We start from the raw sequence: 72089 nt of genomic DNA on the forward strand, positions 1-72089 counted from the left end.
ACAATATATCAACTTACGTAACACGTACACGAATGCTACTAATAGACTGCAGACGTCTCAGTCTGTGCACCACGTTAAATCCTAATAAAAAATTATGGTAATAGATGTCGTTACTTGTGTTGTCGCATATTAAACTGTGAATGGCAATTTTCCGATTTAAAATCATTGTAACGATGTAATTGCAACTTAAAAACTGAACTGTTTCAATTCAGTTATTTCAAGATACGGCAAAGGGAACAACTATACTTAGATTTGAGCATTACTGTTTATGTAACCGCACTTTTAGGTACTTAATAACCTAACTGCATTTGGTGCAGGTATGATTTAGTTACTATAACCACAATCATTTTGTACAAGAATGCAGCACTAAAGTAATATTTAATGTATCCTTTCGACTCGCAATTATTTTGAAGTTTCGCTCTTTAATGATGCAGCAGATCGAAGAATTAGGCAGGAGCAACTATGAAATGAAATGAAATCTTTAAGTTTTACGTCCCACGGTTATGCCGGCTAGGCTAAAGGAGACGGTGATGGTCAAAAATAAATGAAATACTGGGATGAATAAAGTGGAAGGAAACAGGTGAACCGCGAGAAAACCCACGCACATAGTGTCTGTCCACCACAAAGCTCACTTGGTGTGAGGTGGGATAGAACCAAGGACCTCATGCACCAGAGATGAACACTCTACCATTGAGCCACAGCAGCTAAACGGCAGGAGCATCTAGTTCATAATAGTAAATATTCAATTAGAAAATAATTTTGTCATTGGTTCTACTTATATCACTTATGAGTATCTTAGTAAACTAAAGATATTTATAGATACTGCAATAATTCATTTAAAATGAAGAATTAATTTATTTCTTCTGAAGACTTACTTTCTATCTCGTTAGAACTTTTTTATGATGAAACAGAATGTTACCAGGTAATGCAAAAAATTTCTGAAAATATGGTAGAAAAAGTAAAATTATGCTCTATATCTTTCATTGTAAGAGAAAGTGTGCTCCTATCGTTCGTTAGGTTAATTTTGTTTCTTTATCTTTTGGTATTAACAAGTACAAATATGACATTTTTAGTTTAATTACCGACGACCATACTCCAAGGCTAACACAAACGATGATGATGATGATGATGAATAAAATGGTAGAATGAGGAAAGTGGTACGAAACGAGAGAACTCCAAGAAATCCCACGCACACGATGTTTGTCGATCACCAGAAAGTTCACTTGACATGAGCTCGAATTGAACCAGGGTCCATACGCACTAGAACTGAGTGCTCTATCACTAAGTCACTGCGATCTCGAAGTGCAAATATGATTTAATAAAACAGATTAATTGTAGTGATCATAAGAAAATAAATACATTTCACAGGAGCTAAATAATTGGTTTCATTCCACACAACTTCACAAATGAATATACGGTATTCCTTTCAGTGTTTAGCATTTACGTAATTATTAACTAATACTTTAAATGGTAAATTGGATGTAATTAACAAACATTATGAATCGTTTTTCCACCCCATTTTACACACACAAATAGAAATTCCATGTATAGAGAATTTAATTAGCATTATTAATACCCACAATTACTTTTAGCTTACGCGGTCTTTACATATAACTAAAATACACCGCTATTAACACTTTATCATTGTTATATTTTATTGAGTGTATTTTGTCCTACATAATTTCAATTTCAATAACGTTAACAAAGTTCATTAAACGAGTAATAAATATGTTTTAAATTAATGTTGAGAACGAATGATTTAATAAAAATGTATATATATAAACAAATGTTCTGTCAAGAAAAGTCATATTTTCAGGTAATTATGTTTCACATTTTAAGCTGTAGCTTACTTCCTGCTAAAATAATATTTACTACATTTATATTACTATCTTGCAGCGAATAACAACATTATATCTAAATTAAATAAGATGAAATTAAACGTGATTGTTAAGAATCAATAAAATTGTCAAAAGTATACTATAGGCTTATTCTTGAGAAGTGAAGTTCATTAATCTCTTTTCTTAAAGTTTATTTCAAGTACTAATCGGAGCCCGATTGTTTCTACTATTATTATTACATTTCCATGCAATAAATTGTTTATGAAAGGATTTTTGGCGGATGCATACACTATCACGACGATCTCGAACAAAATATGTCCTTTCCCACCACACTATTTCGCCTCTAGAAAAGTTATATAATAGGGCCATGACACAGGACTTGATAATTATTAATATTTTAGTAATAATAATAATAATAATAATAATAATAATAATAATAATAATAATAATAATAATAATAATAATAATAATAATAATAATAATATACCTTATTATAAAATCAAGTGATATTTAACATCATACAGTTTAACACAAATAGATGGAACTATTACAGTAATGGAACTATTACGTTTAATTATCTATTTGAAATTATAAAAAATCATCTTATTAATTGTAGATTTTTTTTTTAATCTACATTTCTTATAACATGTACAGAACTATAGTCCACATCACCTGAACTGACGTATGGCGTCAGCCAATAAGCTCGCAGTGCGCTGATTCCAAACCTTCAGTGAAGAATTTAAACTTTCGTAATTGATTTTGTTCATATTCATAATCATTTACGAATGATTAGATATCTCACTGAAGGTTTGGCAACAACGCACTGCAAGCTTATTGGTTGACGCCAGACGCCAATGCAAGTAACACGGACTATAGCTGCAAAATTTGAACGTCGTAATATAACATTCAATTAATTAAAGTGATTTTCAATTGTATCGAGCATGCTTATTTGCAAAATAGCTTTCCTCGTTTATAACGCAAATGTTACTCCCCTAAACAAGATTACATTTCATTAAGATATATATATAGGTACTTATCAATTTAATGGCAAAACCTAAAACGGGTACAATTTACCAGACTAATATGTGTTGGATCACATTTAGCTCTCAGGACAGCTCTGATCAGAGGTGGTGAATAGCAGCAAATAGTATATTACACCATTCAGCGTGCAGTACATTAATCAATTCTTTAAGAGAGGATGGGAGGCGAGAATCTGTGCCGGATACGTGTCTCCAAAACGAACCATAGATGTTCAATTATGTTCAGGTTCGGAAGTTGGGCGCTCTAGGGAAGGTGTTCTTCCCGATGTTCCTAAAACCACGCCACAACAACTTCAGCTGTGCGAATGGATGCATTATCAGCATGGAATATAACGTCATAGCCCGGAAACAACATCTGAAACATAGGCACACGTGGTACCCTAAAATGACAACATAATCACGAGCAGTGATACGGCCGGTAAGCGTCATACAGAACCCACTCAAAATGAGATATTGCTGCTCACAGAGTCACAGAGCTGCTTCCGTGTTTCATGGTTGAATGTGACCTGAGATACGGCTCACAAGAAAAATGTGTTAACAACATTATCATTATTACGTACCAAATTGAATACTAAAGCAGTATCTTGCTTACAGGTAACATGATGTAATACAGGATTAACTAATTCTAAATTTCCCGAGTTTGCAACATATATATGTAAAGGTCTCGCGGTAACTCAGTGGAAGAGCGCTCACCTTTGACGGGTGAGGTTCCTGGTTCGATCCTAACTTTGTGGCACTCGTTGTTCCACCATTATCATTCATTTCATAGTTGCCATCTCCCTTAGCCTCGGTACATAAACGTGCGGCCTTAAACATAATATTTACCGAAAACTCAAACATAATATATAACCAGAATAATACCTTTAACTGGGTTGTATTTTGAATTTAAAAATTTAGTAATTACTCCTACAGACTGAGATTTTATTTTATTAATACTTACTATAGTACTGTGCTACACAAATCACAGACACAACTTTTTTCTATTCGAAGTTAGAGTTGAAATTAGTAGCAGCTGTCGGATTTATCTGAGGTTTGAATTATTCGGGGCAGCATCTCTACATCACCTCAGACAGTTGTCGCTCTCTTGTATTTTACAGATGGAAACGTACTTATAATATAGTATTCTTGTTAAAATCATTGGAGAGAGAAACACGTACCTTCTGACTCAACACATAATACCAATATCTAAGAAATAAATAGATATGATCGTAACATAAACACCAAAATAGTATTCTTTGATGCATGGAACATTAAACTATTAAAGAACAATTAACTCAAAATCATTAAAAGGAGGTATGCATCTTGTACGGCTCTTACATGCTCACGAACATAGAGAAAAATAAACGTTAAGCTTACCTTAAGATATTTCTTTTGTCATAAATTTTGTGAGAAGAACATTACTTACCTGCAAAATATAAAATAAAAGAATTAATTTAATATTGTAATTACTTGATTACTTTAAAATTAGAGTTATGCATTATATAACATAATAATACTGTATTAACAAATATATTTATACTATTCTGGGAAACAGTTGAACTGGAGTTTGACAACTGAGTCTTGTTCTCACGATGAACAACCCTTAATATTATAAAGGTTCCTTTTAATTATTGAGCCATTAAAACACACCAATTACCTTTTGCACACGTGGTTTAGTAATTATATAAGAGATGCGTACAGATTATTTACAAAACACCGTTTCAAGATGTCTGCTTAACTGAATAATTCTATTTGTTATATGTTGTCATGACGACGACCTCGAGATTAGATTACATAACAACATTTGAATATCTTTATATATTAACATTATAACCATATTATTTCTTTTTTTCTCTTCTTCTAATAACAGAATCAGCCTAGTACATATTTAAAATACATCATGGCCCAAAATTACAAGCAAATAATAATTTACAAGTGAAATAACAAGTAAAAACATACAACATACTGTTGTAATATGATATTGCCAACGCTGTGATGTGGACGTCCAATTAGCTGAAAATGGTGCCAATGATGCGAAGCGTACATTATGATTGAGGATTCTATATAAAAATATTAGTATTATTATCAAATATAAAAGTAGGAGGGGAGAAAATGGAACGAATAACTAGTTTTCGATTCCTGAATAGTATTATTAGTGATGATATGATGTGTGAACGCGAAATAAAATCAAAGATAATAAATAGGAATAGGGAAAGAAGCCTTTACGAGGAAGAACAATTATATTTTGTGGGGTCTTGAATAAAGAGTTAAGAAAAAGATTTATAAAATTTTTCGTGTGGAGTGTTATTCTGTATGAAGCAGAAACGTGGAGATTACACAAAAGTGATGAAAAATGACTGGAAGCTTTCGAAATGTGAGTATGGAAAAGAATTGAGAGAATTACCTGGGTCGAGCAGAAAATGAATGTGAGGGTGTTAGAAATAGTGGGGGAGAAAAGAACAATTATAGATATTATTGAAAAGAGGAAGATAACTAGTTGACACATTGGTAAGAAGGAACTATGTCATGATTGACATGCTAGACGGTATGGTGGCAGGAAAGAGAGGGAGTGGTTGAAGGAGACTGCAATTGATGCATATGATTAAAACAGAAAGATCGTATGTGGAGACGAAGAGGTTAACTGAAGAACGTGGAACATCGGAGCTTTTCAGTTGCGGCAAATCACCTGCCAATAATGGCAGAATACCTATAATGATGATGATGATGATGATGATGATGATTATTATTATTATTATTATTATTATTATTATTATTATTATTATTATTATTATTATTATTATTATTATTATTATTATTATTATTATTATTATTGCACAATTTGGATATTGCTGATACCACATTCAATTTGATATTTTTACTATATTTGTTGAGTTGCTTCGTTTATTTACAACTCCGTTCATTTGTTGGTTTTGATGCAGTTTTGCCTAGTTTCACGACTACGAGGAGATGCAACCGTTAAGATGCTTGGTAGGAAACCATGAATAGCATCGCACGCTACACCTAATTGCTCTACGACATTCGAATTATCAGAATGCACGTCTCCTGAGTCGAGATAATGTTTCAGATAAAAGATTGGTATCATTTGTCGCAGTATTATTAAGGAATCAAATAGTGGATATCAACTGAAGAAACCAGTGAAATTAACGTTCACTGATTACAGCGCCTCTATCTCAAATGAAAAAAAAATACTTCGAATATTTTTTTTAAAATCTCCCATAGAATCCTAGTCTGCAATAAAAACAGGGAATCTCATTTAAGTTTTAAAAGATGCCCCATCTAATCCCTAGGGGCTAATTTTGTCACACATGAATTTCTCAGTCCTAAATATGAAACCCAACACTTTCTTTACCCGACACTTATTTCCGCAAATGTTTGGGAGTCTTATGTTAATAAAAGTCCACCCTGTATATTTACGATATGATTACTTTCATTTATTGAAAACACATAATATGAAACGATGAAATTTCCAATAATGAGTTGGAAAATATATACATTTTATATACTAAAATAATCTATATCAGCAGTTCCCAACTTAAGATACGTGTACACAGATCATTTAAGAAAGTAACATGACGGAAAAATACATTATTATTTGCTCACAGTGTAAAGAATGTATAATTATTAGGATTAGACCGAAAGTTTTAACGATGAATGAGGACATTTTCGTTGAATCAGAATGGAAATAGTTCAAAATTGGCATATTCATTAATTATCATGTACAGTATCACACATACAGATCCATTGAATAAGTAGGCCTAAAATTTATAATGTGCAAGATAATAAGCTGTTTTTCTAATTGTATTTCTTTAATTATACCCTGGGCGGTGAACGATGATTTCTGACAGCTTTGCACAAGATCACGGCGAGCAAGTAGAAGACATCAGGTCAACCAACCTTAGGCTCAGAACTTGTCGCGTCTCCATGGCAACCACCGCACATTGCCAAACTTTCACTCACCCCCTCCCATCCTCAACGAGGAAGCAAACGATTCTCCCCTTGTGCGAGAAGCACATGGCAACACAGCTCCATTAACTTGGAACGCCACCATCCTAAAATTTATTGTTTTATATTTCATCGGTTTGCACCCATTTTGCACCGTTTCGCACCTTGCTTTAAAAATTTTTTATCCTCACCATTAGTGAGAAATTCAAAATTCAAAATGGTGTTCCAAGTTAATGGTATTTCAGCCACTAACTTATTTCCAAGATTAAACAATACCATCATCATCTAGTAGTTTTGCACCGTTTTGCACCCTCTTTCAAAAATTTTGTACCATCACCCTAACCGAGAAAATAACATTTCAAAATTCAAAATTCAAAATTCGAAATTTGCCACAAAAACAAAATTTAAGTTTCAACCTGCCATAAGATAGAGTGCGTTTTGCACCTTCCGAAAATACCAATATTTCATTTTGTAATCCCACAGTTACCGAGAAATTTAAAATTCAAAATGCCGAATTACCATTAACTTGGAACGCCACTATTTTGTACCGACGAATTAAGAACACCAGCGTCTTCTACGAGTTTTGCACCCTCAGAAAATGTCGATATTTTATTTTGTACCCTCACCGTTAATGAGAAATTCCGAATTCAAAATGCCGAATTACCATTAACTTGGAACGCCACTATTTTGTACTGAAGAACTAAGAACACCAGCGTCTTCTACGAGTTTTGCACTTTCAGAAAATGTCGATATTTTATTTTGCACCCTCACCGTTAATGAGATATTCCGAATTCAAAATGCCGAATTACCATTAACTTGGAACGCCACTATTTTGTACTGAAGAACTAAGAACACCAGCGTCTTCTACGAGTTTTGCACCCTCAGAAAATGTCGATATTTTATTTTGTACCCACACCGTTAATGAGAAATTCCGAATTCAAAATGCCGAATTACCATGAACTTGGAACGCCACTATTTTGTACTGAAGAACTAAGAACACATGCGTCTTCTACGAGTTTTGCACCCTCAGAAAATGTCAATATTTTATTTTGTACCCTCACCGTTAATGAGAAATTCCGAATTCAAAATGCGAATTACCATTAACTTGGAACGCCACTATTTTGAACTGAAGAATTAAGAACACCAGCGTCTTCTACGAGTTTTGCACCCTCAAAAAATGTCGATATTTTATTTTGTACTCTTGCCGTTAATGAGAAATTCCGAATTCAAAGTGCCGAATTACCATTAACTTGGAACGCCACTATTTTGTACTGAAGAATTAAGAACACCAGCGTCTTCTACGAGTTTTGCACCCTCAGAAAATGACGATATTTTATTTTGTACCCTCACCGTTAATGAGAAATTTCGAATTCAAAATGCCGATTTTCCATTAACTTGGAACACCACTATTTTGTACTGAAGAATTAAGAACACCAGCGTCTTCTACGAGTTTTGCACCCTCAGAAAATGTCGATATTTTATTTTGTACCCTCACCGTTAATGAGAAATTCCGAATTCAAAATGCCTAATTACCATCAACTTGGAACGCCACTATTTTGTACTGAAGAATTAAGAACACCAGCGTCTTCTATGAGTTTTGCACCCTCAGAAAATGTCGATAATTTATTTTGTACTCTCGCCGTTAATGAGAAATTCCGAATTCAAAATGCCGAATTACTATTACTTGAAACGCCACTATTTTGTACTGAAGAATTAAGAACACCAGCGCCTTCTACGAGTTTTGCACCATCAGAAAATGACGATATTTCATTTTGTACCCTCACCGTTAATGAGAAATAGCGAATTCAAAATGCCGAATTACCATTAACTTGGAACGCCACTATTTTGTACTGAAGAACTACGAACACCAGCGTCTTTTACGAGTTTTGCACCCTCAGAAAATGTCAATATTTTATTTTGTACACTCGCCGTTAATGAGAAATTCCGAATTCAAAATGCCGAATTACCATTAACTTTGAACGCCACTACTTTGTACTGAAGAATAAGGAACACCAGCGTCTTCTACGAGTTTTGCACCCTCAGAAAATGTCGATTTTTTATTTTGTACCCTCACCGTTAATGAGAAATTCCGAATTCAAAATGCCGATTTTCCATTAACTTGGGACGCCACTATTTTGTACTGAAAAATTAAGAACACCAGCATCTTCTACGAGTTTTGCAACCTCAGAAAATGTCGATATTTTATGTTGTACTCTCGCCGTTAATGAGAAATACCGAATTCAAAAAATACCGAATTACCATCAACTTGGAACGTCACTATTTTGTACTGAAGAATTAAGAACACCAGCGTCTTCTATGAGTTTTGCACCCTCAGAAAATGTCGATAATTTATTTTGTACTCTCGCCGTTAATGAGAAATTCCGAATTCAAAATTCCGAATTACTAGTACTTGAAACGCCACTATTTTGTACTGAAGAATTAAGAACACCAGCATCTTCTACGAGTTTTGCACCCTCAGAAAATGTCGATATTTTATGTTGTACTCTCGCCGTTAATGAGAAATACCGAATTCAAAAAATACCGAATTACAATCAACTTGGAACGTCACTATTTTGTACTGAAGAATTAAAAACACCAGCGTCTTCTACGAGTTTTGCACCCTCAGGAAATGTCGATATTTCATTTTGTACCCTCACCGTTAATGAGAAATACCGAATTTAAAATGCCGAATTACCATTAACTTGGAACGCCACTATTTTGTACTGAAGAACTACGAACACCAGCGTCTTCTACGAGTTTTGCACCCTCAGAAAATGTCAATATTTTATTTTGTACACTCGCCGTTAATGAGAAATTCCGAATTCAAAATGCCGAATTACCATTAACTTTGAACGCCACTACTTTGTACTGAAGAATAAGGAACACCAGCGTCTTCTACGAGTTTTGCACCCTCAGAAAATGTCGATATTTTATTTTGTACCCTCACCGTTAATGAGAAATTCCGAATTCAAAATGCCGAATTTCCATTAACTTGGAACGCCACTATTTTGTACTGAAAAATTAAAAACACCAGCATCTTCTACGAGTTTTGCACCTTCAGAAAATGTCGATATTTTATGTTGTACTCTCGCCGTTGATGAGAAATACCGAATTCAAAAAATACCGAATTACCATTAACTTGGAACGACACTACTTTGTACTGAAGAATAAGGAACACCAGCGTCTTCTACGAGTTTTGCACCGTCAGAAAATGTCGATATTTTATTTTGTCCTCTCGCCGTTAATGAGAAATTCCGAATTCAAAGTGCCGAATTACCATTAAGTTGGAACGCCACTATTTTGTACTAAAGAATTAAGAACACCAGCGTCTTCTACGAGTTTTGCACCCTCAGAAAATGTTGATATTTTATTTTGTACCCTCACAGTTAATGAGACATTAACTTGAAACACCAGCATTTTGTACTGAAGAATTAAGAACACCAGCCTCTTCTACGAATTGTGCACCCTCAGAAAATGTCGATATTTTTTGTACAATCGCCGTTAATGAGAAATTCCGAATTCAAAATGCTGATTTTCCATTAACTTGGAACGCCACTATTTTGTAATGAACAATTAAGAACACCAGCGTCTTCTACGAGTTTTGCCCCCTCAGAAAATGACGATATTTTATTTTGTACCCTCACCGTTAATGAGAAATTCCGAATTCAAAATGCCGAATTACCATTAACTTGGAACGCCACTATTTTCTACTGAAGAATTAAGAACACCAGCGTCTTCTATGAGTTTTGCACCCTCAGAAAATGTCGATAATTTATTTTGTATTCTCGCCGTTAATGAGAAATTCCGAATTCAAAATTCCGAATTACTATTACTTGAAACGCCACTATTTTGTACTGAAGAATTAAGAACACCAGCGTCTTCTACGAGTTTTGCACCCTCAGGAAATGTCGATATTTCATTTTGTACCCTCACCGTTAATGAGAAATTCCGAATTCAAAATGCCGAATTACCATTAACTTGGAACGCCACTATTTTGTACTGAAGAACTACGAACACCAGCGTCTTCTACGAGTTTTGCACCCTCAGAAAATGTCAATATTTTATTTTGTACACTCGCCGTTAATGAGAAATTCCGAATTCAAAATGCCGAATTACCATTAACTTTGAACGCCACTACTTTGTACTGAAGAATAAGGAACACCAGCGTCTTCTACGAGTTTTGCACCCTCAGAAAATGTCGATATTTTATTTTGTACCCTCACCGTTAATGAGAAATTCCGAATTCAAAATGCCGAATTTCCATTAACTTGGAACGCCACTATTTTGTACTGAAAAATTAAAAACACCAGCATCTTCTACGAGTTTTGCACCTTCAGAAAATGTCGATATTTTATGTTGTACTCTCGCCGTTGATGAGAAATAACGAATTCAAAAAATACCGAATTACCATTAACTTGGAACGACACTACTTTGTACTGAAGAATAAGGAACACCAGCGTCTTCTACGAGTTTTGCACCCTCAGAAAATGACGATATTTTATTTTGTACCCTCACCGTTAATGAGAAATTCCAAATTCAAAATGCCGAATTACCATTAACTTGGAACGCCACTATTTTCTACTGAAGAATTAAGAACACCAGCGTCTTCTACGAGTTTTGCACCTTCAGAAAATGTCGATATTTTATTTTGTACCCTCACCGTTAATGAGAAATTCCGAATTCAAAATGCCTAATTACCATCAACTTGGAACGCCACTATTTTGTACTGAAGAATTAAGAACACCAGCGTCTTCTATGAGTTTTGCACCCTCAGAAAATGTCGATAATTTATTTTGTACTCTCGCCGTTAATGAGAAATTCCGAATTCAAAATGCCGAGTTACTATTACTTGAAACGCCACTATTTTGTACTGAAGAACTAAGAACACCAGCGTCTTCTACGAGTTTTGCACCCTCAGGAAATGTCGATATTTCATTTTGTACCCTCACCGTTAATGAAAAATTCCGAATTCAAAATGCCGATTTTCCATTAACTTGGAACGCCACTATTTTGTACTGAACAATTAAGAACACCAGCGTCTTCTATGAGTTTTGCACCCTGAGAAAATATCAATATTTCATTTTGTACCCTCAAGGTTAATGAGAAATTCCGAATTCAAAATGCCGAATTACCATTAACTTTGAACGCCACTATTTTGTACTGAAGAATTAAGAACACCAGCGTCTTCTATGAGTTTTGCACCCTCAGAAAATGTCGATAATTTATTTTGTACTCTCGCCGTTAATGAGAAATTCCGAATTCAAAAAATACCGAATTACCATCAACTTGGAACGTCACTATTTTGTACTGAAGAATTCAGAACACCAGCGTCTTCTATGAGTTTTGCACCCTCAGAAAATGTCGATAATTTATTTTGTACTCTCGCCGTTAATGAGAAATTCCGAATTCAAAATTCCGAATTACTATTACTTGAAACGCCACTATTTTGTACTGAAGAATTAAGAACACCAGCGTCTTCTACGAGTTTTGCACCCTCAGGAAATGTGGATATTTCATTTTGTACCCTCACCGTTAATGAGAAATACCGAATTCAAAATGCCGAATTACCATTAACTTGGAATGCCACTATTTTGTACTGAAGAACTACGAACACCAGCGTCTTCTACGAGTTTTGCACCCTCAGAAAATGTCAATATTTTATTTTGTACACTCGCCGTTAATGAGAAATTCCGAATTCAAAATGCCGAATTACCATTAACTTTGAACGCCACTACTTTGTACTGAAGAATAAGGAACACCAGCGTCTTCTACGAGTTTTGCACCCTCAGAAAATGTCGATATTTTATTTTGTACCCTCACCGTTAATGAGAAATTCCGAATTCAAAATGCCGAATTTCCATTAACTTGGAACGCCACTATTTTGTACTGAAAAATTAAAAACACCAGCATCTTCTACGAGTTTTGCACCTTCAGAAAATGTCGATATTTTATGTTGTACTCTCGCCGTTAATGAGAAATACCGAATTCAAAAAATACCGAATTACTATTAACTTGGAACGACACTACTTTGTACTGAAGAATAAGGAACACCAGCGTCTTCTACGGGTTTTGCACCCTCAGAAAATGTCGATATTTTATTTTGTCCTCTCGCCGTTAATGAGAAATTCCGAATTCAAAGTGCCGAATTACCATTAACTTGGAACGCCACTATTTTGTACTAAAGAATTAAGAACACCAGCGTCTTCTACGAGTTCTGCACCCTCAGAAAATGTTGATATTTTATTTTGTACCCTCACAGTTAATGAGACATTAACTTGAAACACCAGCATTTTGTACTGAAGAATTAAGAACACCAGCCTCTTCTACGAATTGTGCACCCTCAGAAAATGTCGATATTTTTTGTACAATCGCCGTTAATGAGAAATTCCGAATTCAAAATGCTGATTTTCCATTAACTTGGAACGCCACTATTTTGTAATGAACAATTAAGAACACCAGCGTCTTCTACGAGTTTTGCCCCCTCAGAAAATGACGATATTTTATTTTGTACCCTCACCGTTAATGAGAAATTCCGAATTCAAAATGCCGAATTACCATTAACTTGGAACGACACTATTTTGTACTGAAGAATTAAGAACACCAGCGTCTTCTACGAGTTTTGCACCCTCAGAAAATGTCGATATTTTATTTTGTACCCTCACCGTTAATGAGAAATTCCGTATTCAAAATGCCTAATTACCATCAACTTGGAACGCCACTATTTTGTACTGAAGAATTAAGAACACCAGCGTCTTCTATGAGTTTTGCACCCTCAGAAAATGTCGATAATTTATTTTGTACTCTCGCCGTTAATGAGAAATTCCGAATTCAAAATGCCGAGTTACTATTACTTGAAACGCCACTATTTTGTACTGAAGAACTAAGAACACCAGCGTCTTCTACGAGTTTTGCACCCTCAGGAAATGTCGATATTTCATTTTGTACCCTCACCGTTAATGAGAAATTCCGAATTCAAAATGGCGATTTTCCATTAACTTGGAACGCCACTATTTTGTACTGAACAATTAAGAACACCAGCGTCTTCTATGAGTTTTGCACCCTGAGAAAATATCAATATTTCATTTTGTACCCTCAAGGTTAATGAAGAATTCCGAATTCAAAATGCCGATTTACTATTAACTTGGAACAACACTATTTTGTACTGAAGGATTAAGAACAACATCGTCTTCTACCAGTTTTGTACTCTCAGATAATGTCGATATTTCATTTTGTACCCTCACAGTAAATGAGAAATTTATAATTCAAAATGCCGAATTTCCATTAACTTGGAACGCTACTCTTTCGTACCAAAGAATTAAGAATATTAGCGTCTTCTATCAGTTTTGCACCCTCAGAAAATACCGATATTTCATTTTGTACCCTCACAGTTAATGAGAATTTTGGAATTCAAGATGCCGAATAACTATTAACTTGGACCACCACCAATTCGTATTAAAGAATTAACAATATAGGCGTTTTCTACGAGTTTTGCACCCTCTGAAAATATCAATATTTCATTATGTATCCTCATAGTTAATGGGAAACTCCGAATTCAAAATGCTGAATTACTATTACCTTGGTACGTCACTATTTTGTACTGAAGAATTAAGAACACCAGTCAATGTTTCATTTTGTACCTTGACAGTTAATGAGAAATTCCGAATTGAAAATGCCGAATTAACATTAACTTGGAACGCCACCAATTCGAATTAAAGAATTAACATCAGCGTCTTCTATGAGTTTTTCACCCTCAGAAAATGTCGATATTTCATGTTGTGCTATCATAGTTGACGATAAATTCTAAATTCTGGATGAGGATAGCTTGTTAACTTCGGGCGCTAGATTTTATAGAATTAACAACAGTTGCCGAAAATGTTTTCATCTAACAAGATTGATATGTTTCAAGCTTTGAAGATTTCTCAGTTTTGCGGTATAAATTTTTCACACTTTAACATTGTTGGAACTTACATTCTTTTGAACCAAGGAATATCAAGTCTTTAGAAGTAGCTTCAATCTGAACATTACTTCTTTAAAAGGGCATAGGTCTCACAAAATTAGCTGGTTTGTAAAAGAAATACACAGTCGTACTTACAAGAGCTCATGTTTTCCACAAATGTCCATCTGATGTGGATATAAATTTTTCGAAGGGCCTGTTCATACCTCAGAACCTAGTTATACTCAGACATTAAGAGAACTTGTCACCCAAAAGGATTGCTATGTTTGGAAACTTTAAAATCTCCAGAGTTGGCTCATGAAATATTTTTACAATATCATATGTGTGACACTTACGACTTCTTAAAACAAAGATTGGCCAACCTTGTAAGGTAGCCTAAACCTATACTACCTGTTCTTTAAAAGGCCATACATCCCTTAAAAAATGTCTTATTTGTATAGAAATCACGTGAGCGTACTCACTAGAGTTCATGCTTTCCATAGATGTTTATATTGTGAAGATAAAGTTTCTTCGAATGTCTTGAACACACTTCAGAGTTTGGGTGTGCTCACAAGATTTATACTATTGGAATCCTCGAAGTCCTTTGAGTTTAGAAAATTTTTCAGCCAAATGATTACACCCCGATTTTTTGATCCAATAAGATAGGTGTCATTGGACACATTCAGATATCCTGAGTTTTCCTTTTTTTTTTTAACAATTTTGTTCATTTGTGGGACTTATCTTGTGGGACCTAACCTCTACGCTAATCCTTCTTTTTTTAAGAAAGGCCATAGATTCCAACATTATTTTCTCTTTAAAAGTGTTACATGGGCGTACTGACAAAAAATCGACTCTTTCATGGAAACGAGGACATGCTTACATCTCCGAAAATTACATGACCCAACAAGATTCATATAGTTCGATACCCTGAACTTCAATGAGTTCGCCTATGTATTTTTTTTACAACAGTAATATTTGTGATACCTCTTTGGTCTTGGTGACGAGGAATGCTTCCATTGTGACGACTGGGATTTGGTTTCGGGGCCTACTCGTACACCCAGGACTCGTCACCAGTGATGATGGTATTCATGAAGTCAGGGTCAGACGTGCCTAAAGTTGCCCCCCCACCTCTCCCAAATTACACCAAACATTGCACATCGTTAGTGCATCGTTAGTGTACGTTAGTGCACTCAGAACTAACGTTAGTGCTATCAGTGTTTACGAGATATTGAATATTTTCGGTGAGGGGGCCAACTTTCGGTTAGCCCCCACCCATCTTTGTGCAGACAGATTTTCACAAAACTTGCGCACCGTTAGTGCATCGTTAGTGCACTTAAACACACTAAGCAATACCGTTAGTGCTACCATATTTTGGGATTTATTCAAGATTTTCGGTGGGGGGCCAACTTCAGAAATATCAAATTCTATACAAATAGAGGTAGAAACATGGGGATACCGGCAATCGTTAGTGCATCGTTATTGCACCTAAAGGCACTAAGCACTACTGTTAGTGCTACCATATTTTGGGATTTATTCAAGATATTTGGTGGGGGGCCTACTTCAGAAATATCAAATTCTATACAAATAGAGGTAGAAACATGGGGTTAAAGGCAACCGTTAGTGTATCGTTATTGCACTTAAACGTACTAAGTACTATCGTTAGTGTTACCATATTTTGGGATTTATTCAGTTTTTGATTGAATGGCCAACTTCAGTAATATCAAATTCTATACAAATAGAGGTAGAAACATAGAGTTAACGGCAATCGTTAGTTCATCGTTAGTGCACCTAAATGCACTAAGCACTAACGTTAGTTCTACCGTATTTTGGGATTTATTCCAGATTTTTGGTTAGATGCCAACGTTAGAAATATCAAATTCCATACAAATTGATGTAGAAACATTGGGTTAACAGCAATCGTTAGTGTTTCGTTAGTGTTTTTAAACGCACTAAGCACTAACATTACTGCTACTATATTTTGGGATTTATTCAAGATTTTCGGTGGGGTGGGCAACTTCAGAAATATCCAATTCTATACAAATTGACGTAGAAACATACGGTTAACAGCAATCGTTAGTGCATCGTTAGTGCACTTAAAAACACTAAACACTGACGTTAGTGCTACAATATTTTGAGATTTATTCAAGATTTTAGATGGGGGGCCAACTTCAGAAATATCAAATTCTATACAAAAGAGGTAGAAACATGGAGTTAACGGCAATCGTTAGTGCATCGTTAGTGCACTTAAACACATTAAGTACTAAGGTTAGTGCTACCATATTTTGGAATTTATTCAAAACTTTTGGTGGGGGCCAACTTCAGAAATATCAAATTCCATACAAAGTGTCAGTATTTTCAGGAAGCACTAACGAATGCATTAATTACTTTGTTAGTGCTTGAAGTGGGCGCAAATTCACGCTGACCACCAAAGATATTTTACTTGTAGCACCTACACTAATGAAGTACTAACGTTAGGGGTTGGTGCACGAAGAAGCACTAACGATGCACTAAGGATTGTACTAGAAGTAATCATTAGTGCTTTTTCATTTGGCAGAGATTTGACACAGTGAAAAAAAACCTTAAATTTCTTATGGGTGTTTCCTGAGATGTAACTGGCCATAACTACACTAATAGTGAAGCACTAACAAAACTGAAAGTATTTTCTAGAAGCACGAACCATGCACTAACGAACGGCTCTAACTTTTTCGTTATTGGTTGAAGTGGGGGCGCCAAGTTCATGAAGGCTTCCAAAGGTTTTTTTTTACTTGTAGGACCTACATTAATGAAGAACTAACGTTAGGTGTTAGTGCACTATGAAGCACTAACGATTTCAGTAGAAGAGGTCATTAGTGCTTTTTATTTTGGCAGAAATTTGACGCAATGAAAAATTCCCCATGAATTTCTTATGGGACTTTGTGGCATATAATTGGCCATATCTACATCAATAGTTAAGCATTAACGGAACTATGGGTGTTTTGCAGAAGCGCTAACGATACATTAACGAATGGGCTTATTTTTCGTTAGTGCTTGAAGTGGGAACCAAGTTCACGCTGGCCCGTAAAGGTTTTTTACTTGTAGCACCTACACTAATGAAGCACTAAACTTATGTGTAGGTGCACTAGGAAGCACTAATGTTACAAGTAAAGAAAACTTTCGAAATTAGCGTGAACTTAGCCCCCACTACAAGCGCTAACGAAAAAATTAGTTTTATTCGTTAGTGCATTGTTAGTACCTCGAGAAGATACAAGTAGTTTCGTTAGTGTTTCACCATTTGTGTGGATATGACCAATTATAAGTCAAAAAACTCCCATAAGAAACACATGGGGAATTATTCATTGTATCAAATTCCCATCGCATTCAAAGGCACTAATTACCTCTGTTAGTGCAATTGTTAGTGCATCTTAAGTGCTTCTTAGAGCACAAACACCTAACGTTAGTGCTTCATTAGTGTAGGTGTTACAAGTAAAAAGACCTTTGGGGAAGTCAGCGTGAATTTCGCACCCATACTTTAAGCACTAACGGAAAAATAGTACCATTCGTTAGTGCTTCTATAAAGCACTAACAATTTTGTTAGTGCCTCACTATTAGTGTAGCTATGGCCAATTACATATCACGAGACTCACAAAAAATGTATGGCAATTTTTTTATTGAATCGAATTTCCGCCAAATTCAAAATCACTAATGATCTCTTCTATACCAATCGTTAGTGCATTGTTAGTGCTTCTTAGTGCATCTAAACCTAAGGTTAGTGCTTCATTAGTATATGTGCTACATTTAAAATACCTTTTGAGGTCAGAGTGAACTTAGCGCCCCCACTTCAAGCACTAACAAAAAACTGAGTGCCATTCGTTAGTGCATTGCTAGTGCTTCTAGAAAACACTAACAGTTTAGCCAGTACTTCACTATTAGTTTAGTTATGGCCAATCACATGTCACGAAACTCACATAATAAATTTATGGGAAATTTTACATTGCATCAAATTTCCGTCAAATTCAAGAGCACTAATGATCTATTCTAGTGTAATCCTTAGTGCATCGTTAGTGCTTCTAGAAAACACTAACAGTTTTGTAAGTACTTCAATATTAGTGCAGTTATGGACAATTACATGTAACGAAACTCCCATAAGAAATTTATTGGGAATTTTTAATTGCATCAAAATTCCGCCAAATTCAAAAGCACTATATGTTCTAGTGCAATTGTTAGTGGTTCATAGTGCACCAACCCCTAACGTTAGTACTTCATTAGTGTAGGTGCTAGAAGTACAATATCTTTGGAGGGCACATTGAACTTATCCCAACTTCAAGCAGTAACAAAAAATTAATGCCATACGTTAGTGGATCGTTAGTGCTTCTAGAAAGCACTAAAGGTTTGTATGGACTTTGATATTTCTGAAGTTGGCCCCTCCACCAAAAATCTTGAATAAATCCCAAAATATGGTAGCACTAACGTTAGTGCTTAGTGCTTTTAAGTGCACTAACGATGCACTAATGATTGCCGTTAACTCCATGTTTCAACCTCTATTTGTATAGAATTTGATATTTCTGAAGTTGCCCCCCCACCCCACCGAAAATCTTGAATAAATCCCAAAATATGGTAGCACTAACAGTAGTGCTTAGTGTGTTTAAGTGCACTAACGATGCGCTAAGTTTTGTGAAAATCTGTTCGCATAAAGATGGGTGGGGGACTAACTTCATATGAAGTTGCCCCCCCCCCACCGAAAATTTTCAATATCTCGTAAACGCTGATAGCACTAACGTACTACTGAGTGCACTAACGTGCACTAACGTTGTGCAATGTTTGGTGTAATTTGGGAGAGGTGGGGGGAGCAACTTCAGGCATGTCAGGGTCAGTGTTTGCGGAATCCTGTGCGAATTTAACACCAAGTTGCTTTTGCTAGGCTGTTAGCAGCTTCGGCACAAATTTTGCCGCCACTCTCTTCATGGCCAAATCTTGGGTCAAAATGGAGTGTACAGAAAAAGTGCTTATGCCCACCTCTCCCACTATTTCTCGGATAGTCACACGGCAGTCCCGCATCAACACAGCGTTCACGTTGGAAATGACCTGGTTATTTCGGCAAGTTGTTGGGTGACTTGAGCGTGGCTCGCTCTCCACCGATGTTCGACCGTCTTTAAACCGGTTGTACCACTCCTTAATCTGTGTGACGCCCATAGCATCGTTCCCGAAAGCCGTCTGAATCTTCCAAATGATTTACACCTGGCTGTCGCCCAGTTTTCGGCAAACTTTGATGCAAGTAGTGCTGCTCCAGTCGTTCCGTCATTTCACTTACATGCAGCAGCACTACACTATTACCTCACTGAGATGCTGCTTGCCAACAACTTACGCTTTCGACAGGCGGGAAAAAATTCACGCATGCGCACGAAGGTTCAAGATCGGCTTACGCAAGCGTGCCTGCTCCAACTCCATCAGATTTTCGAAAAAAAAATAAGATCGGATACTTTTCTAGTAATCCCAAGGATGTTATAAAATAGAGGATCTGCCCATACAACAAAATTGTGAAGCCATACGTCACAGCTTCGCCACACCTACTCTGCCCACTCCGCGCCACTAAGATCGCAATGTTTTGAGCCAACAATCATGGCGGAAACAAGAGTAGCCAATCAGAACAAGAGTGCTGGATCAGACGATGCTCGCTTGTTTTTTGGCTTCATTGAGTTCATATGTTGAAGATACGCATGGACAGATCCTCTATTTTATAACATCCTTGAGTAATCCACGTATGTTGTTCTGTCGTTCACGTGCGAATGAGTATTCTACCTACGAGTGTTCTACGAGTGTTCGCTTGACGCGTACCGTACAAGTGTTTCCATTTCTCGGTGTTAGTATGAACTTTCAATTGAAGCGTAACACAGGAGCTAACCATGGAAATGTGTATAAAATTCTGTTTCCGAAATACTATCTGCTACACAGTAATGTATGCTCAATAATATTGCAATTACAGTATTTTTTTCCATTGTAGAGGTTCATAGTAATGTGAAATACAAATATATTTTTTCCTATGTCTTGCAATTTACTTGCTATAGAATTATTAATTTTGTTTCAATTTCCTCGCGGCACACCGGTTGGGAAACGCTGGGCTAGGGTTTCCATACACCCATGCAATAAACACAAAATAATTAGTAATTTTAAGATGCAACACCTTTCCAAATGGGTGTACGTAGTATTTCCATAGCAACAGTTCAAGATATGCATTTTGTGTCAGAAAGTGATGGAAAATGAAGACATAGTGTTGCACTTCTGCAGTTCTTTTTTTTTTTGGGGGGGGGGGGTTACATACGGGTGTTTCATGGTACATTGCGTTATAACTCTCCTATTCAAGCATTTTCGCCCGGTTTTTTTTTCTTTTTTGTATTTCAAGTCCAGAGGCATTGTAGAAGACCTTACTTATGGTTTCACACCTTCCTGCGTCGAGACATAGGAGGTGATGACGTCATAATTTTAAAATATATATTTTCTTGTATTAAGCCTATGTTCATTATTTTTTGGTGGGCTTATTTTTTCACGTAGAAGATTGAAATTGAGCACAAACATTCAGCCCACCGAGTAATATTTAACAGATTTTTCAGATTTCTGCGTTAAAACAGGGGATCCAGAGGGACATAAAGTTAAAAAAAGGATATTTAGACCAAAAAATCCCTTTGATACATTATCGAGACATGTGAAAGGTACCGCCTGAAAGGCAGTTCTATTCTGAAGAGAATGATTGGCGGATTATAGGGTAAATAGAGATGTCTTAGGAAAATTTTTACCTTAGATGATGGTCTTTTGCGGTAATTTGGGGCATTGTGGGGATTCTTGATAAAAATTTCTCCCGAACTTAGTATTCAAAATAAAAACTTGAAATTTGGCACACACATTCAGTCTTACAAGTACTATTTATCAGATTTTTCTGAGATCTCTACGTTCACACAGGCCCAAATTGTGAAAAAAATCCCACGAAATTTTCCCTTTGACATCACTTTTCCCTCTTCTGGTATATGGTTTGGGCATGAAAGTGATACCATTTGAAAGCCAGCTCTATTCTAAAGAGAATGAGGTATGAACCATGATTCTAGGATAAATAGTGACGATGCAGTAGCTGTTTGACTGAAATTCGAAAAAATACCCCAAAAAAACCCGGTTCCCGTAAGGGTTAAATGTTGTTCGCAATTTGTTCAAATGCTACGCAAAGTTTGGTTGTTTGTTATTTTATTTACTACTGTTGAATATAGATGTTAATGTAATATATTTACACACAAATAATAATATTTTATCAGCAGTTCCCATATCTTTTCTTATATCTTTTCATAACTTTACGCATCCCCACAATGCTCACAATTTCCACGTTAATGTCTGCTATTTATCACTAATAATTAGGGGGTAAAAGTGAGGGGAACGAAGGTGGACAACGTTACCCAGCTTCCAAAACTATCTATGCCGTTAAAAACTAATGATAATATCTATGGCGTTCCCCACTTCCTAAGAAAATTACAATGGGCAAAGATAGGCACAGAGGACAGCGAGACCTCATGCGGCCCTTACTTTTCAGATCCACTTTTACCCATGTAAATAATAAAATAATGTACGTTATCAGTATACTTATTCATATTTAAACATAATTGAACAATCTTATAACAAAAATATCTCCATAAGAGTATCCGGTTTCCTATTAGTACAGTTTTAATTATTTATTCATTACTAAACAATCCTATTGCCGAAATATGTTGTTTACTGTAGACAAACTGTAATTTGTGGCATGTTGAATTTGATTCGTCGTCAATTGTGGGGACACAAAACTAACTATCGGCATTTACTGACGGAGAAGAACTCACAGGAAACGCTGATGTTATTTCTTCAAAATTAGTTCGTGGCGTACGAAGTTAATGATAATTCGACACTGAAATTTTCCGTGAGGGAACAACATGAAATACTGACATCTTCTGACTGTGCAAAACTCGTAGGAAACGCTGGTGTTCGTTCTTCAATACGAATTGGTGGCGTTCCAAGTTAATGGTAATTCGGCATTTTGAATTCGGAATTTCTCATTAACGGCAAGGGTACAAAATAAAATATCAACATTTTCTGAGGGTGCAAAACTCGTAGAAGACGCTGGTGTTCTTAATTCTTCAGTACAAAATAGTGTCGTTCCAAGTTGATGGTAATTAGGCATTTTGAATTCGGAATTTCTCATTAACGGCGAGGGTACAAAATGAAATATTGACATTTTATGAGGGTGCAAAACTCGTAGAAGGCGCTTGTGTTCTTAATTCTTCAGTACAAAATAGTGGCGTTCCAAGTTAATGGTAATTCGGCATTTTGAATTCGGAATTTCTCATTAACGGTGAGGGTGCAAAATAAAATATCGTCATTTTCTGAGGGTGCAAAACTCGTAGAAGACGCTGGTGTTCTTAGTTCTTCAGTACAAAATAGTGGCGTTCCAAGTTAATGGAAATTCGGCATTTTGAATTCGGAATTTCTCATTAACGGTGAGGGTACAAAATAAAATATCGACATTTTCTGAGGGTGCAAAACTCGTAGAAGACGCTGGTGTTCTTAGTTCTTCAGTACAAAATAGTGGCGTTCCAAGTTAATGGTAATTCGGCATTTTGAATTCGGAATTTCTCATTAACGGTGAGGGTACAAAATAAAATATCAACATTTTCTGAGGGTGCAAAACTCGTAGAAGACGCTGGTGTTCTTAGTTCTTCAGTACAAAATAGTGGCGTTCCAAGTTAATGGTAATTCGGCATTTTGAATTCGGAATTTCTCATTAACGGTGAGGGTACAAAATAAAATATCGACATTTTCTGAGGGTTCAAAACTCGTAGAAGACGCTGGTGTTCTTAATTCGTCGGTACAAAATAGTGGCGTTCCAAGTTAATGGTAATTCGGCATTTTGAATTTTAAATTTCTCGGTAACTGGGAGTACAAAATGAAATATTGGTATTTTCGGAAGGTGCAAAACGCACTCTATCTTATGGCAGGTTGAAACTTAAATTTTGTTTTTGTGGCAAATTTCGAATTTTGAATTTTGAATTTTGAAATGTTATTTTCTCGGTTAGGGTGATGGTACAAAATTTTTGAAAGAGGGTGCAAAACGGTGCAAAACTACTAGATGATGATGGTATTGTTTAATCTTGGAAATGAGTTAGTGGCTGAAATACCATTAACTTGGAACACCATTTTGAATTTTGAATTTCTCACTAATGGTGAGGATAAAAAAATTTTTAAAGCAAGGTGCAAAACGGTGCAAAATGGGTGCAAAACGATGAGATATAAAACAATGAATTTTAGGATGGTGGCGTTCCAAGTTAATGGAGCTGTTTTGCACCCTCAGAAAATGTCAATATTTCATTTTGTACCCTCGCCGTTAATGAGAAATTCCGAATTCAAAATGCCGAATTACCATTAACTTGGAACGCCACTATTTTGTACTGAAGAATTAAGAACACAGCGTCTTCTACGAGTTTTGCACCCTCAGAAAATGTCGATATTTTATTTTGTACCCTTGCCGTTAATGAGAAATTCCGAATTCAAAATGCCGAATTACCATTAACTTGGAACGCCACCAATTCGTATTGAAGAACGAACACAAGCGTTTTCTATGAGTTTTGCACAGTCAGAAGATGTCAGTATTTCATGTTGTTCCCTCACGGAAAATTTCAAAGTGTCGAATTATCATTAACTTCGTACGCCACGAACTAATTTTGAAGAAATAACATCAGCATTTCCTGTGAGTTCTTCTCCGTCAGTAAATGCCGATAGTTGGTTTTGTGTCCCCACAATTGACGGCGAATCAAATTCAACATGCCACAAATTACAGTTTGTCTACAGTAAACAACATATTTTGGCAATAGGATTGTTTAGTAATGAATAAATAATTAAAACTGTACTAATAGGAAACCGGATACTCTTATGGAGATATTTTTGTTATAAGATTGTTCAATTATGTTTAAATATGAATAAGTATACTGATAACGTACATTATTTTATTATTTGCATGGGTAAAAGTGGATCTGAAAAGTAAGGGCCGCATGAGGTCTCGCTGTCCTCTGTGTCTATCTTTGCCCATTGTAATTTTCTTAGGAAGTGGGGAACGCCATAGATATTATCATTAGTTTTTAACGGCATAGATAGTTTTGGAAGCTGGGTAACGTTGTCCACCTACGTTCCCCTCACTTTTACACCCTAATTATTAGTGATAAATAGCAGACATTAACGTGGAAATTGTGGGCATTGTGGGGATGCGTAAAGTTATGAAAAGATATAAGAAAAGATATGGGAACTGCTGATAAAATATTATTATTTGTGTGTAAATATATTACATTAACATCTATATTCAACAGTAGTAAATAAAATAACAAACAACCAAAGTTTGCATAGCATTTGAACAAATTGCGAACAACATTTAACACTTACGGGAACCGGTTTTTTTTTTTTGGGTATTTTTTCGAATTTCAGTCAAACAGCTACTGCATCGTCACTATTTATCCTAGGATCATGGTTCATACCTCATTCTCTTCAGAATAAAGCTGGCTTTCAAATGGTATCACTTTCATGCCCAAACCATATACCAGAAGAGGGAAAAGTGATGTCAAAGGGAAAATTTCGTGGGATTTTTTTCACAATTTGGGCCTGTGTGAACGTAGAGATCTCAGAAAAATCTGATAAATAGTACTTGTAAGACTGAATGTGTGTGCCAAATTTCAAGTTTTTATTTTGAATACTAAGGGCGGGAGAAATTTTTATCAAGAATCCCGACAATGCCCCAAATTACCGCAAAAGACCATCATCTCAGGTAAAAATTTTCCTAAGACATCTCTATTTACCCTATAATCCGCCAATCATTCTCTTCAGAATAGAACTGCCTTTCAGGCGGTACCTTTCACATGTCTCGATAATGTATCTAAGGGATTTTTTGGTCTAAATATCCTTTTTTTTAACTTTATGTCCCTCTGGATCCCCTGTTTTAACGCAGAAATCTGAAAAATCTGTTAAGTATTACTCGGCGGGCTGAATGTTTGTGCTCAATTTCAATCTTCTAGGTGCAAAAATAAGCCTACAAAAAAAAAAAAATACCGAAAATGTCCAATATTATACTATACAGGTAAATTCCCTGAGACATCCCTAATTACCCTAGGGTCATGTTTCGCATATCCTTCTCTTCATAATAGAACTGCCTTTCCGGAGGTACCATTCACATGTCTCCATCATGTATCTAAGGCGGGAAAATCCCGAAAAAAAAGGGATTTTTTGGGTAAAATATCCCTTTTTCAACTTTTTGCTCCTCTGGATCCCTCCTGTTTTAACGCAGAAATCTGAAAAAAAAATCTGGTAAATACTACGCGGAGGGATGAATGTTTGTGCAAAATTTCAATCTTCTACGTGAAAAAATAAGCCCACCAAAAAATAATGAACATAGGCTTAATACAAGAAAATATATATTTTAAAATTATGACGTCATCACCTCCTATGTCTCGACGCAGGAAGGTGTGAAACCATAAGTAAGGTCTTCTACAATGCCTCTGGACTTGAAATACAAAAAAGAAAAAAAACCGGGCGAAAATGCTCGAATAGGAGAGTTATAACGCAATGTACCATGAAACACCCGTATGTTACCCCCCCCCCCCCAAAAAAAATACCTGCAGAAGTGCAACACTATGTCTTCATTTTCCTTCACTTTCTGACACAAAATGCATATCTTGAACTGTTGCTATGGAAATACTACGTACACCCATTTGGAAAGGTGTTGCATCTTAAAATTACTAATTATTTTGTGTTTATTGCATGGGTGTATGGAAACCCTAGCCCAGCGTTTCCCAACCGGTGTGCCGCGAGGAAATTGAAACAAAATTAATAATTCTATAGCAAGTAAATTGCAAGACATAGGAAAAAATATATTTGTATTTCACATTACTATGAACCTCTACAATGAAAAAAAATACTGTAATTGCAATATTATAGAGCATACATTACTGTGTAGCAGATAGTATTTCGGAAACAGAATTTTATACACATTTCCATGGTTAGCTCTTGTGTTACGCTTCAATTGAAAGTTCATACTAACACCGAGAAATGGAAACACTTGTACGGTACGCGTCAAGCGAACACTCGTAGAACACTCGTAGGTAGAATACTCATTCGCACGTGAACGACAGAACAACATACGTGGATTACTAGAAAAGTATCCGATCTTATTTTTTTTTTTCGAAAATCTGATGGAGTTGGAGCAGGCACGCTTGCGTAAGCCGATCTTGAACCTTCGTGCGCATGCGTGAATTTTTTCCCGCCTGTCGAAAGCGTAAGTTGTTGGCAAGCAGCATCTCAGTGAGGTAATAGTGTAATGCTGCTGCATGTAAGTGAAATGGCGGAACGACTGGAGCAGCACTACTTGCATCAAAGTTTGCCGAAAACTGGGCGACAGCCAGGTGGAAATCATTTGGAAGATTCAGACGGCTTTCGGGAACGATGCTATGGACGTCACACAGATTAAGGAGTGGTACAACCGGTTTAAAGACGGTCGAACATCGGTGGAGAGCGAGCCACGCTCAGATCACCCAACAACTTGCCGAAATAACCAGGTCATTTCCAACGTGAACGCTGTGGTGATGCGGGACTGCCGTGTGACTATCCGAGAAATAGTGGGAGAGGTGGGCATAAGCACTTTTTCTGAACACTCCATTTTGACCCAAGATTTGGCCATGAAGAGAGTGGCGGCAAAATTCGTGCCGAAGCTGCTAACGGCCTAGCAAAAGCAACTTGGTGTTAAAGTCGCACAGGATTCCGCAAACACTGACCCTGACATGCCTGAAGTTGCTCCCCCCACCTCTCCCAAATTACACCAAACATTGCACAACGTTAGTGCACTCAGTAGTACGTTAGTGCTATCAGCGTTTACGAGATATTGAAAATTTTCGGTGGGGGGGGCAACTTTATATGAAGTTAGCCCCCCACCCATCTTTATGCGAACAGATTTTCACAAAACTTAGCGCATCGTTAGTGCACTTAAACACACTAAGCACTACTGTTAGTGGTACCATATTTTGGTATTTATTCAAGATTTTCGGTGGGGGGGGGCAACTTCAGAAATATCAAATTCTATACAAATAGAGGTTGAAACATGGAGTTAACGGCAATCATTAGTGCATCGTTAGTGCACTTAAAAGCACTAAGCACTAACGTTAGTGCTACCATATTTTGGGATTTATTCAAGATTTTTGGTGGAGGGGCCAACTTCAGAAATATGAAAGTCCATACAAACCTTTAGTGCTTTCTAGAAGCACTAACGATCCACTAACGTATGGCATTAATTTTTTGTTACTGCTTGAAGTTGGGGTAAGTTCAATGTGCCCTCCAAAGATATTGTACTTCTAGCACCTACACTAATGAAGTACTAACGTTAATGGTTGGTGCACTATGAACCACTAACAATTGCACTAGAACATATAGTGCTTTTGAATTTGGCGGAAATTTGATGCAATTAAAAATTCCCAATAAATTTCTTATGGGAGTTTCGTGACATGTAATTGTCCATAACTGCACTAATATTGAAGTACTTACAAAACTGTTAGTGTTTTCTAGAAGCACTAACGATGCACTAAGGATTGCACTAGAATAGATCATTAGTGCTCTTGAATTTGACGGAAATTTGATGCAATGTAAAATTTCCCATAAATTTATTATGTGAGTTTCGTGACATGTGATTGGCCATAACTAAACTAATAGTGAAGTACTGGCTAAACTGTTAGTGTTTTCTAGAAGCACTAGCAATGCACTAACGAATGGCACTCAGTTTTTTGTTAGTGCTTGAAGTGGGGGCGCTAAGTTCACTCTGACCTCAAAAGGTATTTTAAATATAGCACATATACTAATGAAGCACTAACCTTAGGTTTAGATGCACTAAGAAGCACTAACAATGCACTAACGATTGGTCTAGAAGAGATCATTAATGATTTTGAATTTGGCGGAAATTCGATTCAATAAAAAAATTGCCATAAATTTTTTGTGAGTCTCGTGATATGTAATTGGCCATAGCTACACTAATAGTGAGGCACTAACGAAATTGTTAGTGCTTTATAGAAGCACTAACGAATGGTACTATTTTTCCGTTAGTGCTTAAAGTATGGGTGCGAAATTCACGCTGACTTCCCCAAAGGTCTTTTTACTTGTAACACCTACACTAATGAAGCACTAACGTTAGGTGTTTGTGCTCTAAGAAGCACTTAAGATGCACTAACAATTGCACTAACAGAGGTAATTAGTGCCTTTGAATGCGATGGGAATTTGATACAATGAATAATTCCCCATGTGTTTCTTATGGGAGTTTTTTGACTTATAATTGGTCATATCCACACAAATGGTGAAACACTAACGAAACTACTTGTATCTTCTCGAGGTACTAACAATGCACTAACGAATAAAACTAATTTTTTCGTTAGCGCTTGTAGTGGGGGCTAAGTTCACGCTAATTTCGAAAGTTTTCTTTACTTGTAACATTAGTGCTTCCTAGTGCACCTACACATAAGTTTAGTGCTTCATTAGTGTAGGTGCTACAAGTAAAAAACCTTTACGGGCCAGCGTGAACTTGGTTCCCACTTCAAGCACTAACGAAAAATAAGCCCATTCGTTAATGTATCGTTAGCGCTTCTGCAAAACACCCATAGTTCCGTTAATGCTTAACTATTGATGTAGATATGGCCAATTATATGCCACAAAGTCCCATAAGAAATTCATGGGGAATTTTTCATTGCGTCAAATTTCTGCCAAAATAAAAAGCACTAATGACCTCTTCTACTGAAATCGTTAGTGCTTCATAGTGCACTAACACCTAACGTTAGTTCTTCATTAATGTAGGTCCTACAAGTAAAAAAAAAACCTTTGGAAGCCTTCATGAACTTGGCGCCCCCACTTCAACCAGTAACGAAAAAATTAGAGCCGTTCGTTAGTGCATGGTTCGTGCTTCTAGAAAATACTTTCAGTTTTGTTAGTGCTTCACTATTAGTGTAGTTATGGCCAGTTACATCTCAGGAAACACCCATAAGAAATTTAAGAGTTTTTTTCACTGTGTCAAATTTCTGCCAAATTAAAAAGCACTAATGATTACTTCTAGTACAATCCTTAGTGCATCGTTAGTGCTTCTTCGTGCACCAACCCCTAACGTTAGTGCTTAATTAGTGTAGGTGCTACAAGTAAAATATCTTTGGTGGTCAGCGTGAATTTGCGCCCACTTCAAGCACTAACAAAGTAATTAATGCATTCGTTAGTGCTTCCTGAAAATACTGACACTTTGTATGGAATTTGATATTTCTGAAGTTGGCCCCCACCAAAAGTTTTGAATAAATTCCAAAATATGGTAGCACTAACCTTAGTACTTAATGTGTTTAAGTGCACTAACGATGCACTAACGATTGGCGTTAACCCCATGTTTCTACCTCTATTTGTATAAAATTTTATATTTCTGAAGTTGCCCCCCCCCACCAAAAATTTTGAATAAATCCCAAAATATGGTAGCACTAACGTTAGTGCTTTTAAGTGCACTAACGATTGCCGTTAACTCCATGTTTCTACCTCTATTTGTATAGAATTTAATATTTCTGAAGTTGGCCCCCCACCGAAAATCTTGATTAAATTCCAAAATATGGTAGCACTAACGGTAGTGCTTAGTGTGTTTAAGTGAACTAACGATGCACTAACGATTGCCGTTAACTCCATGTTTCTACCTCTTTTGTATAGAATTTGATATTTCTAAAGTTGGCCCCCCATCTAAAATCTTGAATAAATCTCAAAATATTGTAGCACTAACGACAGTGTTTAGTGTTTTAAGTGCACTAACGATGCACTAACGATTGCTGTTAACCGTATGTTTCTACGTCAATTTGTATAGAATTAGATATTTCTGAAGTTGCCTACCCCACCGAAAATCTTGAATAAATCCCAAAATATAGTAGCAGTAATGTTAGTGCTTAGTGCGTTTAAAAACACTAACGAAACACTAACGATTGCTGTTAACCAAATGTTTCTACATCAATTTGTATGGAATTTGATATTTCTAACGTTGGCATCTAACCAAAAATCTGGAATAAATCCCAAAATACGGTAGAACTAACGTTAGTGCTTAGTGCATTTAGGTGCACTAACGATGAACTAACGATTGCCGTTAACTCTATGTTTCTACCTCTATTTGTATAGAATTTGATATTACTGAAGTTGGCCATTCAATCAAAAACTGAATAAATCCCAAAATATGGTAACACTAACGATAGTACTTAGTACGTTTAAGTGCAATAATGATACACTAACGGTTGCCTTTAACCCCATGTTTCTACCTCTATTTGTATAGAATTTGATATTTCTGAAGTAGGCCCCCCACCAAATATCTTGAATAAATCCCAAAATATGGTAGCATTAACAGTAGTGCTTATTGCCTTTAGGTGCAATAACGATGCACTAACGATTGCCGTTATCCCCATGTTTCTACCTCTATTTGTATAGAATTTGATATTTCTGAAGTTGGCCCCTCACCGAAAATCTTGAATAAATCCCAAAATATGGTAGCACTAACGGTATTGCTTAGTGTGTTTAAGTGCACTAACGATGCACTAACGGTGCGCTAAGTTTTGTGAAAATGTGTCTGCACAAAGATGGGTGGGGGGCTAACCGAAAGTTGGCCCCCTCACCGAAAATATTCAATATCTCGTAAACACTGATAGCACTAACGTTAGTTCTGAGTGCACTAACGTACACTAACGATGCACTAACGATGTGCAATGTTTGGTGTAATTTGGGAGAGGTGGGGGGGGCAACTTTAGGCACGTCTGACCCTGACTTCATGAATACCATCATCACTGGTGACGAGTCCTGGGTGTACGAGTAGGCCCCGAAACCAAATCCCAGTCGTCACAGTAGAAGCATTCCTCGTCACCAAGACCAAAGAGGTATCACAAATATTACTGTTGTAAAAAAAAATACATAGGCGAACTCATTGAAGTTCAGGGTATCGAACTATATGAATCTTGTTGGGTCATGTAATTTTCGGAGATGTAAGCATGTCCTCGTTTCCATGAAAGAGTCGATTTTTTGTCAGTACGCCCATGTAACACTTTTAAAGAGAAAATAATGTTGGAATCTATGGCCTTTCTTAAAAAAAGAAGGATTAGCGTAGAGGTTAGGTCCCACAAGATAAGTCCCACAAATGAACTAAATTGTTAAAAAAAAAAAAGGAAAACTCAGGATATCTCAATGTGTCCAATGACACCTATCTTATTGGATCAAAAAAATCGGGGTGTAATCATTTGGGTGAAAAATTTTCTAAACTCAAAGGACTTCGAGGATTCCAATAGTATAAATCTTGTGAGCACAACCAAACTCTGAAGTGTGTTCAAGACATTCGAAGAAACTTTATCTTCACAATATAAACATCTATGGAAAGCATGAACTCTAGTGAGTACGCTCACGTGATTTGTATACAAATAAGACATTTTTAAAGGGATGTATGGCCTTTTAAAGAACAGGTAGTATAGGTTTAGGCTACCTTACAAGGTTGGCCAATCTTTGTTTTAAGAAGTCGTAAGTGTCACACATATGATATTGTAAAAATATTTCATGAGCCAACTCTATAGATTTTAAAGTTTCCAAACATAACAATCCTTTTGGGTGACAAATTTTCTTAATGTCTGAGTATAACTAGGTTCTGAGGTATGAACAGGCCTTTGTCAACTATGATAGCACAACATGAAATATCGGAGTTTTCTGAGGGTTCAAACTCGTGGAAGACGCTGGTGTTCTTAGTTCTTTAATATGAGTTGGTGGTGTTCCAAGTTAATGGTAATTCGGAATTTGGAATATGGAATTTTTCACTAAATGTGAGGGTACAAAATGAAATATCGATATTTTCTGAGGGTACAAAACTCGTAGAAGACGCTGGTGTCTTAATTCTTAAGTACGAAATAGTGGCGTTCCTAATTAATGGTAATTCGGCATTTTGAATTTTAAATTTCTCATTAACTGTGAGGGTACAACATGAAATATCGACATTTTCTGAGGGTGAAAAACTCATAGAAGACGCTGATGTTGTTAATTCTTTAATTCGAATTGGTGACGTTCCAAGTTAATGTTAATTCGGCATTTTCAATTCGGAATTTCTCATTAACTGTCAAGGTACAAAATGAAACATTGACTGGTGTTCTTAATTCTTCAGTACAAAATAGTGTTGTTCCAAGTTAATAGTAAGACGGCATTTTGAATTCGGAATTCCTCATTAATCTTGAGGGTACAAAATAAAATATTGATATTTTCTCAGGTTGCAAAACTCGTAGAAGACGCTGGTGTTCTTAATTGTTCATTACAAAATAGTGGGGTTCCAAGTTAATGGAAAATCGGCATTTTGAATTCGGAATTTCTCATTAACGGCAAGTGTACAAAAAATATCGACATTTTCTGAGGGTGCAAAATTCGTAGAAGAAGCTGGTGTTCTTAATTCTTCAGTACAAAATGCTGGTGTTTCAAGTTAATGTCTCATTAACTGTGAGGGTACAAAATGAAATATCAACATTTTCTGAGGGTGCAGAACTCGTAGAAGACGCTGGTGTTCTTAATTTTTCAGTACAAAATAGTGGCGTTCCAAGTTAATGGTAATTCGGCATTTTGAATTCGGAATTTCTCATTAACGGTGAGAGTACAAAATAAAATATCGTCATTTTCTGAGGGTGCAAAACTCGTACAAGACGCTGGTGTTCCTTATTCTTCAGTACAAAGTAATGGCGTTCCAAGTTAATGGTAATTCGGCATTTTGAATTCGGTATTTCTCATTAACGGCGAGAGTACAAAATAAAATATCGACATTTTCTGAGGGTGCAAAACTCGTAGAAGATGCTGGTGTTCTTAATTTTTCAGTACAAAATAGTGGCGTTCCAAGTTAATGGAAATTCGGCATTTTGAATTCGGAATTTCTCATTAACGGTGAGGGTACAAAATAAAATATCGACATTTTCTGAGGGTGCAAAACTCGTAGAAGATGCTGGTGTTCTTAATTTTTCAGTACAAAATAGTGGCGTTCCAAGTTAATGGAAATTCGGCATTTTGAATTCGGAATTTCTCATTAACGGTGAGAGTACAAAATAAAATATCGACATTTTCTGAGGGTGCAAAACTCGTAGAAGATGCTGGTGTTCTTAATTTTTCAGTACAAAATAGTGTTGTTCCAAGTTAATAGTAAGACGGCACTTTGAATTCGGAATTCCTCATTAATCTTGAGGGTACAAAATAAAATATTGATATTTTCTCAGGTTGCAAAACTCGTAGAAGACGCTGGTGTTCTTAATTGTTCATTACAAAATAGTGGCGTTCCAAGTTAATGGAAATTCGGCATTTTGAATTCGGAATTTCTCATTAACGGTGAGGGTACAAAATAAAATATCGACATTTTCTGAGGGTGCAAAACTCGTAGAAGATGCTGGTGTTCTTAATTTTTCAGTACAAAATAGTGTTGTTCCAAGTTAATAGTAAGACGGCATTTTGAATTCGGAATTCCTCATTAATCTTGAGGGTACAAAATAAAATATTGATATTTTCTCAGGTTGCAAAACTCGTAGAAGACGCTGGTGTTCTTAATTGTTCATTACAAAATAGTGGGGTTCCAAGTTAATGGAAAATCGGCATTTTGAATTCGGAATTTCTCATTAACGGCGAGTGTACAAAAAATATCGACATTTTCTGAGGGTGCAAAATTCGTAGAAGAAGCTGGTGTTCTTAATTCTTCAGTACAAAATGCTGGTGTTTCAAGTTAATGTCTTATTAACTGTGAGGGTACAAAATGAAATATCAACATTTTCTGAGGGTGCAGAACTCGTAGAAGACGCTGGTGTTCTTAATTTTTCAGTACAAAATAGTGGCGTTCCAAGTTAATGGAAATTCGGCATTTTGAATTCGGAATTTCTCATTAACGGTGAGAGTACAAAATAAAATATCGACATTTTCTGAGGGTGCAAAACTCGTACAAGACGCTGGTGTTCCTTATTCTTCAGTACAAAGTAATGGCATTCCAAGTTAATGGTAATTCGGCATTTTGAATTCGGTATTTCTCATTAACGGCGAGAGTACAAAATAAAATATCGACATTTTCTGAGGGTGCAAAACTCGTAGAAGATGCTGGTGTTCTTAATTTTTCAGTACAAAATAGTGGCGTTCCAAGTTAATGGAAATTCGGCATTTTAAATTCGGAATTTCTCATTAACGGTGAGGGTACAAAATAAAATATCGACATTTTCTGAGGGTGCAAAACTCGTAGAAGATGCTGGTGTTCTTAATTTTTCAGTACAAAATAATGGCGTTCCAAGTTAATGGAAATTCGGCATTTTGAATTCGGAATTTCTCATTAACGGCGGGTGTACAAAAAATATCGACATTTTCTGAGGGTGCAAAACTCGTAGAAGACGCTGGTGTTCTTAATTCTTCAGTACAAAATAGTGGCGTTCCAAGTTAATGGTAATTCGGCACTTTGAATTCGGAATTTCTCATTAACGGTGAGGGTACAAAACAAAATATCGACATTTTCTGAGGGTGCAAAACTCGTAGAAGACGCTGGTGTTTTTAATTCTTCAGTACAAAATAGCAGCGTTCCAAGTTAATGGTAGTTCGGCACTTTGAATTCGGAATTTCTCATTAACGGCGAGAGTAGAAAATAAAATATCGACATTTTCTGAGGGTGCAAAACCAGGAAAAGACGCTGGTGTTCTTAATTTTGCAGTACAAATTAGTGGTGTTCTAAGTTAATGGAAATTTGGCATTTTGAATTCGGAATTTCTCATTAACGGTGAGGGTACAAAATAAAATATCGACATTTTCTGAGGGTGCAAAACTCGTAGAAGACGCTGGTGTTCCTTATTCTTCAGTACAAAGTAGTGGCGTTCCAAGTTAATGGTAATTCGGCATATTGAATTCGGTATTTCTCATTAACGGCGAGAGTACAAAATAAAATATCTACATTTTCTGAGTGTGCAAAACTCGTAGAAGACGCTTGTGTTCTTAATTCTTCAGTACAAAATAGTGGCGTTCCAAGTTAGTGGTAATTCGGCATTTTGAATTCGGAATTTGTCATTAATGGCGAGGGTACAAAATGAAATATCGTCATTTTCTGAGGGTGCAAAACTCGTAGAAGACGCTGGTGTTCTTAGTTCTTCAGTACAAAATAGTGGCGTTTCAAGTTAATGGTAATTCGGCACTTTGAATTCGGAATTTGTCATTAACGGTGAGGGTACAAAATAAAATATCGACATTTTCTGAGGGTGCAAAACTCATAGAAGACGCTGGAGTTCTTAATTCTTCAGTACAAAATAGTGGCGTTCCAAGTTAATGGTAATTCGGCATTTTGAATTCGGAATTTCTCATTAACGGTGAGGGTACAAAATAAAATATCGACATTTTCTGAGGGTGCAAAACTCGTAGAAAACGCTGGTGTTTTTAGTTCTTCAGTACAAAATAGTGGCGTTCCAAGTTAATGGTAATTCGGCATTTTGAATTTTAAATTTCTCGGTAACTGTGGGAGTACAAAATGAAATATTGGTATTTTCGGAAGGTGCAAAACGCACTCTATCTTATGGCAGGTTGAAACTTAAATTTTGCTTTTGTGGCAAATTTCGAATTTTGAATTTTGAATTTTGAAATGTTATTTTTTCGGTTAGGGTGATGGTACAAAATTTTTGAGAGAGGGTGCAAAACGGTGCAAAACTACTAGATGATGATGGTATTGTTTAATCTTGGAAATAAGTTAGTGGCTGAAATACCATTAACTTGGAACACCATTTTGAATTTTGAATTTCTCACTAATGGTGGGGATACAAAATTTTTAAAGCAAGGTGCAAAACGGTGCAAAATGGGTGCAAAACGATGAGATATAGAACAATGAATTTTAGGATGGTGGCGTTCCAAGTTAATGGAGCTTGGCAACACCGCACTCCTCAATCGTCCTCGCGAGCTGAGCTGTCAGAAATCATCGTTCGCCGGCCAGGATATAGTTTAGTATTTAGTATCTATTGAGAGGATGAGACACTAATTTTAAAAGTAATTGTTAAACCAAAAGTATTTCACATAGGAACAAAAACGAATGTGGCGTATTTAAAAACGTAGGTTACATGCTTAAATCCTGTAGTTTTTTTTAACTTAATGTACGACTGTATGTAACATCGTGCAGCAAACGTATGTTTTATAATATTTTTCATATAAGTATTTCATCTATACGTATTTTCCGTATGAAAGAAAGCACTGTAGGCGGTAAGAATCTCACATACAGATGAAAGTTTATAACATATAACTGATGTATGTAGCATACATATACGTATGTATTGAGCAGAAGACTATTAGATGCCATCCTGTAAGCGGCATGGTGTAACATCTACCAAGCGAAAGAAAGGCAATAAGTATGTAGCATATGGATAACGTACGCCGCGTACAGATTTTCATACTAAATATATAGGTACCGTATATTTGTACAGTCAGCAACAAAAGTTCTTTCCGTTTGGTAAAATTTATTTTGGGAATAACGGTGGTATGGCTGGAACGTACAGAAAATTATATTCTTCTTAATTTATTGAAAACTGTTTTCAAATTGTCACTGACTGTACAATATACCGCCGTCCAGAGAACAATTTTTTTTATGTTGATCTAAATGGCAGTGTATTTTTTAAACTTTCTTTTCTGTAACACAATGGTTCAACCGAGAGATCAAATCTTGCACCCTTAATTTAATTCCTTTCCCGACGTCATATAATGACGAAATTTAGTACAGCGTCAGAAATTTGGTGACAATACAATATTCCATTTTTACTTTCATATATATATATATATATATATATATATATATATATATATATATATATATATATATATATTCTTTAACTAAGAATAATTGTGTAATGAAAATGGAAAAGGCTGAAAGTGCCACAAAGTAAAATATCCAGTATTCAATAAAAACTTCCTAAAACTGTACTTTATCCTTTACAGTGCTGCTCCTTGCGACTGCTCTAGAAACTAGTAGGAATTTTTCTGGCACTTTGGACCTTCTCTAGGTTACTGGCGATGTCGTTTACAACACATTCCATGCAAAAAAAAATCGATTTTTTATTTTTTGGCACTTTCAGCCTTTTCCATTTCCTCTACACAATTTTAGATGGACCCTGTCAAAAATAAAATAAAAATATAAAATGTCTTTAATTAGGACTAGGAAGTACCAAATAAATCATTTTACGGAACAATACTTTGTTTAAATAAAATTAACAAACAAATTAAATTACACTAAAACATAAAATATAAAACGCATCGTAATAAAAAGTGAAAAGATAATACTGTTTTCAAGAAAATTGCTTTTAAAATATCCTATTAATGTATAACTAACAAAAGAATCGGAAGTTCTCTCATAAACATTTGATTTACATGAGAATTAAAGAATCTATAAATTTATTGTTTAGGACGAATTGTTTTGTTTGTTAAAATGTCTTTTAAAGCAACCAAACTATTTTCTTTTTGTTTTTGTTTTTATTTGTCCAGAAGAATTACAAAGTACTTTAGGTAAACTTTCCTCCTTTTGTTTGATGCGATATATTTGTACGTGTATGACTTCCCTCAAGAGCCGCAACTGGTTTCAAGGCATGTGAAAATTAAAGTTTAAGCATTCTTATCCTGTCATAATGCTACAAGCATCCCAATTTTATTTAAAACATGCTACTTAATAATGTACACAATTAATTTATCTATGACTTAGTACACCACTCCAAAGTTATAGAGAAAACTAGTTCATTTTTCGATACACTATATTTAAGATATACCGTAGTATGTGAAATATAGTATATAGATGTACTATGTAGTCCATTTTCGATATGCATTTCTCCTTAGTTTATGAAAATGTAATAGTATTTACACGATTTGCTAACACACGAATGCGTTTCCCCAGTGGGAAAGCTTGTCTAAAGTATATATAAATTTATCTTCAGGCAGTTCATTTCATTTAAAAGTTAAAAAGCAATATCTGTTCGTACAACATTGATGACATTTATGAGTATTTTTTCCCCTCTTTATTGAGGATTCGAGAGATATTAGATGAACAATTTCGTATTCCGCTGAGGTTTGAAGGAGACGATATATCTGAATACGTGATATGGCATGCGATTGTCATGCGGTCTGCGGTGGTGAACAGAATGGATGTAGTTGTCACAGTTCAAATTGGCAGACATTCGTATCATTAGCTGTCATCTGGAACCTAAAATGGAAAGGTTGCCAGTTCCAGAGGTACATAAAGGGCATTTTGGTTAACAGATCAATATAATCTTTAATAAAAGTAAATTAAAATTAATTTCGCTGCATCTCGTATTACATGGCATCTCATTCCACCAATATTTTTAAAACAATGAATATTCCTTGTATAGTTTATCATAATCTGGAAATCTCAACTTCGAAAATTTACTATTTCGAAGTAAAAGATTTTAAACCACTAATAGAAGACATCTTAAGACCCTCCACTTAACTCCCGACATAAGTTTTGAGTTTTATTGAATACGTAAATTCAAGACAATAAATAATATCAAGGATTAAGAAAGCAAACTATATAGTGTCAATCAAAATGAAATAGACTAGTGTGTCTCGAATTGTGGTCCCCATAGTCTTCCTACATTGAATAGGAGTTTAAAAAAAGAAATAAAAAGTCAACTGAATTCCGTATCACAAACTACGATTGAGAATCTCAAGTAGGTATACTTGTATTTATACAAATAGTAGATCATACAACCTAATAAGGTAAAAACTATATTAGATTGGTGGGAATGAAATGTCCGTCCAAGTGCATATCTTAAAAGCGATAAAGAAAAGAAAACAATGCCTGGTTAGTCCAAATAGTCCCCATCTGCAACCACACACTTTTGTCATTGCTCAACCATCAATTGAACTCCGTGGCGAAGGAAGTCTGGAGTGTCGGATGCGAAAAGGTCCTCAACCGCACGTTGCATGTTGCATGCTGACTTTTAAAAGAACTATGGTGCACAACTTTTGCATAATGAACGAGGTTCAGAAACCTGGCGTCTATGTGATACACATTTTGACCGAAAACAATAGAAATCAATGCTCCCAATCGCCGCCGTTTGCCTTCTTGACATCGTCCAATACATGATCACAGAGTTTTGTTTACCGCAAAGTCACTGACGATAAAAAATGATAATTTCGTCAACATGAAGCAGCGAAAAGAATGGCTCAGCCCTGGCAAACAAGCGACTCAACAACCAAAATAAGACCGTCGTGTGTATGGTGGGACTGAGAAGGTATAATTCATTTGACCTGTTTGAGCGCAACCAAATACTCAGTGCAGAGCTCTACGTTCAACAACTGCACCGACTCAACGATACAATTCAGCAAATACTGAAAAGGGGAAAATGGAGTTCTACAACACATCCATCATCACATTGACAATATGTCCCAAGCTCCCCCGATTCAAGAATTCGTATGAGAAAAATTGCTTACTCCTGGATACTCTCCAAATTTGTCGCCGTGAGGTTTTCATCCCTTTCGATAATTTTGGAACGCATCGCACAGTATATCGTTTTGATAATGATGTGAAATTTGGGGCTTAATTGAGGATATTCCTAACGCTGAGGCACCAAAAAACTTATTGAACGATTGGAGAAAGTCGTATAGAATAACGGAGAGTGTATTATTGATTAATTTGTTGTAGTTTGTGTAAAATAAAGTTGAAAAAAATCATTTATGATATATTCATCAATCCATACATTTCCTTTATCATCGTTTGTGAACATAGTGTCAATGTTGTAAGTAAAATTTTCATAATAAAATCCGTTCGGTTACAAATTCTATTTAAAGCTGACAGGTTTGAAAAGAAATTAAGTTATCTTAATGTGACATTTAAGCTTAAAATAATTTGGTTAAAGATAACACTAATAAGACGACCGCTCGGAGATCATCGCACTCTCGCGAGTTGGAAGATTTCTTTCCATTTTTCTGCCTATGTCAATGGTCATAACTTTTCTGTTTGTTACTCGTATTGTTGACTTAGACATATTATAGTGAAGATAGAGAAGAGTTTATATATTGTAATAAGACAATATCTTCTATATTTTCATTTGTATGTTTATCTTGATATTAATACCAATTTTACCCAATGCGTATCCAACGAGACTTTCCATGTTCCAACCCTCCTTCAGCAAGATATTGTGAAACAATTATCATTTACTATTATAAGATATGTATACAAAATCTTTATGAACTTGATGCTTGGACTTCCATGCTGAAACTTTGCATACACCACTAATTTTATATAAAAGTTTTATTAGACATCACCCATCAAGCCTGACCACCCAATCTCATTCCACATGGCTTGTCCTCTGGGATAAATACAGATCCCTTACCAAGAGTCTACTGAAGTTTCAACAAAGAATAATGGCTTTAGGTGCTATCATCGAAGTTTGTCTGTTGCAACGTGGTGACAACAGCTAACTTAAAGAATTGATGTTTTAGACACACCTAAGGAGGACAATATCAAGTTTGTAAGGAAGGTTAAAAGCTCGGTTATTAGTCTTATCATGCCTCATAAATGCTAGGACGTTCTCGTGGGCGATGTGCAAAGGTTTCCCCTGAGTTTTCTGAGAAGAGGCAAGGGCTACTGAATCTAGAGCAGACTCGGTTAAAAAAGTTAGTTTACATGAGGGTAAGAGTGGAAACCCTTAATGTCGGGACGATGAATGAACCAGGATGCGAGATTGCAGATCTGATGAAGAGAAGAAAGTTGGAGATTCTATGCGTGCAAGAAACAAGATGGAAATGTAATAAGGCAAGAAAGTTAGAAGGCGCCTACAAGTTGCTATATAGTGGACTGAATTGACAAGGAAGAAACGACGTAGAGATTGTTCTTTCTAGTGATCTGAAAGATAGTGTAGTAGATGTAAATAGAAGGAGCGACAGGGTGATAAGTGAGCGACGCGCATTAAAGTGGTGTGGAGAAACAGACGCACCACAATGCGGGCAAGAGACAGATATTTTTCGTTTTGGCAACACTGCAATCCTCCCATTTAGAAACTAGGAGCGCCGCTTTCAAATGCCATAAACGATGTTTCTTACCATACTTAGACGTAGTATCTTGTATAGACCCTCCAAAAAAAAAAAAAAAAAAAAAACTTTGGGCCCCTTCTAACAAAACTTTCTGGGTTGACGCCTGATCAGAACATACCTCAAAACGAGTATTAAGTCCAAACTTTAAGCTTCAGATAAGATTCAGGGGTTTTATCTTTGCCTCAATTATATTTCATAACTAGAAAGAAAAGACAGGACCGTGGTGGCTCAGTGGGAGAGTTTTCACCTCTAGTGCGTGAGGTCCCTGGTTCGACTCTAGCTCCCAACAGGTGAACTTCGTAGTGGACAAGCATCGTGTGTGTGGATTTTTTCGGGCTCTCTCATTTCCTTCCAGCTTCTTCATTCTACCATTATTATCCATCTTAATGTCACTTTCTCTCTTAGCTTCGATGCGTAATTGTGCGGCTCTAGAAACAAAGACAAAAAAGGAAAGACGGAATGAAAGAAATATAATAATAGTTTGAAAAGTATATAGTATAAGAAAATTATTCCTTTCAATTCCAGAAGCTTGAAAGAACTTTGTCTTGAGGCAGGCTGAGTCAAAAAATAAGAGAATCTCTTTCTGTTTGACACAAGTTTTCTTTTCAACATTGTAAGGAAAAATAGGCAGAAAATGATTTTAAATTATAATTTGTCAGTGTAATGATCTGTCTTAAGATAACAGAAATTATGCATAAAAATGTTCTTCAGTTTCCAAATTATTCAAATAAGGAAGTTTTACCAGAGAGACAATACTTAACGAGCATACCAGTTTACTGTGTCATAAAATGAATAAATCCCGAAAATAGAAGGACTTTAGAAAAATAGAGAATATAAATATCTTAGAAATTTCACAATAAATAAAAAGAAGATACGTAAGTAAAGATATGAGTTGCTTCTATGTTGTAAAACTCATTCAGTTTTGTCTTTATACAATTTTGAAACTTTATATTTCGTATTATATATCATATTTTGAAAAGAGGCTGCTTTTTAACTTGTAGTCACTTTTGAAACTGTCTGAAAGATCTTGTCACGTTATTTATCATCCATTAATAATTTCAAATATTCTAAGAAAGTGTTTTTTAATCGGTAACGAATAACACTTCACCAATACAGCCAAAATTATCAATGAATATGGATTATCTACGAAGCTTATGTATTACACAAAGTAATACGTTTGTACAACTTGATTGAGAGCAGAAGAACCTAGTTCATAAGTGACGGAAAGGATTGGTTGAAGGTATTGTACTTATTGAAACCACCTTTCTTCATATTTGTATAGTTAGGGGGTTAATTTTGACATCCCTTTTCACCATTAAGGCTATATGATACATAGACCTACAGCTTAGCGTGGAATCGAACCAACTTAGATTGCTATCGAAAATTAAATCTGGATCTCCAGCTCCAAAAGTGCATACGTTGACTATATAACTACAAGAAGCTCTATACTTCCTATAAATATACGGTAAAGATATATATATACTGACCATATAAAGATACGCAAATAAATACTACAATATATACGTATGTAATATAATAGTATAATAAAATGTGAATGTGTATCAATTTTGGGATTACTGTTGAATTTAATATAAAGTGATATATATATATATATATATATATATATATATATATATATATATATATATATATATATATATATATATATATATATGTACCAATCGACCACCTGTGGATTCGATCCTGCTGCCAAATGAGTTTCGTGGTCCCAGCCAGTAGCGACCATCCCAGCAGTGCACAGGTACAGAATGAGGTTATCAGTCAGTAGTGACAGTTCGTAAGCTACGGTTATGTCGATATAAATGGCGGAGAGTTCGCAAGGGACGAAGGGACGTCCTTATGAAACATGGTTATAAAGAACAAGACTTACTATTAAAGTGGGTTCCGAATCATGACTGTAACTTGAATCATCCCTTACAATATATGCCATTCACACCACACTATCTTTCCTTTAAGAGAATTTGATTACAGGATTATGCCACTTGTCATGGATTTTATATGACGGTTAAATGTTAAGTTTTACCGGTGTTTGACAATGGTCAAATCATGAGGCTAATCGCGCAAACGGCTGCATTAGCAGGGTCTTCGAGAGCAGCTGTAGTGACAGCGTATCACTAGTGTGCCAACAGGTGCAATCACAAAACTGCAGAGAATCGTACAAAGTTAATTGTTGGAGTCGACTTTCCACTTAGTTCTTCATAAGGATTTACAAACGCAACACATCGGAACACCTGATTACCCAATACTCAATTCGAAAACATGAGTCACAAAATCGCACGTATGGGTTATTTCAGTACATCTATCAGGATCTCCCAGGTGTCTTCCGTTCATCATTCGATAAATTAAATTGATTGAATTTATATCATTTGTTACTAGTGAGGATATACAGGATGAAACTTATGACCTAAATTGTGAGTTCGATGGTCTCTACAGCGAATTGAATCTGAGATATCATGCACTGAAGGCACGAGCTCTAGCGACTAGACTAGGAAGGAAAGTGCTCCTCCTCTGAGTTGAACAACGCCAACGTCTCATCTGGTGCAACTAATAGGTGAATTGTACGATGTTCTGGTCTAACAAGTCATGATTTTTACTCGACTCCATTAATGGACATTCACGTACTTGTTTCACAAAAATCCCACGAGACACTGAAGGTATTGTGTATTATATAAACACTTTAGATCGGTGAAGGCGAGTGTATGGTGTGGAAAATGTTTACGTGTCAAGAACAAGTTTCCTTGGTAACTGTAGGTGAACGTGTAACTTTCCGTGTGTGTGCGTCCGATACCGTGATCCTCTGGCATTTGGTTACATTCCACTATGTTTCACTTATTTTGTCTAATGATGATGGTATATTTCAAGATGATAACGAACATAGCACAGACATGAGAAGAAAGGGTTTGATGTGCGAACTCTCAGAACCTTCCATGGTCAATAAACTCTTTTGATCTCATGTGAACATCGAAAAACGGTTGGATGGCCAGACATAGCTGACGACTACGACATCTCATTTCACTCTTTCACTACTGTACGGAAATTGAAAGAAGCACGTCTACATATTAAGTAGGGATTGCCGGATCCGGATCTGGCCGGATCCGAAGATCCGGATCTGATTGGGTCCGGATCCGGATCTCGGATCTGGATCCGGATCTCGAATCTCGATCCGGATCTCGAATCTCGGATCTGGATCCGGATCTCAGATTTCGGATCTGGATCTCGAATCTCGGATCTGGATTCGGATCTCGGATCTGGGTCCGGATCTCGGGTTTCGGATCTGGATCCGGATCTCAAATCTCGGATCTGGATCCGGATCTCAAATCTCGGATCTGGATCCGTATTTCGGATCTGGGTTCGAAATTCGGATCTGCATCCGAAATCCGGATCTCAGATCTTGATTCTTATCCAAACCCACATCCCACCCAAATTGTGATAAACTTGACTATCAAAAATTCACCGAAAGTAATTTCACGAAGTCCTGACAGTGAAGAAGAAAACAGAAAACTAAGACGGATATTGACAAGTCTATTTCTCTCCTTCATTCTACACTAAAGATTAAATGCTTGCCTTACTAAAAATAATCTGATTTGACCCGGATTAGAATTCGATTGTCGAATCTAGGTCTACCCGGTTGCAGGACCGAGATGAAATACACACATATTTATATTTGAAACCGGAACACAAAACTCGAATATTTAAAATTCCTCAATTCTATGACCTATTTCTTTGACAGTTAAGAAAACAAACAGTTAAGACAAGTATTGACTGGTTTTTACGTATATTTATCTTGCTCAGTCTGCTCTAAATATCAAATGTATAACTTACAATTAGATTTAATAATTATTTAGTAAATCACAATATGAGTACCGAGAATAAACTATGAATTTTGGTGCCCCTTATCTAGATTTGAAATTTCGGATTCATACATAGAATCAGGCTGAAAGATAAATATTTGAGATCTGGACACCGAAACAAGTGCTAGTACCAAGATCGTAGCCGTTTTACCTAGGTAATGCGAGCGGAAGGCGAGCACTAATTCCGCATGTACCGGTACTTTGGGGAACACGAGAAACTAAAAACAGATAAATATTCTTTTTCAGGGGCAAGTTGCGCTTTAACATGACTTTTCATGAATGTTGTGTTCAAATACGAAAACTGTAGTGGCGACTTGTTTGAAATAAATGCCTTTTCTTTTCTGGCAATAAAGTTAGGTACTTTCACATTGAATAAAAATTAGCACATTTCACTGATGTTTCTTACGGAAGCTTTCACACTGAACCGAAAATTTCCTCATGTGGGTATCAGATTACCACAATTCACCTTGCTGAAAGACGTGGTTTATCAGGAGGTCGGCCAAGATTCTTTTGGACTTAGCCTGTAGACTGCTTCAGGTCTCAATTATTCCCATATAACAAGACTAACCATATATAAAGTTGGTTCGAAATTATTTAAAATATCACTAATTGACCTTAAGGGGATAATCGCGATTTAAATATTCGTAAATCAGAAGAGATGTAAAAGTTAAGCGTTAAAATAAATCCGATAATTCCTAATGCAACCTAATGATAGCAATAAAACTCCTTATGTAACATTTTCAAAGCTAAGATTAACAGTTCTGTTCCTGAAGAGGGTTTATGGCAACATATAATATTATAAATCCAATTATCATAAGTAGTACCTCTCACAGCCCCGCATTTCACATCACCATCGCCCTTCATCCTGACAAGTGGGCAATTCACTTACCCACAATGACTTTTCAGGCATTCCAGTGACATCAATATCTCAGTTTGGGTTTGGGATCATGCTTCGGTGAACCTTGACTATCACCATCAGCAGCTATTAGAGAATCAGAACTTATTTCTGTATTAGACAATGTGGGTAACTATAGCTTTTCGTCTATAGAAGATAGAGAGCGTGCCTTAGGTGCCCGTGATCATGGGTTCAATTCCCGGAGAGGCACTCAACAATTTCGATGTTGACCCAGCATCGTGAGGACAATGGGGAGTTATCTTAAGTAAGAGGTAGCGGACTGCAGTCTAGAAAGCCGGTATTAGAGACTTCGGGTGTCAATGCGTTGACTACACATCCCCACTTTCAACGTAAGCCCGCTGGTAGGAACCAAAGGACTGTCGTGCCAAGTATTTAGTTTGTTTTAATTATCATAAATGGCTTCTTTATTATTAAATTTTATCCAATATTTTTTTTTCAACTAGTTTGGGAAACTCAGAGCTAGCTACTTGTTTTCTTTTTAATTCATGTTCATAGTTAACACAACTAATCACTAAGGAAAAACAATCTTTTCAATAAAATTCGCCTCACGTCTTTCGTAGCTCTAAGTTTTATTTTTAGTTTTTTTTTTTTTTTTTTCAAGTTGAAGGGCGGTTTATCATTTTCCCCTCGCTTGCCCTATTCTTTTTTCTAGTTTTACCTATGTTTCTTTGCACGGACATTGCGCCTATACGCATGTGCTTGGTGTGTTCGTTTACAAAAGTGGGCCATTTTCCTGACACTATAGAAAGTTAAGAGTGCACTGTATCAGAGAAATATTAATTGACGTATGTAAGTGAACATATCTGTGACGAAGTCATAATTACTCAGTTTTTGCATCGTACATAGTTTCCTCATCCTTATTAATCTCTTCACCCCCGCTTCCTGAATTCCAGTTCTAGTATTCTTTCTTGATGGGGGACTGATGTCTCATGTAGGCTTATTAACTATAACATCAGCAATAAAGAAAGTACGGTTTAATTTGCACTAATTTTAAAACATTACGTTAATTAAATAATAATAATAAAATACGGAGCGAGCTTAGGCTACTTGTTAGGATTCTTGCTTCGCAATTAGATAATACCGGGTTCGAATTCGGAGACCAGCCATCCTGACTGAGGATTTTCCAGGGTTGTTCCTCAGTTATACTGGGCAAATGCTAGGTTAGTACCTTGATCTAAGGCTCTGGAGACCTTCCTTTCATTCCTTTTCCAATGTTTTCATCTGTTGATTACTACAGTGTAAAATGGCCTCTGAGGATGTATCTGGTAGCGTATAGTAAATAAACAATAACGACGTAATATATCTTCACGAAACGTGTGAGTTAATTTAACTACAGCCTTACAGTCCCAATAGATAGCTGAAGTTTTAATATCAATTTCCTGACTTTTATATACTATTTTCATATTGTTTCAGCTTTCAATTTTCTCATGTATGTTCCCACCGAGAATTGAACCTGAGATCACATGAACAAATGCGAATATGTTAACTATTTTTGAACACTTTAATATACGAAACACAAAACGCTTCAATGATACAATGCATGGATATGTTTTGGTTACGTCCTGCAATGTATGATTAAAGAAGCCAGGAGGGTGAAGAAAAAATAACAGAAATCTCTTTTATATTTACTCCTTCAACAAACTCCCGACCTCAGAAGGCCAAGCCATAAGTTAGGTAATAAGGTCATACAACGAACACAACCATATCGCTCTCCTGAAATTCTCGTGTGTATGTTTAAAAATCTACTGTTGTTCCACGCCAACCAGTCTATATTTTTTGTTGTATATACCTTCGAAGTGAAAGATATTCATTATTACATTTATTGGTGGTTGGACTCGTGAGTCAGAAACTATTATTAATAAAGAGTTTGTTTTGTCTACTATCCCTGCGATTAGAAGAGCCTTATCTAAAAGGTAATTCATTTGTATATGAGAAAAGAAGAAAGTTTATTTTCTAAGAATAAAATAAATATTTTCAATGTGAAGCTAACATTAAGTTTCGAAGAGGAGCTAAACAGAAGAATTTGTTACCATTTACATCAGTTTTCAGACAGTTCACTATACTCTGAAATGGGAAGAAATCAAACTGGGAAACATTTTACTAAAGAGACTTCGACAGAAAGTGCAACATGTAAATATTGCAAAGTTAAAATAAAATAAAGAATAAAGGTAACACAAACGTGTTATGGAAACATTTAAAAGCACAGCAACCTACTATATCAGTGAATCCTAAAAAAAGTTTTAACGAATTTTAGATATTCAATTTTATCATCACAATTTCAGATGTAGGTTTGGATACGAATCAAGATCTGAGATTCGAATTTCGGATCCAGATCCGAGATCCGGACCCAGATCCGGAATCCGAATTTCGGATCCAGATCCGAGATCCGGATCTAGGTCCGGATCCGGCAAGATCCGGATCCGGATCTCACTGGATCCGGGATATCCGGATCCGAAAATTTTTGGCCATCCCTAATATTAAGTAGGTGAACATAATTCAGGTCAGTACATAGAGTGTAAATATAAATAACATTTTCAGAAAAAAGTCAATATTTTGTTACAGTATACTAGGATAAGTATGTAATTATATAGTCGTAAAAGTTAACCATACAAATGATCATTGGTGATATAATTATTACTATATCACATGAACAGACGTACTCTTCTTCCACATGAAGAATAAGGTTTATGAAAAATAGTAAACAAAATAAACTCCCTTCTCTCTTAATCCCTCGTATGTCGCAAAATTCCATCTTATTCACAATCTAGGGTTCACATTGATGCAAAATTTAAAATTCCTAAGCCCAACGATCTGGAAAATCTAGTGATCAGATCAGCTTTTAGAAATTGGTTCCATTGAATTACAATGTAATGAAAACCGTTGATTATCAATTATCTCAGTTTTAACCCATCGCGACTCAAGTGCTATGTTCAAAAATTCATTTCAAATATCTCAGCCATTTTGTCGTGAAAAGTCGATATACAACGTAGATTTTTTGAGCTGCTTCGTGGATAAGTGGTTAGCGTACACGCCTTTGCGGTTCGGTTCCCGGCGGGAGCTCATGTGGTTCGAATTCCACGTTAATCGGTAGGTCTTGCCTCATATAGTCTTGCTGCTGAAAGGGACGTTAAACTCAAAATCAACTTAACAACGTCGATTTCATGTTGATGAAGAGATATTATCGTGTTTTATCAGTGCTAAATTAAGAATGCAGTTGTTAATATAGTGAAAAGTGACTTTTCTGTTGTGTCTGTAACTTTGCTGATAGACCCTAAATACGTGTAGCTAAATAAATTAGAAAATATGTCGCAAAAGAAGTTCAAAGTTAGAATAAATGAACAAATAAAAAATGTCAACAAATATCCAACATTCTATCTTATAATCACACGTTTGGTTGCATTAAGGATTACATATTTTGCTACGTTAAGGTTAGTTAGGCTGGAACCCCATTTCCGACACTTAACCCAATAAATAAATAAAGTCAATTTTTCATAGAGAACTGAGGTGTGCATATTATGTGTATATTCATAAAAGTGAAAACTGAAAGTTAGATATTGACCATGTATTTTTAAAAAATCGATGCAAATTTTATCTAACAAAGTTTAGATACAAATACAAAAGCTATGCATTATATTTACTCTATAGAAAAAAAAAATATTTACCTGTTGCGACACTCAATTAGTGATTAAAATTTACGCTGAAAATAAGTCTTCCTGTAAATGTGAGGAGTATTAAATGTTACTCAGCTGACTACTGCAAATGGAATTCCACTCACAATGAAATATTAAGTTCTATTTTCACTTCTCTCAAAATCATTTCATGGTCTACAAGGTTTCAAAGTTAACAGATAATTCATAATTCATTATTGTACTATAATCAATAGTATCTGTGCATACATTTTTTAATAATTACATTGTTATAGTGCAATTTGCTACAGCACGTTATTGTTGTATGGCTAAATATCTAACTGTTATCATTTTCCTGTAGGAGACATCAATTCAATTTCCGGTAGTCATCCATGAGATTCGGATCCTATCTGAAGTCACTAACATTGCTTCCACTTTTGGACATTGGGTTTAATGGGGCTTTTTACACATACATTGACAACGCTGTAGCGTGTGTCATGTAGCTTCTTCGGTTTCACGGCTGGAAATGTTGCTTCTTTCTTCTACCAGCTTACATTGACTTATGTGAGATCCTTACAGCTTACATTGTTACTCTTTTAAATGATTCGCACATTGACTTGCGATTTTTGCTTGGCTTCAGAGTCAGTATCAGAGGTAAATATCCCCCACCGAAAATCGAGTCAATGACCATATGCATAGAAAGCACATACATTAAGTTGAATATGAATTTCGTGACGGGGACAAATAGAATCGCTGCTGACGTCCTCATTAATAAATAAATCAATCAAATATGAATTCAAAAGTTTATATGTATAAATGTAAAAAGAAAAAGAACAACACTTATAGTCGCACAGAAACTCAGTAATGGATTACATAATATATATACCTATTTATAGATTATTGTGGATTTAATTGAAGCGTGAAAAAGTAAATATTTCTCCATCACGAAGCGAGTGGCACAGTGAATGGATGCGATTAGATTAGATACAAGTTGAGCGCTCTGAGGTGTGAGGATGTTTAGTATTGTGGGTTCGAGTCAGTGGCATGTAATGCTGTTTCCAATCGGGGAACAGGACACGACTAGTAATACGTGTTCGTGCAAGTACATGCCACCGTCAAATGCACAACAGCTGCGTTTTGTATGGGAATGACTCATTTGTGATTGAGCATAAGATCCTTCTCACATACACAAAGTGATGGGCAGTGGGAATATTTCCAGTGGGAAGGAAAATTAAAAAAATGGGAATATTCCATTTTTTTCCCTGGCATATAAATTCCCGGGAAGGAATTTATTTCCATTTCTTTATTTTCCAAATTATAAGAACCATATGACTAATTACTTTATTTTTTATTAATTATTATTTACTTCTAGGTTTTAAATAATTTGGAGGTTAAAAAACTGAAATTCGTTGCTGTACTTAAATAACTAATTAATAATACGATTTTTTAATTTCCATTTCCATTTTCACTAGAAAGTAGCAAAGTACTAGTTTATAAATAATGAAACGAACCAGTTTGTAAAGTAATCTAGAAAATCTGTAGATATAAATGAAATGAAATGAAATATAAGTTTTACGTCCCACGGTTATGCCGGCTAGGCTAAAGGAGACGGTGGCGATGAGAGAAATGATGGAATGAAGAAAGTGGGAGAACCCCGTGAAAACCCACGAGCACGGTGTTTGTCCACCACAAAGTCCACACGGCGCGAGCTGGAATCGAACCAGGGACCCCAAGAACCGGAGGTGAACGCTCTACCACTGAACCACCGCGCTCCCCGATCTGTAGATATAGAGGTGAAGGACTATCAATACACCCCGAACCACCGTCAGTAATTGCTGTCGGTCTGTCTGGTGTCTCTAATTCGAATTTTTCTCTCTGAGAATGAAACAGATATTGAATAATGAAATCTCTGTAGTCGTAAATACATATATATACTTTTAAAATGTAATGTTTACATATCAAAATTAGGGTTGCTTCTCCGGATGTTTCATTAGTACCGGACCTGTGTTAATTAGGATTTGTTTGCTTCTTTTTTATGTGTGTATTCATGTACCAAGCTTTGTTGGCGAAGTTTTGTAACACGCGTTCGAAATAGCCTATCTACTTAAATGAGATATAATAGTACACAATAAGAACACAGTAACAAGGCACAGTGTACCTCAAATCAACATTTTGTATATGTGCCATCCCATACCTGGCAACCTTAAGAATTTTTCGAGAGGCAACGTGTGTTTTCTGGCAGTTGCCAACCTAATTTGTCTATAACATTTTAAAATTTAATATGATTATATTAGTAGTAACGTCAAATTTAGAAAATCCACTTATATAAATTTAAACTGTTTAGCGGTGTAAAGGTATGTGGACTTTCTATACCAAACGCTTTTCCTACATATTTACTCGCATAAAACATATTGCAAGTAAACATATGTTTATGCGTAGTCTCTAAATGACCTAAAATAATAATAAAATAGCATAACAGCGTTAAGAATATACATTTTAAAGAATCCTCTGGAAACAACAGTAATAAGTATACTGTAATAAAAACGAATTTTGAAAACATAATATAGTAATACTATGCAATTTTCTTTATTTGTACATAAATTCCCGGAATATTCCTATTTTGGGGAATCTTCCCGGGAATATACCAGAAAATATTCCCGAAAAATATTTTCCCGGGAATTTACCCATCACTACATTCACATACACACACACAGAGACTCATACATGATAAATTGTGATAAATACTTTGGCCGTCAGCATTTTCTTTTCTTTGTTCCTTTTACTCCTGTTGTGCAGGTCCCTGACAGCCTAATAAAGAAAAAAAAAAATTGTCTTTCTTCCCTTCAGTTTCAAATGTCATTCTTTTCATTTCTACACCCCACGTTCTTCCTCGCTTGTTACAGCATTTTCTACAGACACTGGCTTGAGAAGTTTGTTTCAGAACTTTAATTAAGGAAAAAAATGTATAAATGGAGAAACCAATAGAACTGAAGAATTCAAACTAGTCTAGATTTGTTTGTTAATGTATTTTTTAAAAAAATAGTTGAGTTTTGAAGGACGAAGTAAAGTGGCAGTAAGCTATGTTCTCGTAACAAATAGACATATAAGTTTGAAACACTGTATATATAAATTATTTGTAATTGTGATGAAGAAAAGTGAGTTGAGCAATGATGGTATTAACCAGTGGCGTACTTAAGGGAGAGGGATCCCCGGGCTTAAACCCTCTCTCCCGAAATATTATTTACTATATTAAAGTAAATGAAATATCTTGCAGAATTTTCACATTTCCAGGACTAAAGTTAACAAAGCCCTTCCCCCCAAAATAAAATCGTAAATACACCACTGGTATTAACATAAATGGCTGTTAGAAATGAGGTGGTGACTGATGAAGATTATATTTCAGTTTAACTTTCCATGATTATACCCTTTAGGCTAAGAGAGACGATAATTAAGGCAAGTGAATGATAATGGAAGAACTGTTGGAATGGGAAGGGGGAAAAAAACAGAAGTACCTCTAGAAAACCCACGGACACGTTGTCCACCACAAAATTATTCGGCCGGAGATCGAACCAGGTGCCCCAAGGACCTAAGGTAAACGCTCTACCACTGATTTTTTAAATTTAAACTGTAGAAATGCACATGGCTTCCACAGCGACAACTCTACGGCTAATATCCAATGACATGGTGTATAGTCCGTAGTGTTGTTTGATTGAGAATCTAAAGGAAAACGCCGTTTTCCAGAAATTATTATTACTGGATTTCAACTACATTTTTATATACGAGGTCGAAAGGGAATCATTTTGCCATGAAACAAAGACAACAATACAAGTATGCATATACGAGGGCCATCCAGAAAGTGATACCCGTTTGCGCCGCTTGAAGCGCTGACGACTCGGGGAGCTGCTGGGCAAGGTCATACCGCGTCAGTGGCTTGTCTGCCTGCTCTGTGCAGGATTGTGTGACACTAGCAGTGCCTGTGTTGTGTCTGTGCTCGTTTATTGTGATTAAAGGAATTGAGAACCCCGCCAGTTGTGAAGTGAGGGCCGTGATTAAATTTCTTAATTCACGAAACGTTCGACCTTGTGAAATTCATCGCCAATTAAAGGAGGTGTATGGAGACAATGTGATGGACGAGTCGTCTGTTCGGCGCTGGTGTCGCAACTTCAACCTGGGTAGGGGGAGTACACACGACGAGGAGCGTTCAGGGAAACCATCTGTCATTTTAGACGAACTGCTGAGGTCAGTAGACGAATGCGTGAGGAACGATCGGCGCGTCAAAATTGATGAACTCTGTGAACATTTTCCTAATGTGTCTCGACTTTCTGGCGGGAAAAGATTTGACAGCGATGAAGAACTTAAACGAGGCGTGACTACGTATCTCAATACGCTGGCGGCGGAGGACTATAACGCTGGAATACAAAAACTCGTCACACGGTATGACAAATGCCTAAATTTGCTTGGTGATTATGTGGAGAAGTAGTGTAAAGTATGCTCTTTCCAATAAAAATGTGTATATTTGTTAATATGTACTACTGTGTCTTTATTGCATAAATGGGTACCACTTTCCGGATTGCCCTCGTAAAAGTAATGTTAAAATATATTTTTAGAGAACGTGATGATTTCTTAGTTAGTTGGGTTGGAGTTTAGCACCCCTTTCAGGAGTGAGGTTATACGAGACGTGGACCTACAGGCTAACGTAGAATCCTAATCACATGAGCTCCAACCGGAAATTGAAGCAGTGTCTCCCATGCCAAAGGCTCGCGTACGCCAACCATATAGGCACTACGAAGTTCAAAATGATGATTAGTGTTTAGTAATCTACGGTTATCAGATTGTCGTGTTTCGCGACAAATTACATTCAGGAGGGGGAGACCCTCCTACTAAAATACTTTGCAATCCGGAATATAATTCATTATCACGTTGATAGATGTGAGACAGGTACATTTCCGGCTTTCAATAACATGGCATTGAAACAAATACAAAAAGGAGGAGAAAAAAATCTTTGCACTTTTCGAAGAAACAGCGTCGAATTTTACTAGACATATGGATCAATGATCAATCACGCTACACATGGTACGCTATTTATACGCTGCATTAAAAGGCTTGTGTCACACTACAAATTGCTTCTTTATTTATTTTTCTCCAGATGTCACTGCTATCGCATCATCTTAAGGCCATTTATATTCGGAACCATTTGCATCAGCACACGCTACAACTACGTATAAAGCAATACAAGTAACAGTGTGGCAAAATAAAAGGAAATATTCTTTCATATGTAAACGTAATGAGATTTGCAGAAAGGGGATATTTTTTCATTTATCACAATATTGCTAAGACATCATGAGGGTACAAAAATAATATAAATATTACTAGCGTTTGGCAAAAAATAAACGTTCAAAGATCAGACAATTACCAATCGATAGATCTCGCTAAGCAGAACAAAATGATCTCATGCGTAGTTTTCGAAAAAAAATTGAAAAACGAATTATTTTGTAAACATAAAAATTAATGTTGAACAAAAACCTTGACACTGTAGTATACCCTTATGATGAAGCTCTTTATTATGACATTAGCAAGACGACAATACGTAATATGATTAATCAAATTATAATTAATTCCTATTTAACTAAAATATTTATCAAAGATAACACATATCAGTGATCAGTCAATATATGACATCCAGCTTAGCAATGTGGCATGCTCAAGGAAAAATTCTGATGTGTAATGTATGAGAAAATTGTCAAAGATGAACTTTTATGTCGTTCTTCCTCAATAATAATTGATAGTTCGGCTGGAACAGATTGTTTATGCACATCTTTATGTAATATGCATATGTAAAAAAAAAAAAATAAATAAAATAAACTTTTAACTATCTCATCGTGTCTTGCCTTGATATTGACACAAACAATCTTAGTTACGAACATACAGTATTATACGTAAGTGAATGAACCTTACGGTATAGACTTAGTGATGATATAAAGTGCGAATGTGAAATAAAAGCAAGGATAGAAATGGTGAAAGAAGCCTTTAGAAGGAAGAAAAAATTGTTTTGTGTGACCGTGAACAAAGAATTGAGAAAAAGACTCATAAAATACTTCGTATGAAGTATTGTACTGTATGGGCAGAAATATGGACGTTACACAAAAATGATGAAAAACAAATGGAAGCTTTCAAAATGTGAGTCTGGAAAAGAATTGAGAGATTATCTGGGTCGAGAACAAAAAAGAATGAGAAGGTGTTGAGAGGTAAATGAACAGTTTTAGATTTTATTGAGAATAGAAAGAGAAGATGGTTGTTGTATTGGCTAAGAAGTAACTGTATCATGTAGGACGTGCTAGAGGATATGGTGGCAGGAAAGAGAGGGAGGGGTCGATGAAAGGTACAATTGATGGACGATATCAAAGAGAAAAGTTGTACGAGAAAACGAAGAGGTTAGCGGAAAACTGTGGAGTGTGGAAGCTTCTCAGTTGCGTCAAGTGACCTACCAACAATGGCACAATACCTATGATGATGATGATGATGATATACTACTCTTTGGAAAGTTAGACTTTGGAAAGTTAACAGGGATACGCAGGTGGCGCAAATGAGATTATTTGAGGGATATATAATTTTTCATTGAAAATGGTGCAATCATACTGGAAAATTATAAATTTGAGGAGAAGAAAAAGAAAGATATATCTGGAGGGCAGAATGATAAATTTCTGGGGAGAAAGGTAAATTCAGTGGCTTGCGCCGAAATCCTTGGGAAAATGGACACTTAAAAAAAAAAAACCAGTTAATTTAGCAGTGTTTAGTATTTGTTGTGATTAACTTATTGTGCCATTAAGGTGATCAATTTTAGGAACTATTTTACTAATACAACATCGTTTATACATGTAGTTATTGTTTAATGTATCATATTAGTGGTGAAGTATATTAATATTTTAGTTTAGTTAATATCTCTTCTACATATGCACATATTATGTAGGAAGATTTTTTTTTTTAATTTTTATTTGGATGATCAAGTAGCTGTTAGATCTAATATTTATGAAATCTATGAATGAGTTTTTAGTAGCAGCAAGATTGAAATGACTATCCAGCGGTTCTTGATTCTTTATTTCCTTAAAAAGTTCAGATGGGAATATAATAGATGGTGCTTTTTTTTTTTTTTTTTTTTTGACAAGTTACAGATAATATTTGATCGTAATTTTACACAGATTGAGAATACCCCAACCAACATGCATATTCTAGCTACAAATATAGTGCTTTCCTTGCAAATCACTTTGTGCTATTTCTTAGCCCTTTAAACGAACTTATTGTATTAGCAGATTTTCTTCTATGTATTAGTGCTCCTACGAGAAGGAAAATTTTAAGAGTTTCGTAGGCAACATTCGCTAAACCCTGTCTTAGATTTCAAACACTGTTTTAGTGTTAATGAGTGTAAAAATTATAAATTGAAAAAGTGCTTATAAATACAATTAAAGAGTATACACAATATACAGGATGTCCAGATAAAACCTTCCTGATTACAAATATTAATTGCATGAGAACTATTAGTGCCAGAGAATAACGGTTTCCGGCATCTTGAAGAGCAACTCAAACAGTTTTTGGTTGTTGATTGTTAATTGTTGTTATTTGTTGCAAGTGTTCTGTAACAGCTTACATGATTTTTTGTTATTTGTTGCAAGTGTTCATGAACAAAGATGACAACAGCACAAGAGAGAGCGCAGTGTGTGGCATGATTGGTTGATATTAAATATTCCAATTACCGTGCAAAAGAATTTCAGATGAAAGTACCAACGGGACCCAGACATCAAGATTATTAAAACCTGGTTTGAGAAGTTTCTAGCCACGGGGAATGTCAGCCGACAACCTGGCTCGGGCAAAAGCACGAACGTCTAAGGAAACTGTGGATGAGGTCAGGGAGGCCTTCATTAGAAACCCAGCAAGATCCTTTCTCAGAGCGTCACGCGAGCTGAATATCCCACGTTCAACGGTCCATAAGGTACTCCATAAAAGACTGCGTTTGTATCCATAAACCACCCCTTGTGAATTTTTTTCATGAGCAGTGGTTTATGAAATATATATTGGGGTTATTAATGAAACAGTTATTTATGAAATATAAAGACAATTGCCTGAGTCTTCTCGGGAAAATCGTTGAGAAAAAAACCTTCCAAGAGTAAACTGCTACTCCTGGATTTTTCCCACAGAAATACCTTATTTGAATATAGGGTTGCTAATGAAATATTGATGTATGAAATACAAACAAAATTGTTAGGGACGTTTTCGAGAAAATAGCATTTTTTTAAATCTTTCCCTTAATTTTCAGAGAAGGGAAAACTGAGAAAACGCTCCTAAAGAATCTTATCAATGCCTTAAGTTTAAAACTTGGTGCAGATACGTTGAATAGTACGGTCTGCAAGCGAGCGAACACATATACATTAGAACGGATTGACGGAGGAACAGATATTCATGAACTCTAGCATAAATCTAACGTTATCCTAATGCGATTCCTATCTATCATTTCGACTCCTCCTCTATCACGAGAATATCATTTCTATCATGCATTTAAAGCCGTAATTACCATATGAAGCACCGTTTTGCTTAAGTAATGAGTGTAGTTTGCAACATTTGACTAGAGGAAGGGAGTTACTGAATATTGAAAAATACTATAACTGTTTGTTATTTTATAATCAACATTACTGCCTAACATGAATTTTAATCGTGGATGAAAGAACTGAACTTTAAGATTGCGTCTAACACCTGGGAAGCGATATAACTTCTCCATTTAATCGAATTGCATATTTAATTAAAAAAAAGTAGTATAAAAATGATTTATTTTACACATTTCAAAATTCTTCCAGACCTGTATTATTAAAATTATATGTTCACTCTTAGTTTTTCTTGTTAGGGTAACATTAGAATTAAACATCTTCTGGACTAGTGAGCATAAAGATTTATAGCGACGTGCTGGTAAAGCAAGAAAACTATACCAACATACACACCGAGGAAAAAGACGTATGTCGCGTAAAAACATAGGTTACTGTGTATTTTGGACTTAAAGTACTACCTTATGTTAACACCATGCAACAAACGTATAACTGAAAACTTATGTTATATACGCAGGAGTATAAGCGAGGAGGAACGCGGGAGACGTCGTCCCCTCACTTCCAGAAAATAACTATGGCGTTCCCCTGCCTTCTAAATAATTACAATGGGCAAAGATAGGCACGGGGGACGGCTTGACGTCATGCGTCCTCCTACCTTTTCAGATACATTTTTACCCCTGTTTATACGTGCTTTCCATATAAGTGCTCCTAATAAACGTACTTTACATACGAAAGAAAGAACTGTATATGTAGGCGGTCAGGATTTCATGTACTGACGTATCTAACCTAATCTAATCTAACATAAATAAAATAAAGAGTTTGTTTGTGTGTTTGTCTGTGTGCGGCTTGGGGACCAGACGAGAGGACCGAGAGTTACCAAATTTTGGTCACGGGTACCTTGGTCCAGGTCACAGATCAAGACGAAGCGATTTTTTAAATTTCGAACCAGAGGGTCTCAGTGGGGGGGCGGGCATTTAGTAGAAAATGGCCGATATTGGTGTCAAATTCATAGTTTTCACGGTCGCTGAGATCAATGGTGAAACTCTGATAGCATTAAATTCCAAATTCACTCCATTCGGCTGCGGGCCAGGTCACCGAGGGGAGACACCGAGACATATAAAAATAAATTTTAAAAAAATTATCGATATTAGTGTCGAATTCATAGTTTTCGCGGTCGCTGAAATGAATGGTAATACTCCCACAGGCGTTGACTTTCAAATACAGCCTCCATGCGAAGCATGTGTATATTCAACTAGTATAACATATAGCTAACATATGTAATATAAGGAAGACTGTCAGACGTCCTGCAGTAGTACGATGTAACATCTAACATGGGGAAAGGTAGCACGTATATAGCATATGAATAATGTATACTCCTTCCAGATTTCCATAGTAAACATGAGGATTCCGTATATTTGTACAATATACCGCTGTCCGGATAACGAATTTTTCTCAGTGCAGTATAAGATAACTTAAAACAAAGAAAATTGAACAAATAAAGAAATGTAAAACAAATGATATTTTTAAAAAATGGAAGGAAAGCATACGTGGAAAACAAACTAAACATCGATCCATGTGGCTTATAAAATCATCAGCCAGAAAATGAAATCATCTAGTAAAGCAAGATAGTACATGTACTAAACATTAGCTACTTAATGAATACTGCATTATCCAAGACAATGCAGATGATGACAATGAAACACAAACACAAGTATGAAAAAATACTAAAATAGGACCAATAGAGGATAATAAAATGGAAGAAGTAAATAATAAAGAAATAATTAGTTATATTAATCTAGTAAAAATCTTAAATCTTAAAAAAAAAGGCAGGAAAATAGACACTATATTTATCAAGACTTTTCAATATGTGTTTCGAGAAACGAAAATTCCATAAGATGGAAAGAATCAAACCTAATTGTTTTTTAAAAAAATCATTCCAAAAAAGAATGATGAACCAAAGTATTATCGGCCAATATGTTTTCTTAAGAGTCTTCATGCCGGCGAATTTAAAATACCGCTAATTTTATAGTAATTATGTGATATCTTCAAATAGATAAAAGATAATTGAAATATGGAACAAGAGCGCCCTAGACAGTATTATTTTGCGTGAGATACCGTTATCACAAGTCATCTAGTGGCTTTCCGTTTTCAGATGTTTAGAAACGCGAAAATAAATGCCGATTTTCAAAACGTCTCGAAATCGAAAGCAGATAAGTGAGTCATGATAACGGTTTCCCATGTAAAATAATATTGTCTAGGGCGCTCTTGTTCCACATTTCGATTATCTTTTATCTATTTGAAGATATTAGATAATTACTGTAAAATTAGCGGTATTTTAATTTCGCCGGGATGAAGACTCTTAATGTAATTGGAAAACTTTTGGCAAGAACAATAGTAAATAAAATAAGGAAAAAAAAAAGAAACTTTAAAAAAGACAACCTGCAATATGTTTTCCGAGGAGGAAAGAATACAGAAATGGCTGTCAAAAGACTACTGAACCTAATTGACGAAGGAAAACTGGAGAAATGTCAAGCATTCACATACGTAGACATAAGTGGAGCATTCGATAATTTATGGTGGCTCACATTTTTTAGAAAATAAAGTAAAAGTAGAGTCATGTAAATAAGTAGAACAATTTATAACATAGTGTTGTAATATTGTAATAACAGAAACATAACTATTCAATCACCAGGATGAAATATAACAAAACAAAGTGCTAAGGGATGCCCACAGGGTTCATTTGTGGACCCACGATGTGAGAAATAACGATCCAACCATGTCTGAAGAAACTAAATAACTTGGAAGAGACAATAGGAGTTGTAGGGTATGTAGATGACATAGCTCGCGTAATATCAGCCACATCCAAGAGAAAATTGCCGAAAGCATAATGCAGTACTTGCCACTGTAGAGAAGTGGTGTTTAATTAAATAACTAAATTTATCTGCAAACAAAGTGAAAATAACTATCTTTGAACAAAATCTTCAAAAGGATCAATAATAAGAATAAACATTACGAAAATTGAAATTGTAGAAGAATATAAATATTTGGGTGTATGAACAGATAAAAAGTTGAACTTTATAAAGCACATAACAAACGCAGAGTAGAAAACTAAAAAATAAGAAATAAACTATCAACAATAGGAAAGTTTTCAAATAGTACAATACAACGATATTTATTTCCACGCTATAATGCTGTGCGAGAATAGACTCTTTGCAAAAAAAAAAAAAAAAAAAAAAAAAAAAAATTGTAAATTTCAAGACTTATATTAATAAGAATGCACAACACAATGAAAACCATATGGGAAGAAACATTGCATATTTGAATTATAACAAACCAGTACACTTGCATATACTCAGTAAGTGTATGAAGGTTTGGAAGAAAAATCGGGAAAACACAAAAATAGTAGAAACAGTATGTTAGGTTCCACTCATTGGTGGGAAGAGTAATGCATAATAACAACTAAATGACAAAGAGCAAGACATATTATCCTCAATTTATCAATCAGAGAGAAACGGGAAAATTAACGATGAAACAATAGAAACAGGGTTCGATTTGTTAATTTACAAGTGGGGGGATAGATGGATCACAATGTGTAGTGCATTTGCGCAAACATTAGGGGCAGTTGAGCTTCAAAGTTGTGAGATGGCCAAAAATATTTCCTGGAGCCTCCTCCAATCAGAGTAATATTTTACGTTCAAATTCAAACTCTAGCGTCATCCAAACTTAGAAAACAGAATGCTCCAAGAGTGTGATTTTAAATATTTTCCATGATAAAGGAACTATGTATAGAGAGGGGGAAAACCACTATTCCTGGTTGGAACGACATTAGCTAAACCAGAAGCCGGGATGATTTTTCCAGAGAGGGAAAATCCCAGGCATTCCTCCCCTTACAGATCGGACATTGAATAGAAAACATCTCAGGATAAATATTCGTTCATGGAAATCCCCATAACACTGATTAATAAATAATGAGAATTGTCTTTGTGGACAAGAAAAGACTTTCGGAATCAAACTATCCCCAACTAGTTAAATCATATTTTGAATGTGATCTCATCATTATATTACGAACAGAAACATAATACAAATAAGAGATCAATACAAATTTTCAGACTTAATTATGGTACTAAATTAAGATTCAAAACTTGAAACATTTCTGAGGTTAATAAGACAATATTTTAAGAAGTATATATGGAAAGAAAGAAAAGAATATAGACAGAATTAAATCAAAAGTATAACATCCAAAATAGAAGAAAATTCAAATTAACGTGTGAACCCTGGATAAACAATCACTAAAAGTTTTGTAAGAAAAATTTTAGAACTAGGACAACTGTTCACTTTAACTTAGGTTGTGGGTTTCTATACCTATATTTTATTACGTTAAACATCTATTTTACTTTATCTATTTAACTTCATTTATTTTATTTTTTATTAAATGTCTTATGTGACTTTGTGTTTGTGTGTATGTGTAAGTGTGTGTGTTACTACAAGAAATTTTAAATCAAAACTATAATGAACAGAAAATAAGTTCTGATAAACATTCCAAAACATAAACAGAAGTGCAGTTTTCAGTGCTTTTATAAGTGTTTTTATGGTAAAGGAAGCAGGTGAAATGGAAAGTAAATAGAAGAGGAAAGTAGAAGTAAAAACAATAGTTAAAACAACAATAATTATTACGCAGGAGAGAAATTGACAAAAAAAAAGTGTGAAAAAGAGAAATAAATTATACCTGCAAAATCCTTAATTACAACTTTAAAATTTAATTTATCTCTTTTCGGTTTTTTTTTTTTTCAGGCCAATAATAGGGTTCCAGGTTTTGAGATTTTTCTGTCATGTAAATTAAATCATTAAATAGAGAAAAAGTAAAAGTAAATGAGAAAATTAAGGCATGATTTAAGGTATCATGCCAGAAAAAAGTTAGCCTCGCCTTATCCTGTTGAGGTTAAATCATAAAGAAAAGAGAGTATAATGAACGAAGCACCAGAAGTAATAGGGAGTGAAAATTTGAAAGAGTAAGTTGCGTCTGCCTTGAATAAGACCAGAAGAACTTGGTCAAGGCAGGGAAAAGTAGAAGCTGAAAAACAATTAAAATCTCCTAATTAATGTCTTCGTAACTGCGACCATTACACTGATATTCGGAGAATTAAGTGTTATAATTGCGGCTGCCGTCGCGTGGACGGAGAACGCCTATACACTTAAAACGATGGCTTATATTCCATATAATTATGATTTTTGAGGGTGGTTTTGAATTTTCATTACGTTTTGCCATCTATCAAGGTTAGAAAGTAGCACAATGCATGGATTTTTCTCCATTATGATGCTATCTCAGCAGTGAAAACATTAAAAATTCATGCACACTTCTGTATGGAATAACGTATATTCCACAAGTGAACTTCGCATATCTTAAAACTTCCAATACACCCTGCAACTAGAAAACCACAGATATGACATGACATATATTACGTTTGAAATGAAACATACTATAGGAGGTCAGAAACTCTTACGTCGAAGGAATTTTCACTCTGTTTGCTTATATGTCGGCTGGAGCCGACATCGCAATTTACCATCGTTTGCACTACGATGTCACATTTCAGCTGACTTGCTTTCATTCTTTTCGGAGATCTTTGTTTCGAGAACAGCTAGAAAGAGTACTTGTACTTGTTACCACTTGGAGCATTTTATAGTCGATAGGGATGCGCACGAGACAAGATTTGTGGCTGTCTCGTCTCGAAAATGTGCTGTAAAAGCGATTTCTCGACTCGAAAAATGTATATTTCTCTATTGGAAGAGCCGTGTCTCAAGTCGAATTTTGTCAGGAAAATCCTGTCTCGACTCGTCTCGTGCGCATCCCTAATAGTGGAAATATTTAATAATAATAATAATAATAATAGAGGCTTTTTCTGTGGCATAAAAATGGAGTGTAAGTGGATAACGGTCTGGAAGCGATAACATATCTAATATATCCACAACTACTCAATTCTCGTATATATAACGATCCTAATCCTGTAAGAAACACTTTACTGCAGTCCCCTAATTAGGGGTGTGCACGAGACGAGTCGAGACAGAATTTTCCTGACAAAATTCGAGTCGAGACACAGCTCTTCCGATAGAGAAATATAAATTTTTCTAGTCGAGACATCGCTTTTACAGCACATTTTCGAGACGAGACAGTCTCAAATATTGTCTCGTGCGCATCCCTACCCCTAATTATCAGTTCCCTGTTTAACTTGTTGAATCACAAAATAAGAAACTAGTTACCTTACTCATACTCTACTGGCTTAAGGATCCCACCTTGCTACGCTAGCAAATAAAATAAAGCTAGTTTCAGACAAGAGAACTACTATATTAAACATTCATATTTATGTTTAAAAAGCCCTCTACTTAATCCTGGCTTTCCCTCTACCTTGGTTGACTTACAGCAACTAAGACTATCCTCTCACTGTGTATAAATCTCTACTATTTTTCTGTCCTTTTCTCTGTCACTTACTCGTTAATCCTCAAGAGCAGAGATGGAGTTTTTGTTTTTTATTTTGTATGTAAAAAAAGAGTCACAATATTTCTTTTCTTCTATTTCTCTTACTTTCTAGTTTTTTTTTATTATTTTTACATTAAGACAATACACTACAATCATGAATAAAATATCTAATTTATACCAAAAAAACATATCTTAATGATGGCTGTACCTCGAGGTGTGGTATTAGAGGTGAAATCATTTAATTCGTAAAGCAGGTAAGTACAGTAGATCAAGGTTTGTAAACCTCTCGGTTCGCAAACAAGTCGACTTACGAACAAGTTCAATGAGCAATTGAGGGGGTTAGCGCAACAGTGGTTTAACCCACATTTTTAAAAATGGAGAAAAATCAAGTTAAACTTAAACACATGTGTTTTTTTTTTACAATATAACAAAAGCAAGCGCAAGTGGTTGAATGTGTCATACATTGTACATACATATATTGTACAAAAAAAAAAAAAAAACATATGTTATGTTTAACTTGATTTTTCTCCATTTTTAAAAATGTGGGTTAGACCACTGTTGCGCTAACCCTCTCAATTTTTCCCTCGGTTTACAAGCAACACTGCAGAATACGAACACATACAAACGTCTATCCCAACTATTTCATGCATCCAGTAGTGTTTTGTGCATTTACCCTAAACATCATCTGTCAGAGTTCTGTGCTGCAAAATTGCATTTTGTTCTTTTTTTGTACTTGTTGTATTTTATAGCCTTCACGTTGTTTTGTTTAATTTAGTATTACTTATATTTTTTTAAAAAAAATAGGTAATATTGTTTCCATTTTATATTCTTTATCACAGAAAAGTATTTTAAAATGTAAAACAAAAATACATAAAATGAAATGTTGCCGTGGCTGGGGGAGGGGGGGAGCACGATGGCTCAGTATTAGAAGAATTATATCTCTGATGCGTAGGGTCCCTGGTTAGAACCTCGGTCAAGTAAGTTAATGGTGGACAATATCATGTCCGTGAGTTTTCTCGGGGTACTCCCGTTTCCTCCCATATTTTCATTCCACCAATTCTTCCATCAACATTCACTTCTCTTAATCATCCATCCCCTTTAGACTAAAGGGCGTAATCATAGGACGTTAAACTGAAATATTACATTTCATTTTCATTTATGCCGCTGTGGCTAGAATAGATTAATTATACTTACATTAATTTCACGGAAAAAATAATAATTTCTGTTTCTTAACATCGTTACGATATGAATTAAGTTTGGAACCTCAGGTACACATTATTGAAGCTTGAAAATTTGATAGTATGTCATAGACCATAAGAAGTTAAGCTCACCAATAATTAAAGCCTGACAGGATAAAAAAAAATATTACCATTATTATTATTATTATTTTAGTGATGTGTTTTGGATCATTATTCAACACCAAGGTTATGAACAACGGTCAGCTTGCTATTAATGTGGGCTCCAAACCACAACCTAACATTAAAACAAAATACAGAACATGTAATCACTATAATAGATGCAATATTTAAGTGGTATTGGCTAGATACAATATCATGCAGTAGTTTTGGAACACTCACAGACAGTTCCTACTTACATTCTTCCAATACTACCTTTCTTTATTCATTCAATATTTTCTTATTTATGAAGATTTGCCTTTAAATAACAAGATGAATGATTTGAATAATACGTTTGATTAGAGATACGTACAGAAATGTTCTGGACGTAAAGTGTATTATGTAAATAATAATAATAATAATAATAATAATAATAATAATAATAATAATAATAATAATAATAATAATCGTAGTTTTAGAAAAGAAACAAGTGAGTGTCGCTTCACAGTGTAAAACTACGATAGACTTCCAAACTATGGGAGTTCAATACTCAAACTTAAAGTAGCACATCTATATATTAGTACAATCAAAAATAGAACCTGTATCCATCTCAGACCTTGAATCCATGCCAAAAGGCCACTATTTGCTATGCCTAACTGTTTTTGTTCTATGGCAATAAAGGTAAAAATCAACAATCGTTAATTTGAACCACTTCCGGATTGAATACATGAATAAGAGAGAAGATAAAACTTCCTCTTAGGAAACCGATTGATTGCAAATACCTGCATCTCGACATCTCTTACCGTGTTGGTCTACGGAAATCAGTATTGAAACCGGAAGTAGTAGTGAATTTCAACCACTTTCGATTTTGGTAGAGTGTTGCTAATTGTAATGGTATGTCTCTTGACACCCTGAATCGATCGCAAAAAAACACTCGTCATTATATATTACTATTTTTGTTCTATGGCGATAAATGTTGAAACAGCAAATCGTCAATTTGAACCACTTTTAGTTTCAACAGAAGGTTCGTGGAGAAGGCAGAACCTATCTTAGGAAGCTGAATCAATTGCAAAAAACAATACCTCGATATCTCTGACCATTTTTGCTATCTGGAAATCAGTCTTGAAACCGGAAGTAGTAATAAATTTCAATGACTTCCGGTTTAGGTAGAGTGTTGCTGATTGTGATGGTACTTTTCTCGAGATCCTGAATCGATTGCAAAAAACCGCTTATCGCTATATAATAGAATTTCTATTCTATAGTGATAAAAAGTTGAAACCTGAAATGGCTAATTTGAATCACTTCCTGTTTAAATAGAGAGATGGAACCTAATCTTGGGATTATGAATCGATTGCGAAAAAAAAAATTGCTTCTAGGTATCTCTTGCTGTTTTTGCCCTGATACCTATCACAGATGGACGGAAGAACAAAGCTCTTGTATAAGACTTCTCACACTTATGCACAGCATACTTTGGAAGTCTAAAAAGTCAGCCAATTAGCCACTATTTAATAGTGAATAGAAACTGTTTAATTTTTGTAAGAAATTCATGTTTTAGTCACTGCCATACCCAAAAATAGTAGTGATGACGTGGGTCACAGCTCACCTGATCATGAAGTTCGTTCAGATCACCTGGTTCGTTCAGATCTCGCTTCTCTCACAGGTGATCTTACCCAGTGACCTGAAAGTAGTCGCTGTAATATCATCCCTATTACTGCATGATGCCCAGTACTCGGGATCAATTCGATTCATGTGTTCCATTGCTGATATGATATTTCTTAGTCATGGTCTTCAATATCTCATATATGTTTGCTGATCTTTGCATATTGAACAATAATACAGTGGTTTCCAACACAGAGACTATACTAAAAGATTTAACAAAATCCTATTTGGGTTAAGGGTATCTCTTATATTCTACATGACAAGATTTACAAGGTTGCTTGGCAGTGGCGAATTTAGGGGGGCTTCCGGACTTAAGCTTCGCCTCCCGAAATTTTATTTACTATATTAAACTTAATGAAATATTTTGCAGAATTTTCACATTTCCAGGAATAAAGTTAACAAAATCGTAAATACGCCACTGTTGCTTGGTTAAACTTCAGCGTCCCTGAGATTCTCCTCGCTTACGTTTCGATAGATCTTGCAGCGTAGTGCTTTGAGACACGTACACGCACAAAATAGAGAAAAAATAGGATAGATTTAGTGACAACAGAGAGAGACACGAGACAATCATCTGGTTTGAATTACATTAGCAGCCATATGCATACTCACAGTGGCGGATCCAGGATATGATCAAAAGGGGGGGCTAAATCCGTAGTTTGCAGCTTTATCCAGTGTGAAGCAGGATTGAAGCCCATTTTATCCAGTGTATACCTGAGCGTCTAGGGGGGCTATAGCCCCCCCCTATAGCCCTCCCCTTGTATCCGTCCCTGCATACTCACTATATTAATGTCGATGTTTCGTTGTATTCGACTCACAGGTCTAACCGGATCACCAGGTCTAGTGCGTCGTATGTCCAGAAATTTCCGAAATATTTCATCACTGAGAAGTGGGATCAACGGCGCCGACTTTCCAAAATGTATGTGGGTGCATGTCAATGGCGGGACGTGTTATATTTTTTCAGGGGGTCTCGATATGTTTTGTTTGATTTCCTTTTAGTTAAAACATTTTATGAACACTGTCATAAAAGGTTGTGCTGTGATAAAGCCAAATATACCAATACTATAAGGATAAGTTGAGGCTGCCCCAGCTCAGTCGGTACATGGTTAACTTAATCGCAAGAGAAACGGGTTCAAACCCGAGTCCATGCTTAAGGATAAGTTACTATAATGAATGTTCTGAACATATGTAATCGTAACATTATGTGTATACGCAAGGGGGAAAAGTGAGGCGGAACGCAAGGGGGAAAATTGAGGCGGAGCGCAAGGGGACACCATCACACCACTTTCAGTAATTATCTATGGCGTTGCGCCACTTTCTAAAAAAATATAATGAGAAAAGATAGGCAAAAGAGACGGCGTGACTTCATACTTTTTCAGATCCACTTTTACCCTTCTGTATATGTTAAACAACTTACATGATGCACAATGATTGCAAGAGGCAATGATATTATCAAAATATTACTAAAAAAAAAAAATACCACATTCAACAAATTCAAATTTAAAAAATCTTCATAAAAGCAAATAATTTTTAATGGTATTGCAGAAAGCACTTGCAAGGATTTTGTTGTGAACATAAAGTAACTAACTTAAGTGTCTTGCTTGGTTGCCATTGCACACATTTAAAACAAACAATTGGGCATGTGTTTTAGAGGTTAGAAATTTTAACGTTCATCTCATTGTTTTAATTTCTTATTATTTTTGATAATAGCAAGTGAGAAATATGCATTTTATTTTGTTTCTATCAAACTAAAAATTGTGTGGGTGTGCCGCACCCACAGGATTATTTGTGTGGGTGCTGGAACCCCGGAGCACCTACGTAGTCCGCGTGCATGAGTGGGATTGGAAGTCACAACATTTGATTCAAGAACTCCAGTAATAAAGAATTTTCACAGTAGAAGTTTCAATTTCGCCCGGTAGATGTCAACCGCTGGAGGATGTTTGCTGCCATCTAACGGCAAAATGTGTAACTTCCACTATCTGTGTAAGTTCCAATAATAGAAAAATGGGATATGAATAATCACTATTAACGTCACCGTTACCTGTGAAGATGTTGATGGACTGACCCATTAAGGAATTCGTCGTGAGAATCACTCTAGCATTGCAAAAACAGAATTCAAAAATAATTCGCTTTCTATCAAGAGTTACCGTGGGGAGTAACGGACGAGCGTAAGTCACTGTTACTTGTTAAAATATTACAAGTAATATATTGACTCTATTACCATCTCGGCCTAGATATTCGAACTAGCTATTTATTTTTAAAAAATCGTTCTCGTTCAAAAGTTATCGTGTGAACTAACGGATGGACTACAAGTCGTCGTTATCCGTTAAGATGTTAACGGCTTTACTTCATTAACGAATTCATCACGAGATAATCACTCTAGCTATCTATTGCAAAAGAAAGAAATAATGAATTCAAATATTCGCTCACGTTCAAAAGTTACAATGAGAGGCAGGGACGTAGTCAGAGTTCTGAGTTTGGGGGGGGCATATTTGCAAATGGAATAATATATATATATATATATATATATATATATATATATATATATATATATAGGGATCTAAATAGTTGATACATTCTATTCACTGGTTTTCCAACATAATAAAAATAAGGAAGTAAATCTACAATCTGCATTAAATACCTTCTCGTAAAACAATTAAAATGTAAAATATTATGTTGGAAAACCCAGCAATGGGAAGGAGGTCATCCTCCTAGCCTCTAAGTTGAATCGATCTTTCAGTTTTGTCTTAGTCGGTTACAAAAATACTTTTGCATTCACATAAATTTTTAGCTCTTAGTACCACAAGGCGACTATAAGGCTGGAATCCCTCGAAGGGTTGGAAGAACCTCGCAATGTTAATGAAGATGACGTCCGGCGCCCAAAGTTACTGATCTTATACTCTTATTATTGTTCACTTAACATTTAAGAAATAGCCTATAAATGGATTTAGAAAATAACCTTTTCTTAGAAACAGGGGCAAATCCAGGACGGACTTCTGGGAAGGGGGGGTTGTAATACTTCTACTTAGATCTACTTTTAAGGGCTCCAAACTCTGGGATGGGTTTTTATATATATATATATATATATATTAAATAAGAAAGTTTTCCCATTCTGGAGGGGCGATCGCCCCCTGGATCCACCCCTGCTTAGAAGTATGAATAATTTCAGTTTACTGTAGACAAATTTTCATTTATTGTCGGATAAAAACAATTTGTAAAATATAATTTTAAATAAATATTTGAGGGGGCTAGGCCAAGATTTGGGGAGGCCTGTGCCCCCCGTGCCTCTCCTTAGCTACGTCCATGATGAGAGGTAACGGACGAACGGAGGCACTGCATTATGTTCTTATAAGTTCCATTTGCTTGATCCTAATGAAAAAACAGAAATTGCTTTTGACAATTTGATGTTGCTCATCATGGACCATGGAGAGATTAGGACCCTTATATTTAGTTGTAGATGGAATGGATGGGAATTATTTATTTATTTATTATAAACAGGCTTAGAAGTTTCTTCATTATGAAAAAATTGAAGTAGGAAATGCATAATAAATGATAGGGAATATTATCGTAAAGCGAGGGAAATTCTAGTCGAGGAGAATTGGCAACAATGACAGTCAGGCAAACCCGTATATTGCAAGCTACAAAAAGGTCTCTCTCTCCTTCTCTCAACATATGTATATGTACAGTATATTCGTATTTGTGTGTGTGTGAACACCAACAAGCACGACACGTAGATGAAAGAAAGCATTGTTATTTCCTTTTGACATATTCGTCTT

This window comes from Thermobia domestica, chromosome 1, assembly GCF_964235325.1.
Source record: "Thermobia domestica chromosome 1, izTheDome1.hap1.1, whole genome shotgun sequence".
Taxonomy (NCBI): domain Eukaryota; kingdom Metazoa; phylum Arthropoda; class Insecta; order Zygentoma; family Lepismatidae; genus Thermobia; species Thermobia domestica.